This window comes from Mercurialis annua, linkage group LG7 (genome assembly GCF_937616625.2).
Source record: "Mercurialis annua linkage group LG7, ddMerAnnu1.2, whole genome shotgun sequence".
Lineage (NCBI taxonomy): Eukaryota > Viridiplantae > Streptophyta > Magnoliopsida > Malpighiales > Euphorbiaceae > Mercurialis > Mercurialis annua.
In genome coordinates, this window is record NC_065576.1 from 9,654,479 (window position 1) to 9,726,567 (window position 72,089).

At 34.0% G+C, this 72,089-nt stretch overlaps 3 protein-coding genes and 2 long non-coding RNA genes across 7 annotated transcripts; all 5 read right to left on the bottom strand.

Annotated features, from left to right (window-relative positions):
* Positions 1-10,126: 10,126 nt before the first annotated feature.
* LOC126655775 (cytochrome P450 87A3-like) lies at positions 10,127-29,629 on the bottom strand. 3 transcript variants are annotated; one of them, XM_056103644.1, is made up of 9 exons: positions 29,373-29,629; positions 28,875-29,199; positions 22,411-22,557; positions 21,686-21,832; positions 21,397-21,486; positions 10,857-10,935; positions 10,664-10,770; positions 10,462-10,589; positions 10,127-10,338 (listed from the first exon to the last, which is right to left on the bottom strand). In XM_056103644.1, the coding sequence occupies exons 1-9, from the start codon at positions 29,570-29,572 to the stop codon at positions 10,248-10,250; spliced, it is 1,314 nt and encodes a 437-aa protein (XP_055959619.1). In that variant the 5' UTR covers positions 29,573-29,629; the 3' UTR covers positions 10,127-10,247. The 3 variants fall into 3 exon arrangements, with proteins under 3 accessions (XP_055959619.1, XP_050206031.1, XP_055959620.1); XM_050350074.2 differs by having other exon boundaries at positions 21,581-21,832; positions 29,373-29,628; XM_056103645.1 differs by lacking the exon at positions 21,686-21,832.
* Positions 29,630-32,167: 2,538 nt separating this feature from the next.
* Positions 32,168-33,982, bottom strand: LOC126656746 (uncharacterized). Its single transcript, XM_050351349.2, has 5 exons — positions 33,777-33,982; positions 33,567-33,699; positions 33,184-33,483; positions 32,994-33,098; positions 32,168-32,667 (listed from the first exon to the last, which is right to left on the bottom strand). Exons 1-5 carry the CDS (start codon positions 33,980-33,982, stop codon positions 32,200-32,202), a joined length of 1,212 nt encoding a protein of 403 aa, XP_050207306.1. The 3' UTR covers positions 32,168-32,199.
* Positions 33,983-34,176: 194 nt separating this feature from the next.
* Positions 34,177-39,425, bottom strand: LOC126656747 (uncharacterized). Its single transcript, XM_050351350.2, has 8 exons — positions 39,150-39,425; positions 38,941-39,081; positions 37,406-37,821; positions 36,183-37,318; positions 35,573-36,038; positions 35,156-35,435; positions 34,941-35,071; positions 34,177-34,825 (listed from the first exon to the last, which is right to left on the bottom strand). The coding sequence occupies exons 1-8, from the start codon at positions 39,423-39,425 to the stop codon at positions 34,177-34,179; spliced, it is 3,495 nt and encodes a 1,164-aa protein (XP_050207307.2).
* Positions 39,426-48,434: 9,009 nt separating this feature from the next.
* On the bottom strand, positions 48,435-51,127 carry LOC126654960 (uncharacterized). The gene is made up of 4 exons (XR_007632807.2): positions 50,748-51,127; positions 50,580-50,657; positions 49,757-49,837; positions 48,435-48,778 (listed from the first exon to the last, which is right to left on the bottom strand). It is a non-coding gene; the product is annotated as an uncharacterized LOC126654960 (long non-coding RNA).
* Positions 51,128-55,495: 4,368 nt separating this feature from the next.
* On the bottom strand, positions 55,496-57,973 carry LOC130014662 (uncharacterized). Its single transcript, XR_007632808.2, has 4 exons — positions 57,815-57,973; positions 57,647-57,724; positions 56,818-56,898; positions 55,496-55,840 (listed from the first exon to the last, which is right to left on the bottom strand). It is a non-coding gene; the product is annotated as an uncharacterized LOC130014662 (long non-coding RNA).
* Positions 57,974-72,089: the final 14,116 nt, after the last annotated feature.

Below are 72,089 nucleotides of genomic sequence, written 5' to 3' on the forward strand. Positions count from 1 at the left end.
ACTTGATGATGAGCCTTTTGACTTCTACTTTATTCTTCCTTCTTTCCCTCTTGTGGGTTTTCTTAGAATTCAGACGAATCTATCTCTTCTCTTCCTCTTGGGGTTTTCTTCAGGATTCGGCCGGATTTATTTCTTGTTTTCCTCTTGGGGTTTTCTTCAGGATTCGGCCAGATCTATCTCTTCTTTCTCTCTTGAAATTTTCTTCAAGGTTCATACGAATATATCTTCTTTGTCCCTCTTGGGATTTTCCTTTGGATGAGTCTTCTTGGGATGATTCATCTTTGTCAAGCTTTATTTCCTTTTTATTGTTTTCTTGATTTATTCTTTTTGACCCAGCCTTATTAAGGCGAGTCTCTTCTTGATTAAACCTTGGCTTATTCTTTTTTAGCGGAGCCTTCTTAGTTTATTCATTCGTTTTGCCCGAGATCTTTTTTCTTTATTTTTACATTGCTTCTCCATTATCTCAAGTGGTGTTCTCTTTATTGATTTCTTTCTCCATCTTCATTATTGTTCTGGGTAAAATTTATTTGATTTCTTGTTTCCTCTCTTCTTTCAGCCTTTATGTTTTTTTATTCTTTTCTTGCCACCGATTTTTGTTATGCTTTCTATATTCTTTTACTCCTTGTAAGAGTTCTGTTGCCACCATCTCTCGCTTTATTTTCTTTATCTGGATTTTTTGTGTTTGTCTTTATCTTTCTTCAAGGTGATTCTTCTTGTTTTCTTTTATGCAATTCACTTATAGAGTTATGAGTCCTTCGACCCCCTCCACAAATACACTGATCTCAAAGGATATTTATGCCCGTTTTTGAGATCATGTCTTCAATTTATTTTCGTCGATTTTCCTTGATTTTGATTATTTTCAGGCGGATTGCCTTCCTTAAATTCCTATTCAGTAGTTTGTTGTTTGTCGAGTCCAGTCTCTTTTTTTTCGCTTGATAGGGGCGAGCCCTTCAGTTTCAAATATCCAGGTCGAGTTCTTCAACTTTAATTTCTTTTAGTGCATTGGCTATTTTTTCTTCCAGATCTTCTTCTGTTGCATATGTTTTTTCACTCCAACGTGGAGATTCGGAGGATTCGCCTTCCTAATTTTTCTTTTTGAATTGCGTCTCACGGGACTCTTTTTTCTGTTCCTCTTTCCAGCTTTCTTTTATTTGTTGGAGCATTTCCCCTTCGTTTCCGTTCTTGAATTTAGTCTGCTCATGACTTCGTTTTGGTTTTCACCTTTTCGGGTGATATCTTTTTTATCTTCTACGTTTTGACATTATTTTTGTTTCTTCATTCCTTCCATCTTCCTTATTTTTTGTTGTTTTTAGAGGTGTTACACCCTTCTTCATTATTTAAGGGTAGTATTCCCTTTATTTGATTTATTCTTTTCCTTTAGCTTCCTGAGATATCTTGTCCTTTGGTCTTTGGGTCATTTCTTCAAACTTGGTTTTTGCCTTTAGGGCGATATCTTCCTTTTTCTTTGATTGCACCTTTTGCAGTTTTTTCTCCACTTTTTTGCTCCTGATTTAAACTTCACATTCATCTATATGTTTGTTTCACCTTCTCTTCGCCTCTCGAGCCACTTTTTTGCTCTAGCGTTTCTCCTTTTATTTTCTTCATCTTCTGTGTCTGTATTTTATAATTTTTTACTAGTCCAATAATGGACTTCAAAATATATTTCATACTCAAGTAGTAAATCTATTACTTGATAAAGGAAACTAATGATTCCATTTTTTTATATGCTATATTTGATTATTTCCTTTTTAACTTATTAGTCTTTTATAGTCATGCGATATATTCTTTTTATATGATTTTCTAATTAGCAAAGATCTCATATATAGATATTTGTATTCATGTTCTTAATTGCAATATTGTCAAGTTATTCATGTATATATCTTTCCTAAAAAGCAAAAATCTCATATAGTTATATGTATGTGCTTAATTAAAGCATTGTAAATTTATTTATGTATGAATCTTTTCTAATAAGCAAAGATCTCACAATTATTTTAGCGAAAAATTATAATTTGTATTAAGACAAAAAAAAATATTTTGATAGATTTAATGGTAGTAGAACCCATTAAAAGAGTAAATTAATCGTCCATTCATTGTTTTGGAAAGTGTATTTAATCTAATAAAATAAAAAGCTTAACTCCTTTTTTTTTTTCCAAAAGCAGTGGTAGTATAACTGAATATAAACGCTTTTTAATGCATCAACATAATGCATCAATATGAAATTAAATATAAAAATATATTATGCAAACATTAAACATTTGTGAAATTGACTTAGCATATTTGCTCGCAACAGAGGATATTGCTATTAAAATATTCATATATTTGAACTTCTAAAAGATGTTTATTGATTTCTTTAATATTATAAACCTGAGTCCGTTTTTTATAATGCTAAATGGAACTGCATGCCTTTTTTTTTAGAATTTGAAGTCATCTTTATTCTCATGGACAAATATCATTGGCTACATCACAACCAGTGTAATAATACCCTCATTAATCGATGCAAATATTTACATTCAACTGGTTAATTAACAAATTATAAATATGATTAATTTGAAAATTTAGAAGAAATCATATAAGATGGGCAACATGCTGAAATCATGGCACGACAAGTTAATTACACATGTAATAGAATATTTAATTTTAAGTTTGAGAACTTATCGGTTTTCAGATGTATAATTCCCGATGTCTTCATTCAATTTCCGTCAGAAGTCATCCTTTCAATAGAATTTATTTGAGTTCAGAAAATCTCCTTCGAATTGAAGTTGTCAAACTTTTCCCACAGACGGCGCCAATTGATGGATCCGGCCTTCGTGACGGGTCATGAATTTCCTTTAATAGCCTTTAACCTGCAAAACAGGGGTTAGACTGCTCATCGGACGGTGGTTGTCCGATGGGCACTCCGATGCTTAAGTCAGTATTGAGCTTAAGAGGGTATTGTAATTGTAATATGTTATGTGTTTAGGCATACCTCAAACTCCTTTTATAGTAGTCGAATGTATACCTTAGAAATATGGAATATGAAAGTGATTCCTATTTAATAGGGTTTGACCCTAATTAGGAGTGTGATTCTTTATTCAGACATGAGTCCTATTTAGGAACGTCTTCCTAAATAGTCTCGTCTTTCTAAGTTAGAAGTTATCTTCCTAATTTGGAGTTTGTGTCCAAATAGGAAAGATACTTCGAGATTATGTAGTAGATCTGGGGATCTATCCTAGTCTCTGTCCGAGTCCTCTGGGATTCGGTCTTTACCTTGTTTGATTGATATCACGGCGGATCTTGTGGATTCGACCTTCTTTCTTATAAGTTTCATTCTTCTGGCGGGAGTCCGGTATCGTCTGAGAATGGATCTCCTGCGACTCGGCTTCATTGTAGTTAGGATAGGATTCGGTATCCATCAATTAGTGACCTTTATACTTTATAAGACATAATCATTAGTTAAAAAACTATAGAGATAAGTATTAAAGTTAGACTACTAACTAAAATAAACTATTTATAATATTATTTGGAGTATTACGTAAAATAGACTATTTTATTTTATATATTTAATAATTTATTTTAATTATTATTTAATCTTCTAGAGTTCTAATTAATATAAATTACTTTTAATAAATTAATAATTTAACTATTATTTAATATATTTTATTTATATTTTCTATAAATAAAATAAATTATTTTTAATCGACTATTTTTCTAATAATTGTTTGATAGTATATATTTAAATTTAGTTTATAATTATAAAAATAATTATTAATTAAATATAAATATAATATTTTATGAGTAAAACACATAAAATAAAATAAATTAAATTAAAAGTATGTGATGTGGTCTCCGCTAGATACCTGTCACATTGACTTTTATTTTGTAATCATATTCTACTAAAATTAAACCAAATAAATAAATCAAATTAAAAAAAAATTAACATCAAAACCGAGACAAATAAAAAGTGGAGCAAACATGAACATGAACAACAACCGTCCATATGAAGATAATTAACAATAAATATCCTAAAATAATTCTAAAACTGGCAATTCATCATGATTAACTAAAATAATCAATTGATTATTATTAAGAGATTATTTGTCAAATAGATGTTTACCATCTTTTATACCATTTTTTTCCATAATTTCTTACTCTACACAAATAATAAATACATTTTTAAAAATATCATACTTTGTATAAAAGTCTTACATTATTTTAGATTAAAACTTTATAGCCACACTCTCTTTTCTCTCTCTACATCTCTTTCTCATAAAGTTTTTTTTTTCGTTTGTTTTTCCGTTCGTCTCTTCCGGTCGCTTTTCTGCACGTTTCTTCTGTTCGTCTATTTCCGGTGGATTTTTTTATCTCTTCCGGTCGTTTTTTATTTTTCTCTTTCGTTCTCTTCCATTCGCGTTTTTCCGTTCGTCTCTTCCGCTCGCATTATGAATTTCTCGACATCGTTTTTATATTTTTTTGATTTTTTGTGATTATTTAAATCTGATAAAGGGATGTGAGCAAGTGCAAAATTTGAATCGCTATTCAAATTTGAATTATATTTGATGGTTAAGGGATGAGATGAAATAGGTAAAAATGATTTTGCGGTTGTTTGGTGAGCTGGAATCTTAATACTGGATGACAAATCAACTTTATAAAACGGGAAGTCCTGCTCAACAAAAATAACATGATGAGAGATTACTATTTTGTTGGTGTGTAAACTCATACAAAAATAACCTTTGTCAATTTTACTTTAACCAAAAAGAACACAAGCAATAGACCGAACTAATACTTTATGAGTATTATAAGGTCGAAGTTGGATAATATAAACAACCATAAACTCGCAAGTTATTATTGTGAGACTGAATTTAGCTTGATTAGAATTAGTAAATGAAGCAACATATAATAAATTTGAACAAGCTTGAGGAGCTTGAAGTATTTCATTTAAAAAATTGACAAGTGAATATGAGTAACAAAGAAGAATATTGCCATTACCAATTTTAATGCTATCGAGGCCAATATATTCAATTGGAGCTTTAATATTTTTAAAATCAAAAGTAAGGTGATGTGTAGCACCTATATGCATGATCCAAACTTGATGATTTTGGGTAGAGGATGAAGCTAGTTTTGAGCTTGGAAAAGGCTGAATGTTTCTGTTGTCCCTTCTAATTTTAGGTGAAGAGCATTTATTGGCATAGTGACGATCGCCATTGCAATTGAAACAGGTGACAGAAAAAATATCAGCACTGTTTTCATCATGAGGAAAACTTGAATGATGTTGTCTGTGAGTGCCAAAATTTTGAGGATGGAGATTACTAGATGGGGAAAAATTACCATAATTTTGTGGCTATTTTGGACAAAAATAATTGGACCTGCCTCTTTCTCTTGATCTGTTTCCATTGCCACGATTTTTTGAAAAGTTTATGCTACTACTGAAATTGTTATTAGCTGAATAAAATGCAGTTGGAACTTGAGCAAAATGAGATTTTTCTACAATAAGACTAGCTTCTTCACTCAACAACAAGCCATATAGATCATAAAAATTCACAAAGTCAAGGCAATTTAAGAAAAAACAAAGAAACAGAAGATATGAGAAATCGAGACCGTTTGCTATAACTTGCACAAGATCATCTTCAAGAACCACATTACCAAGAGCTAATAAATGATCAAACATGGATTTAGCTCTTTGAATATAAATAGCAACGGATTCATCATTTGACTTTGGTAAGCGATACAAACCTACTTTGATATTTCTGATATGTGCTTTGTATCTAGAAGAGTATGTGGGTGAAAGCTTTTGCCAAGCTTCTTTTGCCATTGACACATTAACTAGTTGAGGAAGAAATTTTCTGGAAATGGTACTGATGATCCAAGTGAGACCGAGTTGGTCCTCTTTATACCATGAATTATATGCAGGATTTGGTTGATTATCTGCTTCCAATAATGGTGGAGGAATATTGCTTTCATCGACGTGTCCGGCTAAATCATAAAATTGTAATAACAGAAATAATTTTGCTTGCCATTAAAGATAATTAGATGTATTGAGTTTCAAAGGTAATTGAGTTGTAAGGTTCTGTTGTAACATTGACACCGATTGTTGAATCTTTGGTACCAATTATCGTGACCGGTTCTTAACCGGATTGGTATGCGCAGCGGAATCGAAACCATTCGGTAGGTATTTAATTATGGATTTGATAAACAAACAATAATATAGCAAAATAAATAAAACAAGAGATTTACGTGGTTGTGCATAAAAGCGTACATCCACGGGCGAAAGAATGGAGCCATCAACTAATCATCAAAAGGAGTACAAAATTGGTGGAGAATCACCAATTAGAGAACATCTCTAATAAATATGCCCTTAGAAGAAAACCCACAAAGTGTTTCTCTCTCTACAAGAAGTACCCAAAAGAGTTAGAATTAACTTTTATTCCTCACACCACACACACCCCCTTTTTCCCCTTACTCACATCAATGTCTACATTGTGTGTTCAGTTTTGGTATAGTCTAAAAGGTGAATAAGGTAGGCTATATATAGGGAATAAATAATCTATATGGTATTAGGAGTATTAATCCTTATTAGATTTATACTTCCTAATTAGCCAATGATAATAAAGTTTTCCTTCTCCTAAATACTTAACTAATTAGAATCCTAATACAAATTGGAATTAGAATTCTACGCATATTCCAACAATCTCCACCTTGACTTGAATTCTCCAATAAACTGTGATTACTGTTGTGCTCCACCTTCTCCATTTTAAGTTCAAACTGAACTTATTGCAAAAGTGGTTCTTTGAGGAGGACCATACAAGTTTCAAGAGCGTCTTGAACTCGCTGAAACCAAAATGACTTGAAGACTTTACTATCTTCAGGTGTATCAATCAAAATTTCACGAAACTTGAATTTTGTTGGTCTTAAAACTGATACCAGAAACAAACGTCATTAGTAGCCTATAATGATTAAATCAAAAAAACAAATGTTGAGGGCATATCATATCCCTTAATCTTCATAAGTCGACCAACCCAATGAGCATACGTCACATGTGCAGCATCCAATCTCACTTCATCGCCAAATATAAAACTCGTAGTTTTATATATTGAGATACCAGACATGTGCATACATAAATCATGTTGAACATTCATTATTGTTCTAACTGTCTCATTATGCATCTTTCCCTTGACTGAACCAATATCCAAAATTTTGCATGTATTGACTGTTACCCATAACTACACTCCAATATCAACTCAGTTGTAGTCAGAAAACCAATCGAAATTGGCACATATGTGATATGAACAACCTGAATCTGCATAAATTTTGGATAAAAAACATTTATGCTGCAATTTTAAGCGTAGACTGGTTCTCTAACCTAATTTGCCTATAACTGCTAGCATTCAGTTCTCATCTAATTATCTCCAAACAAATTGACTTATGAGTGATCCAATAGTGACGCCGTTCAAATTACAAACGTTGTAATCCATCTTGTGTATAAGATTGCTACTTATTCAAAACAAAATTTCCTTTTGCAATGTCATGATTTTATCAAAATTTGACTAATGCCCAAACGAACTCTTCATCCAACAAACTCTTAAAAGCAATTTTTAGATTCAAATCACTAATAGAATTTATTGAGAGTATAAAGAGATTACCTCAATCATTCATCTTACAAAGGCTCTATAAAATCCTCAAATAGTGTGTTTAAAAAAGTCATATCTTTTTTCTTTGTAGTTTAAAGTAGCATATTGATCTCCATCATAAAATTCTCCTTGAGAATTTACATACCCAAGTCTGTCTTCAATCTGAATCAACGAATTTCGGCACTTCAAACTGGTGGCTTCTCTATCTCCCAAACATCTTTTTTGTGTCAAGTAATTGCGCCTTGCGGAATTCTCGAAATAATAATTTTTCCATAATAATCCTAATCCATAATAAATCTGAAAAACCAAATTGGCTCTGATACTAATTGTTGTGACATTGACACCGATTGTTGAATTTTTGGTATCAATTGTCGTGACCGGTTCTTAACCCGATTGGTATGCACAGCAGAATCGAAACCATTCGGTAGGTATTTAATTATGGATTTGATAAACAAATAATAATATAGCAAAATAAATAACACAAGAGATTTACGTGGTTCTGCATTAAAGCGTACATCCACTGGCGAAAAAATCGAGTCATCCACTAATCATCAAAGGAGTACAAAATTGGTCGAGAATCACCAATTAGAGAACATCTCTAATAAATATGCCTTTAGAAAAAAAAACCCACAAAGTGTTTCTCTCTCTACAAGAAGTACCCAAAAGGGTTAGAATTAATTTTTATTCCTCACACCACACACACCCCTTTTTCCCCCTTATTCACATCAATGTCTACATTGTGTGTTCGATTTTGGTGTAGTCTAAAAGATGAATAAGGTAGGCTATATATAGGAAATAAATAATCTATATGGTATTAGGAGTATTAATCTTTATTGGATTTATACTTCCTAATTAGCCAATGATAACAAAGTTAATACTTCACTAATTAGAATCGTAATACAAATTGGAATTCGAATTTTAGGCATATTCCAACAGGTTCGCATTGAAATTTTATGAAGAATTGAATTTGAACAAGTAGGTGTTTTAAACCAATGAATAAAGCTCTCGTACAATGAAAATGGCATAAGAATAATAATTGTATTAGACTTAAATGCACCAAAAATCACCTACTTTCACGTGTTTTTGGTATTTAACATAATCTTTTAATTTTAGCATAAAGTATAAGAACTTTTAAAATTTGTAATTAAAGACATCGGTACCATCTTGGATGTAAAACGACACCGTTTTAGATGTAAAATTACACTATTTTTTAAAGGAAATACACATGTGGTTTTAATGGCAAAAAAAAAATGAAAAGTTCATGTTAAATATGCCAAAATTAAAAAATAATATTAAATACCAAAAACACATAAAAATTGGTAATTTTTTGTGCATTTAAGTCATTGTATTAAGTGTGTTTGTAATGTTCATAGAAATTTATAATGCAAAAAGAATGAAGGAAATTTTAATAGTCACAGAATATAATCTATTTTAAATTCTAATTGAAATAATTCTTATCCTTATTACTGTCATATATATACAAATGAGCTTTTTCTCCTAGATTAAAGGATCTCTGAGGTCGTAAGCTAAATTATTATTCCCTCCGTTCCAATAGAGTTGTGCATTTTAAGAATTTTTTTTGTGCCCAAAACTCTAGTCCACTTTTATAAAATAATTAATTTTATTCGATTTTTCTATATTATTTTTGTTTAAAATCCACTAATGAGTAAATTGAAATTAAATTGTAAGTGAACTTTATATTAAATAGGGGTATGACAAGCAAAGTAAAGAAAATTTTACAAAAATCCATAAATAATAATTTCTTTTCTTAAACTGTGTGATAAAGGCAAAGTGAACAATTTTATTGGGACGGAGAGAGTATTATTTATATTGGCTGCTTTGGTTGTAGGATCTGTAATAAAAGGTACAATTTTTTTTCTATATTGAAGAATTGTTTTGCCATTTATTGATCCTTTTATCTCTTTAACCTTTTTCCCCTTTTAATTGCGTTTAACCTATTATTTATCAATTTTTCTACTTCGTTTGCTAAAGTAGATTTTTCTTTTGGTTTTATCTAAAATTATTTTTGCACGGAACTGCTCGGGAAGTTTGTGCATTTCATTTTTCACATTGTTCAAAGAGATCAATTTAGACATATTATTAAAGTTTGAACTCTCGGTTGAATTACCATTAAACAAGCTTAATAAAACTTAATTTAATTTTAATTTTAATTATTATTTTTTGAATTTATGCTTAATTAAATAAATTATTATTCAAATAATATTTTTATGTTTTTTTAAAAATTTATTTACTTTTTATTAGATCATTTAAAAGAAAATGGATTAGATTGAAAATATTTTTTCTTTTTGTACTAGTTAGTTTTACAGCTGAAAAACTATAGCAACCAAGATTGACCTTTTTGAACAATGTCCTTACTCCTTAGAGAAGATCATATATGATTTCAAAATTGATGGACGGTTCGGATATGACTTTTAAAATTTGAGGACCGTTGATGAAAATTACCCACTAAATGCTTCATGTTTTTATTTACCGTTGGAATATAATTAAAGCAACCCATTAAATTGATAGAATAAACTGTCAAATTTATTTATTTATTATATTATTTGACAAGTTTTAATTTCTACGACACCAATATACAAACATTTTCAATTTAGAGCCATTTTTCAGGACTGTCCTGAAAGATTAGAGATTTCTCTTAAGGAATTGAACATAGAAACCATTCGGAAACACCAGCCCTGGCTTCTTCACAAAATGTCCCTTGATCAAATTCCACCTATTTAATTACAAATGAACAAACAAATAAAATTACAACTAAAAAAAGCTATTTTTTATCAAAAATTAAATATTTTAAATGAGTCGGTTTGGTTGATTTTTTCTGTTGATTGTGTAAATATACCTGTATTTTGTAACCAGATGATGGAGAAAAACTGCCATTTGCAATTTGACAAAGTCAGCTCCAGCACAAAGTCTCGATCCTCCGCCAAATACCATAAAATTTTCTGATCCCGTGTGCAATTCTTCCGGCTGTTTCATAAAATAAATTCAAAGATTAACTCTCAATGTTTCTTGAATAATTTTTTCCTGTCATAGTTAAATACCTTCCATCGCCATGGATCGAAGGTGCACGGATCATTGTATTTTATAGGATTCAAATGAACTGTGGTCGGGCAAACCATAACGATCCATCCTGCTGGAATTGTATATTCTGCATTTTGCCATTATAATTTTGTTAGAAGAACAATGTTTTCTTTTTTAAATGGATCAATAACTTTGCTATTATTTCAAACATACCTTTTAATTTTACGTCTTTTAGCGCCTTCCGAAAAATTCCGGGGACAATATTTGCAAGCCTTGTTGTTTCATTTATAACCTGTAAAATAATTATTACAACATCTCTAATGATAGGGCTTACGCTTAAACCTGAAATTTGAAGACTACATATCTTTCCTTTGGCCGTTTTAATAATAAGAAGAAAGAATTAAAAGGTTAGCTAATAGATATAAAATCTTTGTCTTATGTTTCAATTTGATATCTAAATTTAATTTGAATCAAAATTGTACCAAGTCTTTTACTATTTATTACAAGTGATAATATCTCACTGTTGTCCTAGGCAGTGTTTTAAAAACCGAATTGGTGGCTGTACCGGTAAAACCACCGGTTTTAAGTTCAACCGGTTCAACCGCCGGTTGAACCGATTTAATGAAAAATTTTAAAAATAAAAAAATTAACTTTAGGGATGGAATTTAGGTTTTTAGCGACGGATTTTTCTGTCGCAAATTCTCTTCATCCGGTTTGACAGTGGTCCAACCGGTTCAATGACCAATTTATCTCGTGCAAGCCGGTCCAAACCTATTCAACCGGATTTTTTATTTTTGTATTTTTTAAACCGGAACAGTTGCCAAATCCCTTTTCCACCGGCACGTTCTGTCTGATTTTTAAAACACTAGTCCTAAGCGATATCTTGACCAAATAAAGTATATTATTAAAATTGTTGCCACTTCGATTGTCATGTTATCGGACATGGCATCTTAAACAACAGCATATTCTTATATTTATGGGTGGGTATTCGGTTCGGTGATCAAACCAAACCTAACCCGAATTAAACATAATCAAAGTTGTTCATATTTTTGTAACCGTAACTGAACTATATACAACCAAAGCATAACCCCCAAAAGAAATAATTATTTGATCTTGTTCAATTATTTTGGTTAACCGAATAACTCAGTGTTATCAATATTAATTATTATTATTTTCATGAATTATAAAAACAAATAAAATAAAAAAGAAAATTATTTTTCGTGTTAATTTTGAGTAATATATAAATTTAGAAGGTATATTAATATCTAATTACTATAAAAATTACAAAAACACCTTAAATATCTAAATAACTATTATAATAACATGAAACGCAGAAACATCAAACTTCCTCTCTCTAGATAATCAATTCCTCCATTTGCAATAAACCCCTATAAACCTTTGATTAGATCTGTATTCTCATTTATAGCTGATCTCAATAATTCCAAACCATAGCATATAAAAACCCGATGTCTCTCCCCTCTCTCCTCCCCATCTCCACAAAAAACCCTAACCCCCAACCCTCTTCAAGCCTCAGACCATGCAATCCATGCATCAAGGAAGACAACGCATCCACAACAGAATTTCTCGGCTTCTCAAGAAGAACCCAGGGTTATCTACTTTGAGAATTATCCTAAAACATGGAGATATCATGATTTAGAGAAGGTTTTTGCAAGGTATGGTGTTAAGGGTAGGGTTTCCTTAGCTAAGAAACTCACGAAACGGAATGTCAGCTTTGGATTTTTCAGGCCAGATCCGGATAGATCGACGGTAACAATCATTGATCAGCTGAATTTAATCTGTATTGGTAGATTTAAACTTCGTGCGTTTCTTGATAAGTTCCCTACAAAGCAGACTTCTCAGCAAACAGCTCGGGACAACAAGATCATTGTTCCCCACAGCAAACCAATTCTGTCACCGGAACTGCGTGATAACAGATCATACCGTGATGCTTTTACGAAGGGAGCGATTAATGAAGCATCATCGAGCAAGGAACCTGTTTCATATGACTTGAAGTTGGAACTCAAATCAGATCATATCCGGAATTGCAGCGGACGTGGAAAGGGTTGAACGATCTATTGTTGCTAGGGCAAATAACGTTGAAAAAAATATTAGACGCAAAGTTATTTCTCTCCAGCCATAACTTCGGCATTGAGAATTTGGCTTTCATGGGAGGTAACTTTCTTCTTATAACTTTTAATTTTGCTATTATTGCTAACAATTTTATGCAGAATGTTGATTGCTCTCTTATGGATTATTTTCAATCCTTTGCTTGGGCAAAGAATTGCGATCAAGCTTATTACCGTCTTGTGTGGATTTCAATCTCTGGATTACCTCTTTGTCTATGGTCTCCCATTATTTTTGAAAAGATACGTAATATGGTGGGTGAAACAGTTTCGATCGGTTCAGATATTGTGAATAGAAATCGGATTGATATGGGTTGTGTTCTTATCTCGAGCACCTGCCGACATATTGATCAATCTTTGGAGGTGATTTCAGGTGATAAATCATACACTGTATTTATCAAGGAAGTGGACAAACCAATTGATTTTTTAATGTATGGGGAGAAAATTGATTCTTCAAACCTGGTTGTAGAGCATTCTACCATTCCGAGTGTTAATTTGCTGGACTCATTTAACACGGTGATTGCTGATCCTATGCTCGTACAAGAGGAATAGTTTCATGATCAATTGCTTGGTGGGGCGCTCATTGATCGTCTAGTCGAGGGTAATCGTTCTTTACACATTGAGGAACCTATACCTTCGAACTTGGATGGGTATATTCCTATTGCATCAAAGGAAACGATTCAGGACTTGGATTCCCAACAATTGATTGAATTCAATTCAGTTATATCGGAAAGAGAAGAAAATTTTTCAGAACAACAGAATTCAATGGTGAAGGAAGCAACTCAGCAGCAGATTTCGAATATTGATGAACCAGTTCAGCAGATTCAGCATTTATTGAATGTGACAGAACCAATCCAGCGGCAGTTTTTTAACTCAGAAAATCCAATGGTCAGCATTGAACAGCAGATGATGGAAGAAGAAAATCAGCTTAGCAGGGAACATCAAGTGGACGTCGAACAACAACAGGTTGTGGAGGGTTTTCAACAGGTAGTCTTGGTGGATCAGCAACATACTTTAAATGTAGAGGAACAGGGTGCAAAAAAATTGGTCACCGATGAACAATTTACTGTTGCTATTGATCAGAATGACGAGCGGGTTGATGAACTGACGGTTGTTGCAACATGTAGTGCAATAATTGAGGTACAAACGGGTGTTGAACAGGAGGTTGCGGAGCTGACGGGTTCTGCAGCAAACAATATGGTTTTTAATGAACAGATTACCGAATCATTAGGTGTTGTTCAAGAGGCTTCAAAGAAGGCAGATTCAGCAGATGTGTTTGGTGGCAAATCTGCAACATTTAGTGAAAAGAAGAAGAAGAAGATGGATAGACTGGGAGATATTTTATCATGTTCTACTACTGAGGCGACAAGTGGCGAGGATTTGTCGGATGCGGATATTGCTAACATGAATAGAATCAACGGAGGTAGAAAAGATTCTTCTGAGGTATTAACACAAGAAGATGAGGTAAGCAAGACATGGCAAATCGGGCATGATCTAGGTATCTTACATTGAGAAATCAGATCAGCAACTCTGCGTAAATTGGCGCAGAAAATGGGTTCTACTACTAGAATTCAGCAAATTTAAGGTTCGTTTTCTTTTCGAGGTTTTTTTTCCTGTCCATGTCTTTGCCCCTATTTTTTGTTTCGTGGAATTGTAGAGGAGGTTTGTTAGCAGAAATTCATTCGTCAGATGATTTCTAAACATGACTTATTATTTATTGGTCTTGTGGAGTCCAAAAAAGAAATTATTGATAATTTTCTTATTAACAATTTGTGGCCTAATTTAGACTTTGGTTATGATTGGATTCCTTCGGTGGGTGCTTCAGGCGGTTTAGTTCTTATCTGGAATCCTGTTCTGATTAGTAATGCTATGACTACTAAGGGTTCTAGATGGATTGCACTTAATTTTGTCTTTGATTTTATTCGGTACCGCCATATTCTTGTTTATGCTAGTAATGCCAGTTTTGAACGTTTGTTGTTTTGGGAGGAGCTTTCGCATCTTATGGGTTTCCAAGGAACTATTTTTATCATTGGAGATTTTAGTGAGACTCTTTTTCCGGAGGATAGGTCAAATAGTTCGGGATTTACTACTTCGATGTTAGCTTTTTGTGATTTTGTTAATACTTCTGAGCTGCTGGATCTCCCCCTTCAGGGAAGACGCTTTAATTGGCAAAATTCACTATCTCAGTCGCTTATAGACTGATGTTTGATTTCAGCTACTGCCGGGCCTATTTGGCCACAGATGTCGCTTACTGCTTTACCTAGAGGTCAGTCTGATCATGTCCCTATTCATTTTCGCAGTGCTAATGTTTTTGATTGGGGGCCTAAGCATTTTTGCTCTGTTGATTCTTGGTGAGAGCATGAGGATTTTAGCAGTTTTGTTGCTGAGAGTTGGGGTTTAGTTTGTTTAAATTCTCCAAATCTCATTCAGAGATTAAGAGAACTGAGATAAAAAAAATTAAAATTTGGAATTCTGAGGTTTTTGGGGATCAAAATAAACGTATAAAGGAGCTTTCTCAAGAGATTCTTGTTAAGGAAATTGTTGTAGAATCTGGGCTACTCACTAAAGCTGAAAAATATGATATTAGCAAGCTAAAGCCGGAATTATGGACAGCGGAGAGAAGAGCGGATTCTTTATGGGTTCAGAAATCTAGGTTGAAATGGAATGTTGATGGGGACAGAAACATTAAGTTTTTTCATAGTGTGGCTTCTACGCACTATAGAAACAACCACATTTCTTCTATTCAAGTGGGAGACACTACTTTTGTTGAGCCTACAGATATCAGACTTCATATCAGGAATTTTTTTTGTTCTCTTTACAGCCAAAGTGATAGGATTGTCTATGATTTACGGGTTTAACTTTCTCAAAAGTCACGGTTTCACAGGCTGACATTCTGATTAGACCGTTCATGGAGAGTGAGATTTTTGGTGCTCTTTGTTCGTGTGGTGAAAAAAAGCACCAGGACCTGACGGTTTCAACTACTTCTTATACCGGGGAGCTTGGCCTATTATGAAGGATGCAATTGTTGATTTTTTCTCTGGGTTTTTTCGATTCAATATCTTGCCTAATGGTATTAACTCCTCTTTCATGGTTCTGATTCCTAAGATGGCTGGATCTTCGAATATCAAAGACTACAGACCTATCAGTTTAGTCCATGGCCTTTTCAATCTTCTTTCGAAGGTTCTTTCTCGAAGATTAGCGCCTCTTCTTGCCAACTTAATTTCTAATAGTCAACACACTTTTTTAAAAGGGCGAAGCATTCTGGAATGCTCTATGATAGCTAATGAGATTGTTCACTCAGCTACTCAAATGAGGGAGAAACTGCTTGTTTTAAAGCTTGATTTCCATAAAGCTTCTGACAGTATTGATTGGGGCTATTTAATTTTTGTGATGCGTTGTATGAATTTTCCAGGCAAATGGATTGAGTGGATGAATTGCTGCTTCTCTTCGGCGAACACCTCTGTCCTGGTCAATGGTAGTCCGATTGATCCATTTCCTCTCAAGAGAGGAGTCCGGCAGGGAGATCCAATCTCCCCTTATCTGTTTGTTATTGCAGTTGAAGGATTGAATCAGATTCTTGCCCGTACTTGTGATTTGAGATTTACTCAGGGTTACCGCTACTCTGTGAATCATGATCCTGTCTCTCTTCTTCAGTTTGCGGATGACACGATTCTTTTCATTCCTTTTGATATTGAGAAGCTTAGGAACTTGACTCGTATCCTTCGATAATTTGAATTGATCTCTGGTCTGACGATCAATTTTCACAAAAGCTCTATTTTTGGAGTTAATGTGAATGAAGTAGATTTATTGGCGGCTGCTCAGGTGGTTGGCTGTAAGGTTGATTCCTTCCCTATTAAGTATTTGGGTCTTCCTCTTACTAATAGAAAGCTATTCGCTAATTCTTGGGACAGTGTGGTGGAACGATTTAAGTCGAGATTGGCCCTTTGGAAGGGATCTCTGCTTTCTCCTGCAGGAAGGTTAGTTCTTATTAAATCGGTCTTATTCAGCATCCCGATCTATTTCATGTCTATCTTTAGCATGCCTACTCATGTTCAGAAACAATTAGAGTCCTATATGATGCATTTTCTCTGAAAAGGGGATGGTTTTGCTAGATCTCTGTGTAAGGTCGCTTGGAAGGACATTTGTAAGGATTTTGCTAATGGAGGTTTAAGAATTTCTAATCTTCGTCTTAGAAATAAAAGTCTACTTTTTAAGTGGATTTGGAATTTGAGGATTAATAATGGTAGCTCTATTTGGTTCAAGGTGGTGTCTAGTTGCTCTTCGGTGGTTGATTGGAATTTTTTAGTTCATGGGGATGTGAAAAAATTATCTTTTATTTGGAAAGGGATTAAAAAAAGTTGCCGCAATGATTTCAATGGTTAGTGTGTTTTCATCAATAATTTGCATTATTCCATTGGTGATGGAACAAATATTTCGTTATGGAATGACAATTGATTAGGCAATGGTTCGGCGTTACATTTATTTCGACGTCTTTATCAACTTTCAAACCAAAAGAATGTTACTATTCGTGACGTTTGGGATACCGGATAGCGTTGGCGTTGTCGTTTACGTGGAGCTGAAATTTTTAGTTTGGGGGAGTTTCAATCTTGTTTTAATAATCTTAATGCAATTGTTGGGACACATGATAAGGTCTCTTGGCATTCTAATTCTAAATTGTTTACCTCTGCTTCTTTTAACCGTTTGGCTCATAAGGCATTGGATGCATTGGATAATAATGGAGGAGTTCAGCTGTGCACCACCGAACCTGCTGACCACTTTATTCATCGTGGAATTGGGAATGAGCAAACTGGTTCAGCTTCTATTGTTGCTGTTAATAGACCCGTTGACCGAAATTCTGCTGCTTTTTCATAATTATTTTTTCAACCTGCAGCTCCTGCTCTTCGTGGATCAGCTGTCGACCTTCAAGAACCTGCTGCCCCGTTGATAAATGGATGTTCTGCTGCTGTTGTTTTTAACAGACCTGATGGCCGTTTTAATGGCGTCTCTGCTGTCGTTTCTGCTGCCGTTTTTGCTGTTTTTGCTGTCATTTCTGCTTCCGTTTCTGCTGCTGTTTCTTCTTCCGATTTAAACAAACCTGCTGTTATTAACGAATCTGCTGTGCCTTCTGATTTAAATCGTTCATCTACAGCTGTAACTGAGAGTTTTCGTACTGCCTTTCGGCAATCTGGGCATCACTCTACGGTTAACATTATTGATTTTCAACAGCATATGAGGGGCTTTTCTGATCAGGTTAAGGACTCAAATGGGAATAATCTTTTATTTGCTTCAACGTGGAAATCTTGTGCGCCTCCTAAAGTCAAATTTTTTATTTGGCTTGCTTTACATGGTAGGTTACCATCTCTGGATTTTTTAGCTATCCGCTCTATAGTCTTGGTTGATAACTCTTTGTGTTCACTTTGTGGTGTGGTGGAAACTCAAGCTCATATTCTTATTCACTGTAATTTTGCTCGAAGTGTTTGGTGTGGCGTTCTCCAAAAGATTGATATTTCTTGGCCTTTTCCAAATTCTTTTGGTGATTTTGTGGTGCAATGGACCAACATTATACCAAAAGGGTCGTATTGGAAGCTTTGGCATGTTTTTTTCGTTTGTTGTTTTATGGGATATATGGAAATGCAGAAACATCAGAGTCTTTCAGCATAAAGATTCAAACAAGGAGGCGGTGATTTTTGAATGTTTTATAAGGCAGCTTTTATTTACAAATGTTGTAATAGGGAGTTCAGTTATTCGGGTTTGGATTTCTTTATGAATCCCTTTTGTATTCTGTTTTCAGACAGATGACATTGTTTTTTGGCTTTCTCTGAGTCGTAGCCTCTAGTGTGTCACCTTGAGTGTGCCAATTCTTGTGCGAAAGCTTAAGAGTTTAGGTCTTTGCCACTTCTCGTGGCCTTTTATATACATATTATTCATCAAAAAAAAATTCGCTAATTCACTCATTTCGATTAAATTTAAAAATTCATTTATAAAACTAAACTGTACCGAACATAAATTACTCAAAATTTAAATTTTGTTTTAGCTATAAATAAACTGAATTAACCGAAAACGAATGCAAATTAAAATTTAAGTTTAATTCAGTCAGTTAATTCCGCTAACCAGAGTGCACACCCCTGCTTTTAACATGATACAACCAATTGCTATACCAAATTATTTTATTTAAAGTATTTTTCCTTAGTATAAACGTTAAATTTATTGTAGCACTGTTATACTAATCTATATTTATATCTATACTATCTATCTATCTATAACTATCTTATATGTGGGAGAGGGGGGGACAGGCAAAATTACAATTATAGATTTCATTAAGGGTATAATTTATAATAGAAAATAGAACTAATTATGATTTATTAAAGAGTTTAATTACAATTGAAAAACAAAATTTAGATAAGGACAAATTTTCGCATTCATGTCATATAAGGTATTCCACATCACAAATGACTCTTCTTATATGATAAGTTTCTTCTTAGAAGTCTAATACTATTAAAAAAATTATTTTAGCTAATAGAAGTCTAATTATTATAGCAAAATACGTGTCTGCATATTTAGTGCTTACATTTAGCAAGTTTGCGTGCTCTTAAGGATGTCTTTCATGTAATCTATATACGTTTTAGCAAAGTACAAATTCTAACATAAAACATACAATTAAGAGTCTAATTGCTAATATAATAATTTGAAAAGGAAGTTTGGAGATGCGGTTCAACTTTATTTCAATGAATAATTATGGAGGCGAGTAAACTATTTTCTGGTGATTTTTCTTCAGCCAAAAATTTTAACCCAAAGGTTAAGGATGTTTATGCTTTGATAATAAAAATTCTCTTCACTTATTTCTGCATATATCATGAGTTATAGAGATAAATTTCATAACAAAATTGTATATAATGATTTAGTATTATTTTTTGCATACTATATAAAATTTCCTGTTTCTTTTTTCAAAATAAAAAAATCTCTTAATCGCTGATAATTAGACTATTGTTGGATTGTCATAGATATAAGTGAGAAGCATACTGAACTTTCTTAAAATATGAATCTCTTATAATTAGGCTATGTTGGATCTTCAGGCTATGTTTCTAAGTATATTTTAATTAGCATCATATTATTTCTACAATAATAAACTCCAATTTATTACTAATAATAAATATCTTTAATTTCTGAAAATATGTATGGAAAATAAAAATTCATAAAATTTGAAATATTATTTTAATTCAAACAAAATATTATAATTTATTAAAAACTAAAATGTTGTATTTAACAATTTAGTTAATATTTAATATAATAATGCGCGGGTCATATGCATATCAATTAACGTGCTATAATTTTGATTTAAAAAAAATCGATTTCTTCAATACTAGCCTTCAATAGTTAAAACATTTACGATATTGAGTACAAATTTAATTCTAGAATTATTAAATTTATATATGCAAAAGTCAGCATAAGTAGTTTTATAGGATTAATTTAGTAAATTAACATTATAAATATATGCTTGTATGATGAAAAATTTGCAAATAAATAAAACAATTTATTAATATAAACAAAAGGAAGACACATTTTTATTAGTTTCCCAATTTTTTTGTTTTTCCGTTTTTAATAACATTTTAAGGTTACAATTTTGCATGTTTTTTTATTCTAATGATTTATATGAATAAAAATAATACACAAGAGAAGAAGTTTAATTTTAAGAGGAGTCATTTTTGTATAATTGTTAATTCTTAATAGGAGTCATTTTTGTATAATTGTTGATTCTTAATAGGAGTCATTTGTATTTTAATTGATGAAGTATGTAGTTTTCAAAATAAAACATAGATAAAAACTAAAAGTTATATTTTACAAATACGAAAAGTTTGAAATTGAAAAGGATTTATAGTTTAACAGAAATTGAATTTTAAAAGTTTAAAATTAAGAAGACTTATAGTTCAGGGGTTAACATACTGATGATTAGGAATCTTATGACCCAATTTTATAGACAGTAGTCATATAGTACTTCTTTTTTTTATATTTTTAATAAAAAAATAAAACGTGATATTAAATAATTTATTTGTTATCTAATTAATTAACGAGTCATATAAGTATCGCTCACGTGCGTAGTACGTGGCGAAAAACTAGTATATAAAAGCACGGATGGAGGAGGGGGGGGACAGACAAATTTACTGAATAATCCTTTTTAATTTACTATTAAATAAATGTTTAATAGTCATTAACTAATTATTTATTTAATTAATTACTATTGTAATTAAAGTCCTAATTAGAATAGGTAGCTAAATTATCTGCAATTTAGTTTTTAGTATGTAAAAAATAACTAAATTGTCTTCAAATTAGTAGGAATACCTATCTTTTAGTTTGATTGAACTATAAAATTAAAATACTGTATTTGTTCAATATATTATTATTTAAATTTTTATCTTATTATTTTTAAAGATATTATTAATAAAATTAAGTTAATTATTTAATTATAAAACCAAAAGAAGAATAAATTCAGTATGGAAAAAAATAAATTATAAATAAAAAATTAATATAATTATAATAAATTTACTAATATGTTCATTGACAAGTTACGTTACGAGCCACGTGCATAGCACGTAATGCGAAACTAGTTAAATTAAAATATAGAGAAAGATTACCTTATGTGTAAAAGTCATAGACCTGAATTCTTGCCAAGTGATTCCAAATTCATTTCTTTTTCGGCTGCTTATGATGGATTCATGTTCTTTCTGAAACCAAAATCAAAAAAAAAAAGTCTAAGCTAATCAATCTCATGCCATTTATCTAAAAAATCAGATAAAAAAATTGACTAAATTGACTCACTGTTAATTCTTCGAGAGCTTCAGGGTTTTCAAGTAAGTATTCAATGGCTAATACCATAACGGAGGAAGTAGACTCAAAAAATGCAAAGGGAAGAAGAAAAAGTACATTTAAAGCCGTCGTCTCTGTTAGAACTGTTCCTTTTTTACTTAATTCTTCTACAATTACATCAACAAAATCTTTTTTTTGGCTATTAGGGTTTCTTCGCCTTTCATCCAGTAATTTCTGTATAAGCTTCATTGCTTCCTTGCGTCCCTAATAAAATTTTAAATCAATTTAAAGCTACTGAATCATAGATAAAACAGTAACAAATAGATAATAGCTATGTTTGGTTCATAAAATGGGCTCGGAATAACATACAATGACAATTCTCTACTTAGATTTATGTAATAATAACTCCTTACAGTTATTTTTTTTAATAACTAACTCCTAACAGTTATTATTTTATGATTTTATGGAATAAGCATTCGTCTCAAAAAAGTAAAAATTTGTTATTCTATTTTTTATGTAATATCCATCCATTCCATGGACCAAATTAATATAAAGAAATTGAGTTATTAATCAATATAGTACCCAATCTTTTTCTTAATTTAATTCTCAAATCCCAAGCGGTAGTAGTTTATCAAATTCATACAAATTTATGGAATATATATTCGATGTGATGGGTATAATATGTCTTTCGTGTAAGAAATTAATAAGACGTCTATAACGTTAAATTATCTAATGATAGAATAAACAATAATTGAATATTCTGAACTATTAAACCAAGAAATTTCAAGTTTTTTAAAGTCATCCAACATTCAAAAGTAGGAGATGGAGAAAAGAAAATTAACCTGTATGCATTTCCAGTAAGCAGTTCCAGGTATGTACAGTGGAAAGGAGATCAACCCATCCAGAAAAGCAACATAAGATTCTTTCAACTTTCCTATGTTTTTTTCTCCAGAACCAAACAGCTTTTTGCTAGTAAAATTAAATATCATCTGCGGAACGCAAAACCCGAAAACTGAATTATATAATTAATTTGGGTACTTTTTATAAGCTCGTAGTATCATGTGAAGCAGTAGCAAGGACCTATAGGGCCGGGGAACATATATTTATCATATGGTTCTGTTTTTCTTAAGAAAATTATTGTTATTTGGTTGTGTTTTTATTTTTAAATCAAAAACTATTGTCGTTCGTTCACGTTTTTTTTTTTAAATCAACCAGCTCTTTTAAATGTATTTTGAAAATTAACATAATTTTTTTAAGCAACGATAAAATTTATAACAACTTCATTCATGTTGGATTTTTTAAAAAAAAATTATACGTTGATCTATTATTTATATAGCTATTAGATGTTAGTTGTTCATGATAACTAAACAATATCTATTTGGTGGTATCTGATTAGGTGTTACTATTGATATATTAAAAAAGCTTAAAGAGTATAATTATTTTTTCTATATTTATGTTATAAAAAATTATATTATATTTATTTAAAATCATTTTTATAATTTTTTTTATGAGAAACAACATTTAATTTAAAATTATCTTATAAAAAAGATTTGATAAGTTTATAATTAATCAAAAAATTAATTTAATTAAAGATTGTAATATGTATAAGATACTTTTATATAATTTATAAATAATTAATTATTTAAAAATAAGAGTATATAATTTAATATATATTATTTTGAATAAATGATTCATAAATTAGCTCAACCACAAATAGGGGGAAGACAAAAGAGTTAAAACAGAACAAAAAACCAAAGATTATTAAAGAAAAAAATCAATACATCAAAAAACGTCATTCTCAGAGTAGGAAAAATTACTGTTTTCTGTCCTGCAGAACTCGACCGCTTTGATATGATTTTATATATTATTTTTATCTAAATAATTAATAATATTAAAATAAATGTCAATTGTCGGCAAAACCTCCCAATATAGCTTTTCCAATAGCAGTTGAAAGCAACCAACTATTTTTCAAAAAAAAATTATCAAACACTTAATCATAGCTTTTTGAAAATCTTAAAATTAATAAAGTCCACCAAAAATCTGACCTAAACACCCCGCAATTATGAAAACTGGAATATGAGAAAAATAAACAAGTTTCAATAGATAGTTTTTAGAGGAAATTAGACCTACCACGTGAAAACTGAAAATAATTAAATAAATACTGACACATTTAACTTTTTGCAGCAAAAGTTTTCTATTTTCCATAACACGTGCTGACATCTTTTTTTTTGATTGGATACGTACTGACAATAGTTTTTTTTTCTGATGGCTTATCTCCTTTGCTCACACAACACTAATCTGCTAAACTGCCCTTATCTGTATATTTTGCTCTCCAGTTTCCGCCGTCCTCCGCTTTATTCCAAACTGAGTAGTCGGCTGGTGATCAGACCTTTATTATAGTTCTTAGAAGAAACTCGTCGTTGTTAGTCAAAGTTTATCCTTACATGTACAGATTTAACTCCAAGATTTTGATTGGATTTGCTTTGTTTCAATAGCCTCCATTTAATTTCAGAGATGACACCGTGACCGGAGTTATGTATCATAATCTCTTGATTCTTCAATCTTTATATGCGTTTTCTTTATTTTCCTTCAATTCATGAAATGGGTTCTCTTTTATTTGTTCCCTTCAACATCCAAACATTCTAAATTCTTGATTTTTTTTATTAGCAGCATGCATGCATGTTCCATTTTGTTTGTTACCCACCTTTTATTTTCTTTGGAAGAATTATGAGAAAACAGTAAATTATAATTGGGTTTTTGTCTCTTGATTTGGTCATGGTCTTTCATTTAATTTGTAGATTAAAATCATAATTATTTGTTCTTCTTCTACAGCTACTACAGTTGAGCAGATGTGATTTTTTATGTACCTCGTTGTTTTTCGGTCACAATGATATATTGAAGGTCAAAATGGATCTAGTTGTTGAGGGAACCGCCAACCATTTTATCAGATCCTCTATATTTTAATTTTTACATCTCTTTTGGGAAAGATGTCTATATTGACAATTTTCTTGGCAATTCTTCCGGCATAATGCTCAAGTACACTTTTTAGAAATTAATAAGTATATTTTTTGTATTTTTTGTGTATACTTTGTGTATGTTCTATAAAAAATAATAAATATGTTTTATGTACATTTTGTGTATTTTTTATGTATACTTTATAGAAAATAATAGGTATTCTTTATATATACTCTGTGTATACTTTGTAATGTTAAAATAATTAGTTTTGATACATTTATATACACCTCTAGAAAACAATAAGTATTTTTCTATATAAAATAATAAGTATATTTTGGGTATTTTTTGTTTATATTTTGTGTATGTTTTATAAGAAATAATAAATACACTCTGGGTCTATTATGTGTATTTTTTATGTATACTTTATAGAAAATAATAAATATACTCCATGTATATTTTGCATATACTTTGTAATGTCAAAATAATTAATTGTGATACATTTGCTAATCAATAAGCATATTTTCTATAAAAACTCTTAAGTATACTTTATGTATTTTTTGTATATACTTTACATATATCTTTATTATACGGTATCATTTTTATACTTTTTATATACTTTTGTTATACGGTATCCTTTTTATACTTTACATATACGTTTATTATATAGTATCATATATGAGATATATTTGTTTTATACTAAAAGTATAATTAAACTTTGACATAAGCAAAAGTATAATTACATAAATATTATACGGTATACAGAAAGTAGACAAAAAATACCTAATTTTGACACAATGAGGCACTAAAATATATAACAAATGACCAAAAACACTATGAAGCACCGATATCGGTATGAGAACGAGTACGAACACCGTTATAAGTTTGGGGAACGACATTTAAAAAAAAGGACACAGTTTAGCGGGGACACGGTAATATTATAATTAGAAATTATTTATTTTAGTATATATTAAATAATATAAAAAATTAAGCTCTAATTATATAAAAGTTAATTGAATTTTATTTATTTTAATTGTTTAAGAATAAGTGTAAAAAGATATTATATATTACAGTAACTTAAAAACTAAAAATATAGTTTATTGCATGAAATCCATGTGTCAATTTAAATTTATTAAAACACTTTTACCCACCCACCCTCCTATACTAAACCATAAATCTGTACTGACATGTCAGTTTAATTAAAATAGTAATTAGCTGTTGTTTTGGTTTCAACACTCTTCATCTTCTTACCTTAGTCCCTTTTTTGATATCAATGGCGAACGGCGGTAGAATTGGGCAGAAGATCATCGACTTGACCAAAACAGCACCAGTTCTTCTTCTTCATGCACTTGCTACTGCTGAAGCTCCGCCTCGCCAACTTCTCCGGCCCCATTTCACCACCGTCGTCTTCCTTCATTTACATCTCCACTGCTTCCCAATTCGCTTTTATTCTTTCACGGTATTCTTTTTCAAACACCGATTAAGTGTTGGGTGAGAAATTTTTTAATAATTAAGTGTTACAAAAGTTTTAGAAAGTTAATCAAGTATTGGCCCTAATAAATTTGAAACATCCGTATATTTGGGATTACTTTTCTCTTTTTAGATAATTTTCAATTTTTCCCTAGTTTTTATTCATAATTTTAATTGTATATTTTTTATGACTTAAATTTTTCTAATTTACCGTACTATATTATATTTAGAAAATATGTAAGTATTCTATTATATATTAATTATTATATTTATAAAATTAATAATTAATAAAATTAATAATACTTTTAAACTAATTAGCTCAGGGTTTATACGATTATTATTTCAAATTGAAGGGTTTAATTGTCTACAATTTATAATGAATGCTCAAATACTCTTTAATTAACTATATAAGAGATGATATATATTTTCGACCACAAGTATCATTTGTAGGTTTTTTTTTAAACAGAATAGGTTTCTTTAAATCTGTTTTATTAAAGAAAGGACTCTCGTCTCTTCTTCCTCCACAGAAACTGACAAATACAGTCCCTAATAGGGTGCATTTGATTTCTAAGAAAAATGACGTTTTTTTTAATTAATTATAAAATATTATATATTTAATTTTATTTATACATCTATGCCAATTAATAAAAAAAATCAAAAATTAATTAAATCCAATAAAAATAAGAGAATAAATTTTAGCGTAGATAAAATAAATAATAAAAATTGTGGGTAATTGATTCAAAAATATTATTAGTTGAGAATTTTTTAGGTTTTTTTATCACTACATAATTTTTTTGTTTACGGAAACGGCCTGAAACGTTTTCTTATGAATTTCTGAGAGTTTCTGAGAGTTTTCTGTTTTCGAAAAGCTTTTCCATGCTTCTTAGTGTAACTATTTGATGTTAGTTGTTCCTGATAGCTAATAGACAATATCTATTTGGTGGGATCCGGTTAGCTGTTACTACTGATATGTTAAAAAATCTTAAAGAGTATAATTATTTTTCTATATTTATGGTATAAAAATTATATTATATTTAATTAAAATCAGTTTTATATTTTTTTTATGAGCAACAATATTCAATTTAAAATTATCTTATAAAAAAGGATTTGCTAAGTTTATAATTACTGAACAACATTATTTAATTGTAGATTATTTAATTGTAGATTGTTTTGTGTCCTGCAGAACTCGCCCGCTTTGATATGATTTTATATATTATAAAATAAAATATTTTAATTAAAATAATTTTATCTAAATAATTAATAATATTAAAATAACTGTCAATTGTCGGCAAAACCTCCTAATGAAGTTTTTCCAATAACAGTTGAAAGCAACCAACTATTTCTCAAAAACAAATTACCAAACACTTAATCATAGCTTTTTGAAAATTTTAAAATTAAAAAAGTCCAATAAAAATCTGACCTAAACACCCCGCAATAATAAAAACTAGAATATGAGAAAAATAAACAAGTTTCAAAAAATAGTTTTTATTTACAATTTTAATTGTATATTTTTTATGACTTAAATTTTTCTAATTTACCTTACTATATAATATTTAGAAAATATGTAAGTATTCTATTATAAATTAATTTTTATATTTATAAAATTAATAATACTTTTAAACTAATTAGCTGAGGGTTTGTACGATTATTATTTTAAATTTAAGGGTTTAATTGTCTAAAATTTATAATGAATGCTCAAATACTCTTTAATTAACTATATAAGAGATGATATTATTTTCAACCACAAGTATCATTTTTAAGTTTTTTAAAACCTAGTCATTCAATTATTTTGTTTTTACCCAACCAAATTTATTAAAGAAAGGACTCTCGTCTTCTTTTTCCACAGAAACTGACAAACACAGTCCCCCTAATCGACCCCAAACATCAGCGTGAAGGTTCCATAGGGTGCATTTGATTTCTAAAAAAAATGACGTTTTGCATTAAGGATCATAATTTTATTCTATATTGTAATTTGGTATGAAATTTTCAGTTCTTATCAAAATAACACCTAGAAATAAACTTTATTTGCAAAGCAAATGATTTCAATTTTCTTTTTGGATAAATAATTATTATATAAGCTCATCCACAAAGCAGATGAATTCAAATTTGTAATTATAAATTAGTTTTTATGACATTCCATAGAAACGATATCCTTAATTAACTAGAATATATTGTTATCTAATTAAGGCGCCACGGCCGATGACCAATTACTTCAAAATTGTGATGAAATCATACTATTTCATCCCCTAAACATATGAGATCATCAGGAATTGATGAGCACTATCGAGTGATTTTAAAGTTAAAATTTTTTATACCACTTTAATATATGGATTAATTTTTTTTTTGTCATTAAAATATATTACAAACATCCTGTACCACATACTTTAATCCACATATATTGTTTAAGACTTAACTAATTAACTTATAAAAATATTCGGATAATGATCTTGAGAATATGTAAACTATCATACTTTTACAATATGCTGACCAAATTTTAATATACTTTATCTTTAATAGTAAACATTAAATTGGTTTTAAAGAGAAATTTTTTGGCCAAAACTGCTTACGTTGAAGCCGAATTTTACTATTCTTCTACTTGAAAACTTGCTATAAATGCATAATTTAATCTAAAAATTCTCCTTTAAAATGAAATTATGTACAAATGACAAGTTTTCAAGATAAAATTAACAGAATTCTATTGTCACATGTCAAAATCTGACTGCTAGCTATGCATTTTGGCCGAAAAAACATCGTTTGAATTAAAATAAAGGTTTAGAAATCAAAATCAAATAAATCAATATTGGGTATGTAGGATGCAACAAAAACGATAGGTGGGTACTAGTACTACTCGGGATTATGCTTAAAAAATTTAGAATGAATTTACCGTTGAAAGGGCTTCTTTCAAGTCCACACTTTGCTGGCTGGACCAGAGTTCCAATTGTTTGCTAGTTAAATCTTCCATTTCTGAAAGAAATTTTTCTCTAAGGCTTTGAACACCAAGTAAAGATAATGTCAAGTTCCTTATATACTTATGTAAGTCGCCATACATGAAAAGAAAATTATCTTTTCCAACAATATTGCCGAAGCTGTCCATATACCAAGAGATGAAGGACTTCCCTTCTTGCTCGAAAATGAACTTGTTCGCCTCAGGATCCGTCGAAACTATAATTTGGTAACCAACAATACTCGTTCTAAATAGAGAACCGTACCTATAACACAAACCAAACAAGGATTCAAGAAAAGTATATTATTCATCGTTTTAATTATTTTGTCTTTTTTATTGCGTGTCTAGAGGCATAGGGTGGAGCGAGGTATGACGGTCGCCCATCCAGACTCCAGACTCAAAAAAATTTAAATAAAATTTCTAATTCCACCACCGTACCTATCCATTCTCTTTTTGATGAAGGGAGGAATGTCTCTTGTGGTGTAGGGAGTGAAGAATTGAATGGTTTCTCCGATGAACGGGAAACCCATCGAACCAGGTGGCAGTTTTCCATTGATCCTTTGGCTCCTCCACCAGCTGTAAACCCAATGGGCAATGCATACCAATAAGCTTACGGCTACTATTGCTACAAAACTCATGACTTTTTCTTCTCCTTTTTTGCAATAATGGATTGAGTTATTGCAACTAAGATTCTTACTCTTATATGAGTGCACTAGGTCCCAGTAGGTAGATCTCGGCAATTATCTCTTCCTCGTATTCAATTTGACATATTTATGTATTAATATTATAAAAATAATTTAATATATAAATTAATAATGTTATATTTATAGTATTTCATCATAATAAAAAAACGTATCCTACAAATATACTGACAAATTTATAAGATCTTATTACTTTTATCAAATATCTTCAAAATTAATACAAAAATGTCCTTCTTGCTTGACTTGTGGACACCACTTTTAGACAGTGAGGAAGCGACAAGCAACTCGAGCCCCAAATGATGATTTTCAAACAAACATGTTTGAGTGATGAGCTGTTGATTCATTTGAAGAAACTCAAAAGACTACATTGACGCATAGTCGTAAATTTGAAGGATTGGATAATAATTGCTACGAATAACTTAGAAATATCCAAAGAAACTTCGACTGTAACTAATTTCAAAGGCTTAGGGGCCGTTTGGTTCAAGGTTGGGAATGAGAATCGGAATGAGAAGGAATGGAAATGGAAATGATTGTTTGCATTTTTTGTTTGGTTTAAAGTGTAGGAATGAGAATAGGAAAGGGTAAAGTTTAATAAAAAAATTATTTATTATTTATTAAAAATATTTTTTTTATTTTTTACATATCTTTTATATAAAAAAAATTATATTTTTAAATCAATTTTTTTAAAAATATTTTTTTAAAATAAATTAATTTTTTTAAAAAAATTATTTATAAAAAATAAAAAATAATTTTTTTTAAAATATATTAAAAATATATTTTTTTTATTTTAAGTATATTTTTTAAAATTTTAAAATAATTTTTTTAATAATTATATACTTATTATTTATCATTAAATTTTTTATTAAATTTTGATTTTCATTCCCAAAAGTTCATTCCCATGGGGTATGGGGGGAATGGGTGATTCTCATTGAAGGGGTAATCACATTCTCATTCTCTAGTTTAATTTGACAAAACAAACACAAACAATGGGAATCATTCCCATTCCCTCTCTTTTTTTAACGAACCAAACGGCCCCTTAAGGTTTTATGGATCTGTTTTTTATTTACAAGAATTAGATTAAATACTATAAGGAAGTTAGAGCGTCATAGTCCTTTTAGCCACCTTTTACACTTGAGGAAATTACGCATGTACACATATTTTGAAATTTTTGCAACATTATGCTTTAATTGTGTAATCGTACCCGTCTTCTTACGGTTATTAATGCCACATATCCTAATTTGCAGTAACTAAAGTCAAGGAGGTTGAGAATAAATTATAATATAGATTTAGACAGAGGAAAGTCTATTTTATTTGTTGGAAATTTTATTCATTAAGAGCGGGATTAACCGACTAAGAAAAACTGGGAATAAAAAATATTAAAACAAAATAAATTAAGATTTCGGAATAATTTTTATTATGCCAAAATCCGTTAATTATTATAAAGAAATTATCGTCAAAACTTCGTTTAATTACGAAATCAAATTGGAGTTAATTGAATGAAAAGTGTAAACTTTGGATTGATTTGTATTTTTGATAAGGACTTGCATGTCCCTTTAGCCCACTAACATATGCCCATAAATACCCCCTTTATATCATATTCTCCATTTGATTCATCAAATTCAAAGCAAAACTCTAACTCTCTCTTCTATACACCATAGGCATAACCATCATTTCTTCATTAAAGTTTATGTTTTTTTTAGTTTCCTTGAGCAATTGATATGGCGGAGCTCATATCTTTCAATTCTGACAATCAATTCCTCAAATTTTGGCTCGGTTTGGAAGCTAAGAAATCTTAGCTTAAGGTATAATTTCCGAAGTCGAAATTTGTTTCTGATTTGGTTTATTTATTGATGGTTAAGTTTGTTATAATTTTTTTTTTGGTATGTGGTTATGAGCTGACACTACTGGAAAACAGCCAATTAGCGACGGACAAATCCGTCGCTAATGGCCCATATTCCGTCGCTAACACAGGTTAGCGACGGAACTGCGACGGACTTAGTCCGTCGCAACAGAAATGGTCGCAAAAAAGTTTTGCGACCATTTTCCAATTCCGTGGCAAAATTTGCGACGGACAATCCGTCGCTAATTTTTCCACGGCCGTCGCTATTTGTCAACCGGTTGAGACTGATTTTGAGACAAAATAGCGACGGATGGATAACAAGTAGCGACGGATTATCCGTCGCTAACTTGTGCCATTTCTGTCTCAGAAATGCCACATTCGGCGACGGATTATCCGTCGCTAACTGTAATATATTAGCGACGGATCACAATCCGTCGCTAATTATGTCATTTCTGAGACAGAAATGGTACAAGTTAGCGACGGATAATCCGTCGCTACTTGTTATCCATCCGTCGCCAATTTTACTGATTTTGGCAGAATTTTACGTTTTGCAGCCGATTTTTCCGTTTATTCCTGTTGTTTTACACCTTTTAAATACAGTGACATTAATGCGTTTATAAATCACAATAAATTGAAACAAATACTGAATATATATATATAAGTAATATTAAAGTATACATAAACATCCGAAAGTTAAAACCCGCAATTTGTTCGGAAAATAAGACTACAAATCTGTAGTGTCGCCGCCGTCTGGCGGGGGAGGGGGGAACTGTGGTCGATGCTCTGAAGGGAGTGTAGGCATCAACCTCGCGATCTCCTCACGGATAAGCTGGGCCATGCTCTCCTGCTGCTCACGCCGCGCAGCTGCCAGCTGCTCCGCCAGCTCCTGTCTCTGCTTCTCTGCTAGCCTCTGCTCAACCTCACGCAGACCCTCTTGAATGCCGGCCTGAACACGGCGATCGATGTCCTCTTCTGTCTGCTGGGACGTCCTGGAAGAGCTGCCTCGCTGTGTCCTACTGCTCGGGCCTGCATATCTGCTGCTCGCCGAACCTAGGCCGTACACCCGGTGCTTCTTGTTGACGCCCTCAATGTCTAGAAACAGCTGGGTCTCGTTCACCTCCCCTGGACTCGCAGAGCTACCCTCTCCGGTCTGCGACTGTGTCGCGGCAGCGAGCCTCTGAGCGATGGCATCCTACAAAACAGTTACAAATCAAACATATCAATTTAGTTTTATAACAAATAAAAAAGTATATAAAATTAGATAATCCTAATTTCTAACAAAATTTCAGCAGCATTTCCGCTATAATATCAGCATCACCCATTTTTCAGGGAAGTCCTGCAAGTAAATACAATATATAACAGAGCCACCAAATACTTTCAATCTAATTACAAAAACGTTAAGTCCATACAACCTATATAATTTCACATTTAAACCTAATATATTTAACAAGTATATAATGTTTTCAACACTTAAACATTTACACAACTTATAAACTTTCAAATGTGATAAAGACTTACAGTCATGTCTTGGGCCCGCTTGTCGACCGGCCTCTTGTCAGCCTTCGTTGAGTGAAGGCGACTGTACAGCTCCGTCGCAGTCGGCTCCCGGCCGAGCTCCTTAGTCTATCAGAAAAATACAATTTCATTTGTATTACAATAAAACCAAATACGTTATTAAGTTATTTAATTACTGAATTTAGAGACAAACCATCACATCCATAAGCTTGATAGCGGAGCGAGATCCCCCGGTATGGCGGACAGGTCCAGAACCAGCGCCTGCCGGCTCGCTCATCCGGTTTGCCCGGGCTATCTCTGACTTTTTCTTCTCTTTCTCTGTGTCCCAGAAAGCATTCCAGGACTCCCAGATTTCCTGGTTCACAGATGTGTGCTTAGCTTTCAACTTCTTCATTTTATGGATATTGTCTTTATACCGAGTGGCTGCGTGGGTCATGAAGACCTGTCTGATGAGCTCCTCGCTGTAGGCCGACGTATCCCACCAGAACTTTTTCTGCAAAAGTAATAACATGAGCCGTGAGTTAGCATTTCCACAGAAAGCACAACTTAAATATCTGAAACTGAAAATTTAATTACCTGAAATTCTTGAAAATAGAACTCCCTCTGGTCCGCTGTCAGAAACCGCCATGCTGATCCAGTCTCGAACCAGCATTGTCTGAAAATGTCTCGTATAGCCCTAGAAACAGGCCCAGAGTCCAGCAACAATGTCCTGCGATGTAATAAGCGTAATGTTATTTTCAACACATATTAATTACATATTACAAATTAAAAAATTTATTCTCAAACCTGCTACGGTCCGGGCGAACCAACGCCCTACCCTGGTCGTCCAGAATAGCTTGTGGCTCGCCAGGCTCGCGCTGCTGAAGAGGCTGAACAGGTCCTTCAGCCTGCGCCTGCTGCTGCGCCTCTGCATCGGGCTCGGTAGGGTCTCCCTGTCCACGTCCTCGGCCTGATCCCCGGCCAGAACCTCTGCCTGAGCCTCTTCCCCTCATACCTGTAAACATGTCAAGCTTAATTGTCCACAACCAGACAACATAATATAACAGTACAATTATACAGCCATACGTGAAACATATAACTAATAATTAATATGAATTCAAATTCAAAAGGTACACTTGAATAATATAATTAAGAAACATAATTATAATTAAGAAACAATGTAATACATAAAATCTATTGTACACAACTAAAGTTCTTCACTTTCATCTTCGTCTGATGAGGATGCGATGAACTCATCTAATTCTGTTTCTTCTTCAGGAGGCACGAACAACGCATCTTCATCAGCTTCTCCATTTTGATCAGCCAAACATGTCGGATTTTCGTCCGTTGCAACAACGAGAGGATTTTCTTCTATCTCATCTTGAAAGGCCGAGATAATCCCCTCGGGCATGTCGAGTTCTGATCGTGCCTTTATTCTGCAAACTGCCCACCAATTTAATTTATCCCTTCTTTTACTTGGATATGGCAGGTAATGAACTTGGTCGGCCTGTTCAGCTAAGATGAATGGTTCATACTTATTGTATCTCTTTCTGTTATTAATATCCACCATGTTATATTTTTTGTTACTAATTGTGCCGGAATTATGAACTGGGTCAAACCACTCGCATTTAAATAAGACAGTCGTCTTCATTGGAAGCGCCGGATACTCTAACTCAATTATGTCAGTCAGAACTCCATAAAAGTCATTTTCACTATCGACATATTGAGTTCCCTTCACGCAGACTCCACTATTCATCGTAAGTTGTTCCTCCCCATAAGCTTGAGTCTGAAACTTGTATCCGTTTACACGATACCCCTTAAATGTTCTGACTGATCTAAGAGGTCCTTTAGCGAGACTAAGAATGAAGGGATTGGTACAGACAGCTGGATCTTGCACCTGTAGCGTAAAAGTGTATTATTAATCGAGACTTTTTATTGAAAGAATCGAAATATAATTTGTAAAATACTTACATATTGTTGGAACCAGTAGGCAAAGTCACTCTCGAACTTCGCTTCAATTTGCGAGGTGCTGATTTCGGGGGTTCCTCTACGCAACTCGCTCTCGAAAACCCTTTAGTTAAGAAGAAAACATTAATTGCAACCTGAATCATTATTGTTAATTACATTGACAGCTGTATTAAAGCTTACTCTCTGTAATTTTCAATTTCTGAACAATTCAACAGAACATATGTCCGGGCAGCAACAAACTCAGCTTCTTCAAGATATCTCTTGCGGCAAGCACCCACTGATTGCCCGTGCGGCTTGAAAATAGATAGTCTGTCAACATCGTCGTCGACTTCAATGTCACAAACTTCATTCCTTTGCAGCCGCTCAGGCATCATTGGGTCACCTTCTGAAAAGTAATAAGCTGCAAATTTTGCGGTTTCTTCATTTAAGTATCCGCTACTGATGCTTCCTTCCACTCTCCCTTTATTGCCGACTTTTTTTTTCAGTTTTCTTAAGTATCTGATTCGACATGAGACAGTTAGTAAACATTATATGTGCAGAAACTGATACACATAATTGATAAACGTCAGTAATATTACCTTTCAAATGGATACATCCAGCGATACTGAACTGGACCTGCCATCATAGCTTCATACGGTAGATGTACGGGAAGATGTTCCATGGAGTCAAAAAAGCTGGGCGGAAAAATACGCTCCAGCTTGCACAATATCTTTGGGATTTCTAGTCTCATACGATCAAGATCTTTCTCTGTTAGAGACGTGGAGGTTAACTCACGAAAGAAGATACTCAGCTCTGTTAAAGGCTCCCACACTTCCTTTGGTAATAGCTCACGGAACGCGATTGGCAGGAGTCTTTGCATAAAAATGTGGCAGTCGTGACTTTTCATTCCATGCATTTTCAAACCGATTGTATCGACACATCTGGACAAGTTGGACGCGTAACCATCTGGAAACTTTATCAACTTAATCCACTCAAGTAAAGCCTTTTTTGCGTCCCTTTCCAAAGCATACATCGCCTTAGGAAATCTCCCAGTAACCGGATCTTTTGCTAACGCAGGCCGATCACATATGTCATTCAACTCTTCTCTAGATTTTGCATGGTCTTTTGTTTTTCCGGGAACATTTAGTACAGTATTGAAAATGTTATCAAATACGTTTTTCTCAATGTGCATGACATCGAGATTGTGACGAATGAGATTCGTTTTCCAATACGGCAAATCCCAGAAGATGCTTTTTTTATTCCAACCATAATCTGTCGATTTCGCCGCATTATTTGTCTCAGCCCCAATTTCATATGCCTTCATAAACCCCAAACGGTCCACCTCTGCCAACAATTCTTCTCCGGTTTTTGGCTGTCCGAATTCTTTATTTACGCTTTTTCCTTTTCGGAAATCAGTAGTATTACGACGGTACATGTGACCACGAGGCAAGAACTTTCTGTGGCAATCAAACCACGACTGTTTCCTACTCCCTTTAAGCGTGAAAGCTTTCGTATCTTCCATGCAGTGTGGGCAAGCCAGTCTTCCAGATGTGCTCCAGCCAGATAACATAGAATAAGCGGGGAAATCATTAATCGTCCACATAAGTGCCGCTTTCATTTGGAAATTTTGTCGCCTGTGAACGTCGAATGTCTGCACTCCAAATTCCCACAGTTGGTTCAGCTCAGCTATCAACGGCTGCAGGAAAATATCCATTTGGTGTTTAGGATTTCGAGGCCCAGGGACAATAACAGTTAAAAACATGAACTCATCTTTCATACACATCCCTGGGGGAAGATTATAGGGTGTCAAAATTACTGGCCATGATGAATAATTCTGCCCGAAGGCCCCGAATGGTTGAAACCCATCAGTACACAGGCCTAGTCTGATATTTCGAACTTCTTCCGCAAACTCTGTATGCAATTCGCTAAAATGTTTCCATGCCGGGGAGTCTGACGGGTGACACATCTTTCCATCAACCATTTCGTGTTCTGCGTGCCACGTCATATGCTTGGCGGTAGCTGTAGAAGCGTACAATCTCTGCAGTCTCGGAGTTATAGGAAAATAAAACATTTTCCTATAAGGGACGTTAACTCGTCTTTTTACAGAATTTCCTTTAGGGGGCGGTTTCCACCTTTCGTGATCGCATATTTTGCATCGCGTTAAATCCGCGTCTGACCCCCAATAAATCATGCAGTTGCGCAAACAACAATCGATAACTTCGACCGGCAACCCAAGACCTCTAACCATCTTCTTTATTTCGGCAAAGTTCTTTGGCATCTTGTTCTCATCTGGGAGCAGCTCTTGTATAAATTCGGTCACATCATCTACTAAAGCTACTGACCCACTATGACGACATTTGATGTCCAACATTTTAACAGCCGCAGACAATGGAGAGTGTTTGCTATTACCGGGGCATACAGGTTCTTCGGCCGCACGCATCATATCATAAAAATGTTTAGCTTCGTTATTCGGTTCCTCCTCCGTGAACACTACTTCTGGCCCGGCAGCATCGATAACCATTCTCTGAACAGAGCTGAAGTCGTCTCCCCCCTCATTTTCCATGTCAACGTCATACTCCGGTAGCTGTGCAACGGGACGGGGATTTAAAACATTTCCCTCCCCATGAAAAACCCACACTTGATAATCTGCCACAAACCCTTTCTGCAGAATGTGTAGTTTCACCGTTTCGACGTCTCGATAACTCGTATTTTTACATCTTGTCCTAGGACAAGGGCATTTAATCTCGGGCCCACTCATGCACGTGGGATGGCGTAAAGCGAAATTAACAAACTCCTGCACGCGCTCTGTAAAGCCTGGGTATAGCAACCCGCCCTGGAGCCGCCTATACATCCAACTTCGGTCTGATTCCATTTCTGTAGCACGGATAATTAGGAGGGGTTTTCGCTCGGAAATAGCAAAGTCAATGTAATTGACTGCTTTAAAGGTATGGACCTATCCCATTCGCAAAACTGGCGCCCCTTAACTCGGCCACGATATATGCCTAGCAACGGAGAAAATATTCGGCAGCCTTCCGGCGTCGTTCTCCTTCAGTGCGATATTTAGCATATGTGGTGTAACGCTAATTATATATTCCGCGAGGAATAAGCGTTACAAAACATATACTATACATCCACCCGGAGAACAAACGCTGGAAAACAACCGAATATTTTTCTACCGCCACTAGACATATATGGTTTTCGTGATCGAGTTACGGGAGGACCAGTTTTGCGAACTGTACAAACTGTACAATCCCGTGTCGTTCAATCTCTTGAACACACGGGACGGGAACTCTACGGCTAGGTTTACGATTTTATTCGGTGGGAATAAAATCGAGTTCAATTTAGGTTGAATGTTGTAAATAAAATATATTTCAAATAAAATAAATAAAAGTAAGCGATATAAAACCTACTTGTTGAAGGGCAGAACCGCAAAGAAAAGGTGAAACAGCTGGATCAGTAGGAACCACAGTGCGCGTCTATCGAGGGCAAACCTATCATATTAATTAAATAAAAATATGTATTGATAAAAAAATTCTAATAAAAATTCGGCAGCACTTCCCCTAAAAATGAGCATCACCCATTTTTCAGGGAAGTCCTGCAAGCAAATCACATAGCAATATCCAACAACGCAATCCAATTACATCGAAAATTACATTTATAACTTTAATTACACTAATTAACCTAAATTAAACTAATTAACCAAATTTATCTCAAATTAATTAAAAACATACTATATTTTTTTTAGAATAAAAACATACTATATTAATTAAACTAATTACCCTAGATTAGTACAATAATTCAATAACCTAATTTAATCAACTAATTAACACACTTAAACAATATTTATAAGCAAATTATTATTAATTAACTAATTCAAAATTACTAATACAAATTACATAGTTCATATACAAATTACATAGTTCATAGTTCATAATCTAATTTAACTTAATTTAACCTAACATTTGATTAAATAACAATTAATTTAAACAACTTTATTTAATCTAATTAATAAACCAAAACTAACCAAATATGGCAGCGAGCGGGGCAGCGGCGGCAGCACGGACAGCGGCGGCAGTGGGGGCAGCGGCGGCAGTGGGGGCAGCGGCGGCAGTGGGGGCAGCGGCGGCAGTGGGGGCAGCGGCGGCAGTGGGCAGCGGGATCCGGACTGTTTTGCATTTAATTAATTAACATCTATATAATGTAATAAAAAAAATTGAAAAAAAAAATACCTACCTCAGGCGATGGCGGCAGCGCGGTGGTGAAGGACGATGGCGGCAGTGTGGTGGTGTAGGAGGGGATGGCGGCAGAGTGTGGTGAAGGAGATGGCAGAAAATAGGAAGGAGGAGGAGAGAGGCGATGGCGGAGAGAGGCGGCAGCGTGTGGTGAAGGAGGAGGAGAGAGGCGATGGCGGAGAGAGGCGGCAGCGTCTGGTGAACGGCAGAGAGGGGAAAAAAAAACCAGAAAATGGAGGAGAAGAGAAGAAAGCAGCGTTTTAATTAGGTTTAACATTAGCGACGGATAAATTCCGTCGCTAATGTTAAACCTAATTAAAACGCACCGTTTCACTTATACGCTTAGCGACGGATGTATACATCCGTCGCCAAAATTTAGCGACGGATGTATTAAACCGTCGCCAACCTTTTAATTGAAACGGTGCGTTTCAATTTGGTCCAACTTTAGCGACGGATTTGTAAGTCCGTCGCCAAATTTGGACCAAATTGAGGCGCCATAAACTCCCGCCATGTTCCCGCCACATTAGTGACGGAATAGCGACGGATACCGCCGTCGCTAAGGTGGCGGGAGCTTACCCGCCACAATATTTACCGTATTGGCGACGGATTATGCGTCTGTCGCTGTGTCCGTCGCCAATTTTACTTATTAGCGACGGAAATTTAGTCCGTCGCTAATTTCCGTCGCTAATAAGCTGTTTTCTAGTAGTGTGAGTTTGAGCTAGGATTTGGTGGTTATTTTATGATATTATCAATCAGATTTTTATCGGATCGGTACTTAGCATGTCGGTTTGGGTCCTGACGGTGTCAGTTTTTATCCGATGAGCAAAACCAATCTGTTCAGGCGAGCAGAACATGGTCTGCTCACTTGAGCAGATTGCAGTTTTTGAACCAGTCCCAAATTGCTCATGGAAGGCAGTTTGGGTGCGTTTTTCGACCCCCTATGCATATCGAATGAAGTCCAAATCTAAACGGAAGTAGTAGACAGAGTTGAGGAGTATAAGTTTGTTGAATTTAATTTATGTTTGGACTGTTTTAAGGGGACGTTTTATTAGTTCAAAGTTGACTAGTTAACCAGTTTTGAAAATTGTAGTTTAACTAGCAATTTTGCTAGCACGATATTTTATCGGTTATTCGAATAATATTATGAGTTGAGATTAATTAAAATAAGGGGAAAAGTGAGTTAACAAATTAATTATCGTATTAGCTCGATAATTAATTTATTTTAGCTAATTTGGATAACTAATTAAATAACATTTTGAATAATGTTATTTAACAAACAAAATTGTTTATTTAAAGGTTATCGATTTTATATCGAGGTGAGTACGGCGTGATATAATTTAATTTATACGCATTATATTTTGAGGCTAGAATAGAATTCGTTTTAATTGCATTTTCGAATTTTGCTTAGATTCGACGGGGAAACTACCGCCGGACCCGGAGCTTAATGAGCATAACGAAGTTGCCTTGTCTGTTTATTTTGGGATAGCAAGTCGTGAGTTTGCTATTTACTTTGCGTATTGTATTTATAAGTTTATTGATGTGTTGCTAGTTTGATTAACTTAAATGCATTACATACGATATGGTTATGCTACAATATTTGTTATATAGTAGTTGTTTGTAAAATGTGATATTTGATTTAGCGATCCAAAGAAACGAGCTACATATTGGACGTCGATAGGACTATGTGATCACCGGTGTTATAAAGAGTCTAGATGGTTATATTTTGTAATGTTTGATATGAGTTCATAGTATGTATTTGCAAAATGGAAAGAAGGATTGTGAATGGTAGATACGAGATTAACTCGGTGGAACTATCTCGAGTGTATCTAGTGAGTTAACTCGGTTGAACTATCTCGGGACTCACACATTGGGTATGAGAAGTGACATGAGTTAACTCGGTGGAACTATCTCGGTACTATATCACATGGTATCAGTTAACTCGGTTGAACTATCGCGGGGCCGCACCATATGGATTGATCAATTTGATACGACATGAGATGGATATAATACGAATATTATACGGATAGAAAATGGTATAAGTTTAAGATTAGGGTTTCGATCAGATCGGATTGTCGGTTGCTTTGGTGTGTTTTCGAATTGGGTATTAGTTTGTGTTTTGTCTGTGCAATTTATGTTTATAATACCTTTGTAAATACGAACTCACTCAATCTCGACTGACCTCCCTACAGTGTTTTTATTTCAGGATTGCTTTGGTGCTACGTGGTCGAGCTTCCATTTTATATTCTGGAAGTCTCAGTTGAAAGCATTCAAGGAAAGCTTTGTTCCTCGCTATACAGTAGTCGTCAGTAGTAGACCTAGTTTTGTAGTAAATAGTTATATGTTTATATAATTTGATAAATGGTTTATTGAAATAAAGTTTTGATTACGTCTTATAACTGTTGTTTGTTTGGCCGTTCAAGGTGATTTGAACGGGTCTATATGAAGATTTTGTTTGAGTTGAAACATGGCAATGTCAGGCATGTAGTATCATTTTGTAAGACCCTGGTTTCTAAGTTATGGTGCAACGATTTTCAGAATATGGTTTCAACGTTTTCAATTGATTGTTTAAAGAAGTTCTCTGAAAACGTTTTATGTATGATTGTGTGGTCGGTTTTACGAAAAGTTTTATAATCGACTTTAGACTTGCTACGGGTTCCGGAGCAACCACTCTCATTCCCTAGCTCTGGTCGCGGCCCTCGATTTTTTGTCATTATAAAGTTGGTATCAAAGCAGTTTATCCAGGATACCACTGCTTTTGTGTGTGAGTCTACCTAGGAACTACTGCAGCACATAGGTTTTGAGTCATGTCTTCGATATGTTTTTGTTGGTTTCGAAAGTATCAGCTTCCTTCTTTAAGATGTGAGTTTGTATATGTATATATTTTGATGGGTGATTATATGTGTACGAGAATACATATTATATGTTGCGTTAGATTTAAACTGTTTATGTGTTTGAGTACGATTATATGATGAGATGTGCATGTGTATACGTTCCACTTTTGCGTTAAGATATGATAGACGAGTACGTGATCTATTACAATTCGGTTAAGATGATTGGCTAACGATAGACCAGAACTTGGTAACGAAAGTAGGATACTTGTGACTAAGTTGCAAGGGATACAAGAAGGAAGGATGCAAGTGCACGAGGACGGGATTTTAAGATTTGTATTCAGAGAATACAAAGATAGTAATGGTTAGACTAGATACTGCGTGTGTTCGAATAACGATATGTATTCAAGTAACGATATGCTAGGAGGAAACATCCTTTAGACAAGATGTACAGGGTATTATACCCTAAGGTATGAAGAGTGTGAAAGAAGAGGATAGAACTTATCGGCCGATTTGTAGATCAAGGTAAATGGAAGAAATATGATTAGGAACAAGTCTAAAGTGTGGTAATGGAGACCATCAAGGTTAGTAAGGCAATAATATTTTTGGATTGAACCGTTGGATCAGTTAACTTTTGGAATATGGTATTCCTAAGACGATTATCATGAAAGTTCCCTTCAATTCAAAGATATCATTGCCTTACTAAACGTCTTCGTTTGACGATCGCAACGGTTAACCTCCTTCCTCATTGATCTCGGTTATCATTTTGTTGAGATTTGCCTCTACCCCTGATTTCAAGGGATCTCGGTGTTATCTTAACTTATCAGATGTTAATTTTGTTTGGTCCCAGTAGAACTATGCCTGCTCCTACTCCTTGTTCACTGGAGGCTCCGTCTAAAAAGAGGTTCCAAGTCAGCTCCTCTTCACAATTATCCATCAATGTAAGCTTCCAGTTTCAATCACAAGGGAGCGAAGGATAAGCAGGCGAAAGAGGTATCCCGGGTGAGTAGGAGACGCAATAGCTAAAGATCTCTAGCCAGTCCGACCAGGTGATCCTGGAAATCATGGATACTTTTCATCACGGCCTCGTGATAGAGTGGGGGTAGTGCATTGAAGAAATAATTAAAGTCTCACAATGAAGGCTGTCACGACGAGCCCGGCCCAGAACCAGTGAGGCTCGTTTCAGAAACAGATGGGTCAAGAACCACGCCTGATAAGAAACTATAAGAACAAGCATGATTAAAGGATCAGAACAGCACACAAGACTCACAATAATGACTCTGGTCATAAACCCAGAGACCAACCTGACTAAGTCCCTGACCCAGTATCAGTGACGAAGCTAGACCGTAATTTGAGGTAGGGCACAATTTAATTGAAATAAATTAAAATATTATGACATGAAAAATATACATTTAAAGTGCATTTTTATAAATTTAAGCTAAGGTATATTTATAAAATGGCTTAATCATAAATAAAATTCAGAATTTTTAATCCCTTTTTTAGTTTCACCCCTACGTTGTATTTTTGTCCAATTCACTTAAATTCGCACCTTTAGTTTCAATTCCATCCTAAAAAATTAAATTGACTCGTTTTCACTTAAAAAAAGTTACCAATTAGATCCTTTAATTAGAAAATATTAATTATTTTAAGCATATGTCAGAGTCGGAAAAAACACGGAGTGGTCGAAGAAGTGTAGCGGTGATTCTTTTTTATATTATAATATTGAAATAAAATTTTATTATTATTTGAATTTATGGAGAAGGGGATTTTTTTTCTTTTTAAAATATTTAGAATTTTTTAAATATTATGCTAAAAATAAAGGATCAAACTGATATTTTTTTCAAGTGAATGATTTAACTTTTTAGGGTGAAATTGAAAACCAAATGTCCGAATTCGAGTAATTTGGATAAAATTGTAACGTCGAAATGAAAAAAAAATTAAATGGAAGATTTTTTTATTATTAAGCCTTACAAAATTAATAAATCAATTAAGATATTTTAAAAATATTTTTTTTATAGAAGCTTGAGGTAGGGCCCAGGCACAGCCTGGCCCTACCCTAGCTTCGTCTCTGCCCAGTATGCAGCCATAACTGCATTAACATCTGATAAGTCAAGATAACACCGAGATCCCTTGAAATCAGGGATAGAGGCAAATCTCAACAAAGAGATAACTGATATCAATGAGGAACAATTACACTACAACACAAAGACTACGACATATATATAGAGAGGCCTAAGCTAGGTAATATTCAGATTCACTTCTTATTATTCTCACTAAAACTCCATCAAAGAATGACTTAGACATCGGAGGGTGTTCGAGCCAACACCGGCTCGAATCCTTCTAACTTGTTGATCTTGACAGGTGGGAGCTCAGCGACAACAGTAACAAGGATGATCATCAAAACCATCATTGGGCAAAAGAAGTTAAACAATTTTTGTAATTTTTCAGTGTTAAGCGCTTCAATTTTCAGTAGGGCTTTTTTTTATGTTTTATCTCCTCTGTATTTTTTATCTCCTTCTACCCCAGTTAAAAAAAAATATATGTGCTTATGAATGATAACTCTGATAATTTGTCCCTTAATTGTGTTATTATTGGTGTGGGTCATTCTTTTTTAATCAGATCGAATCGAAAAAAAATAGATAAAGCAAAAGATGACATTATTTATCAAAATTCATATTGGACAGGCAGTCGTAAGAAATAAATTATGTCCTTTAAATGAATAGTTTCTTTATAATTTTTTTCTTTAGTTTCTTGTGTTTACATAGGGATCTTTCTATTATTGCTTATTTGTTATATATATCTTGAGAACATGTTCATTGCCTCTATTTGCAGTCCCTTTCATTTTTTTGTCGAGTGTTTATCCCACACAACGAATGTGCCACGTTATTTTTACAACAAGCCAATAATCATTTGCAATAGAGAATTTTTATTTATTATTTATTTATTATCATTAAACATTTGCATATGACTAACGCCTCATTGGTTTGTTGCACGAATGACGTGACGCAACCGTTGCGTTGTATAATCATTCTTTTTTATCACCATAAGTGAGAAATTCCAATAAGTCTTGTAGTTTTTGTTTTAGAAGAAACGTATTATTATTTAATATACATGTAAATAAGATTAACCCAGAAAAAAACATATGTCCCGTTAATGATAATTCCAATAAAAATATTTTTTTTTTAAAGAAATTCCAATAAACTTATTATTTTCATGTATTGTACCTTTAGCCAACAACATAATTTCAATGCAGAGGAAAATCTAAAGATAGATCTTGACAAATGTGATGGACTAAAAGCCATGAACTTATAGTATGGTTTTATTAGAAAAGGCAAGCCATACATATTTTCCATTAATGATAATTCTAGCAATATGTCTTTTGAAATTTCTTTTTGATGAATATATGTATTTTAGATGTGTTATTAATGTGTGGATCATTTTCTTTTAATCAGGTCGGATAGAAAAAAATTATAAAAAGATGATGACATCAATTTATTAGAAAAGTCATATTAAAAAGGCGGCTATAAAAAATAATTTATATCTTCTCAGTGATTTTTTTTTTATAATTTGCTTTATACTTTTTTTGTATTTTTATTTAGAGGTCTTATTGAACTTATGTATTATTTATGTCTTGAGAGAATTTTCATTGCTCCGATTTATATTTTTTTTTTCTTTATAACCACAACTTCTCTCTGCTTTAAGTGAGGAATTTCAATAAATTTTCGAGGCGGTTCCGGTCTTATTTAAGAAAAACTTATCATTTAAAATACATGAAAATGGATGTATTATACATTTAGCCAACAATATAATTTCAAAGCCGAGAGAACAATCCATAGACAACATGACAAATGTGATCATAGAATAAAAGCCGTGAATTTATAGACAAAACTAATTGCAAGGTATAAATGGATTAGATTAAATAATTTCAACCAATTACATGGTGTAGGTACAAAAAGGATAAGATTTCTTATCCAAATAAATATCAAAAAAGACAATCTGAAAAAATATTACTGTATTGACAACCAGTTATGTAAATGAGATTAACCTAGAAAAAAAACAATATGGTCTAGCGTTGCATGCAGTATAAATAAGTGAAAAAAAAAACTCGCCAGTTATATATATATAGAGATAATTTTTAGGAAAAAGTTATTCAAAAGTCCCTATATTTTTGAAAAAAGATGATAAAAATAATAACATAATTCAAGTATTTTAATTGATTTTTATAGTTAATTAATTTAATATTTAAATAAATAATAAAAATAGTATCAGTGTATTGATACGAAAATCATAAATAAATAATATAAATATTTAAAAAAAAATCATCTTGTTTTTTCTTAATTTTTTCACTCTCTTTTAATTGTGATTAATTTATTATAAAATAATATTCAACAAAGAAACTTATATGTTATATTCACCAATTGAATCAATTGATAGTATGATTTTATTCGTAGGATCAAACTATTTGTTTTTTAAATATATGATATTGTTAGAAAAATATATTTTGCCTTTATTTTTACTACTACTGCTACATTTACAAGAAAGATTGAGACACATAAATAGGGGTGTAAATGAACCGAGTTGAGCCGAGTTTTGGAGTATTCATATTCGGCTAGTTAATAAGGTGTTCATGTTCGGTTCACGTGTTCATGTTCGATTCGTTTAAATTTTATAGTGTTTATGTCCAATTCGTGTTCGGCTCGTATTCGTTCGTTTAACCTCTAAACAAACAAGATCGCGAACGAGTTCGATAAGTACTAAACGAGCTCGTTCACGAACAAAAAGAACGAGTTGGATAAGTACCAAACGAGCCCGTTCATTTAGCGGCTAAACAAACGAACACGGACTGAACATTGAACTGAACATGAACACTATAAAATATAAACGAACGAACATGAATACGAGCTGAATAAATTATAAAAAATAATAACTAAAAATTCATTATATCATGTTTTATTCGATTTAGGTTTACTTGTTTTACTTCTAAACTTTTATATTTTAGCATATCATTTTTATTTTTAAGGTTATGAGTTCTCTTATATTAAAATTACGTAGTTTTTACCAATGAGCTATAATTCAAATAGTATAAGCCCTGAACAACAAACTGTTAGGTCGTGGGATCAAATTCTTCTACAAGCGCTCCCCCTCTCCAATTATCAAAAAAATATATTATTTATTAAATTTATCGAAACAAAACTACTTAGTTTTGATAGAATATATCGAAAATACATAGTTTTGTTTACTCTATATAATTTTCGGATTATTTAAAATAATTATATAAATTAATTTAAATATGAGCTAGTTAGCGAACACCTAATCGAGTATCTAAACAAGCTTGTTCGCAAATTATATACGAGCTCATTCACACACTCTTATTCGAACTCGTTCACGAGCTACTAATCGAGTTGTTCGTGGACGTAAATGAGCCGAACAGCACTATGTTCATATTTGACTCGTTTATATTAACAAACAAAAAATCTATCTCGAGCTCGATTTGTTTAAAATACGAACGAACACGAATTGAGTTCTTATCAAGCCGAACACCGAGCTGCTCGCGAGTAGTTTGGTTCATTTACAACCCTACACATATAAAAACTAAACAATATGAACCATCAAGTTGTTTACTTTTTTTAGAAGTGAGCCATCAAGTTTTTTAAAGTTAATAAATATTTTCCATATGTGTACATACAAAAATCCATAGTGATTGTTCAATTTGAATTTATTGGACAAAACGGAACGTGATGTGGCAAATCATTCTTATGGACTATAATAAGTTGTTATAAACAGATTATAACATTACTGAGTTGCCAATTAGGTCGTTTTTAAGACTTTTCTCGTCTCATTCTCTTGGTTTCAAGCATTCATACCACCACGTCGTCCATAGGATAAAACAGGCATTATCTCCGACGAACATTACACTGTGTTAATCAATTTGTTACACTTTTTATTATTGCTCAAGAACTCATAAAACAGTTCTCAAAATATGTGGCGACTACTGTTTCATATAGGTTTCCGAAAGCTTGTATTGTAATATGAAGAAGACAATAGTGTATCTAAGAAAATAATAATTAAAACAGTAACGATTAAACAATATTTAAATGTTTTATTTATTAATACATGATCAAATATAACATTTTTCAATCTCGAACATACTGGAAAAAATCAGGGAATTTAGTTGACAGAAAATAAAATGTTACAACAGAGTAATGTTAAGAAATTAAAAACAATAAAATCGTCCAAGCCTAACTAACCAAACAACACCAGCCATCTCACAGCACGCGCATGTGATAAATCTGTAAGGATTTATCTCCTTTCGTACTCATAATGTCACGACCTGAAATCACGAGCCATGACCGGCGCTAGGGAATGGAAATGGTAGTTCCAAAACCCGTAGCAAGTCTTTAAAAACACATATAAATTTTTCGCAAAACATTCATTCCTAAAATTCAAATGCCCATCCATAAACAAATCAAATTCATTAAAACTTCTTGAGCTTTGACGTGTACAAACGTCTGTTTCAAAACACAAAGCGTTCCATAGGTACTTGGGTCTTATCATGCAATGCCCCACATCCTAACACAGCCCATTCTCAAAACAAAGAAAACAGTTTTATAGCGGAAGTCTCAAAACACTTTTATAATCAGAGTTATATCATACACGAAAATCGTTTGACAAACAAACATACATATGCTAGGACTCGATCCTACTGCAGCACTATTGGTTGACTCCTTCTTCCTGCATATAAAGACTTCTGGAACAAGGGTAGAAGTCTGTCGTGTCATAGACCATACACCTGCAACATACACTGTTGGGGGGGTCAGTCGAGACTGAGTGAGTTATACGTTACATACCCTATTATCAAAATAGCATCGCGTATTTAAAACGTTTTATGCAAACACAATCCTTTCATATACATATATTTTTACTCCATTACAAACTAGTTAAATTTCTAATTCTTAAATCATACTCATTTTCATTTTACCTCACATACACAACAAACCAAAGGTTCTAGTTGTGACATGATTAACAACATTATTCTCAACATCATTAAAACTCATAATAACATGAACATCATATCAATAATTGTGATATCCATCTCTGTAATAATTCACCAAACCCTAGGTCTGTAACCAGGAACACAACACTGGCTTACAGCCTAGCCAAAATCTTTCTAGACCACCTGACGGCTAACCCTTCTACTTCATTAGCAGGCTCGGCCCTTCTCCCTTCACCGACCATCGTTCAGGACTTAGCCCGGTGTCATGCGCATTGACACCTAACAAAATATTCTCCCATGTGCATATCTCTATCTCAGCACATAATCACAGGTGCATATCACAACTCAGCACCTCTCACATACATCATTACAGAGTGGCATATCACCAACATAAATCTCAAACCATTTCAGTACAACTAAATAACCATTTGGCCACAAAATCAAATCTCAAAACGACTTCAACAACAAACACTTTAATGCATCATTTACCAAATTAAATGACTATCCAATAGCCATAAAGGAATATAACATTTCTAATCCAAACCATATACAAAGTAATACAAATAAGTCATATACAAACAACACAAACCAATCCAATCAAATCAAGCCAATACAAACAATCCAAACAATTCAATCCGAAACAATCTATTCCAAACCAATTTAATCCAAGCAATCCAATCGAAAACAATCCAAACAATACACATTTGCGATGCGTTCAAGTACTATTCATATAGTATATTAACATAGATTTAATTACGATAATGCGAGTAAGTAAAATATACTCACAACTTGCTTATCCAAAATCTTTTCTTATTATAGCGTAAGCTCCCTGAACTCCTTGTCCGCTATTAGATCGCCTTATCGTACCTAGTACATATATCAAACGGATCTCGAGTGAGATTCTAACTCAACAACACATAGACTCGAGATTTAAACAAGTTACATAACTTGTCACATTATCGACCCCGTAGTCGACTATATTTGCTAATTGTAAAATAGTTCAACCTATAAACGAAACTGACATTCTTAATGTTCCGAATGTCCTCTACAACTTTTGTTTCGGACTAATACTAGCACTCGAAGGTGTCGGAAACTAGCCCTTAAGTTAACAACGTGGGGCTGTCCAGATTTTAGAACTGCTACGTGCTACAAAATGTTATGCTCTGTTTGGGAACCTTAGAGGTCAAACTAGCAGAAACTTATACTGAGACATATTTAGACGACACTTTTAAGTTTCCGTACCAACAAACGTAACTTAATTTGGAGTTATATAACTCGAGATATAAGTCTCAAAACAGGGCTGTTCTGCAGTGCAATATTCTGCAACTACATCAACTTCATATATTCAACTTAATCAATCCAAATTCTCTACAAAACAGCCCTAGATGTTCATAACAAAATATCAAAACCTCATATGAATATCATCATTTCAATCTTAGCCTAGGGCCAAGCCTATCATCAATATTGCATACCGAAATTTCATCCATATACAACACAACAAAAACATCAATCATTAAACACTATTCTAAGCATGAAATTGCCGAATACACTATCAATTTCATCATCCAATTAATCATTCTTAGACTTTATAATTTCAGAAAATCATTACCCATTCACGAATCTCCATTTCCAAAGGATTCAAACTCCGATTCACCATCAAAACATCTCCATGGAAGCTTAATTACACCTATAAGCATCAATCATCCAAAAACCTCAACTTAACAATCAAAATCGAATCAATTCAGCAGAAACCCTAACCATAACTACTCAAACTTACCTCAAATTGAATCTATAATCTAGTATAGGATCCTTTCCTCGTTCCGTGGCCGCAAGAATCACTCAATTCCGATCCAAATTGAGAAAGTTATGAGGATTTGAAGTTTGGTTTTTATTCTTTCATGGAGGAAGGGAAAGCTACGGGATTTGGAGCTGAGAATCAAATGGTCTTTGCTGAATTGAATATCCATTTGAAATCCTTATATATTTATGGCAAAAGTCACTCTTTGGTCCTTAAAGAAATTGACTCAAACCACTTCGATTTCTAACTTAAAATTTGTCTTTTTTCGTCCGTCGAACGGTAATTCTGTTAGGTCCGATCAATTCCATATTAGTTATCTCCAAATAAATAATATTGGTCCTATATCTTATAATCTCACTTTTCGATAATTTAAATTTGGAAAATTTGGCCAAAAACGCTCAAATTCCAATTTTGAGCTAACTTGCACTTTTCTCACTTTTTCGTCCAAATTCTGCTTAAGGAATATCGAGATCCAATTAATCGATATTATTTTCTTAAATATTAATTCTCATATATAATTTAAAAATTCTTATGTCGGTGTCCATCCCGACCTACTTTGTCCAATTTACGAAACTTTATGACCCGTGACATCATTTTCTTACTTCAAAATTTTGGGGTTATTACATTCACCCCACCTTATAATGAATTCGTCCTCGAATTCAAACCCTTGCCACTTTCCTAATCAAACTTATATGCATATCCTTAATGCATATCGTCTTCTACTTTTTACTTACACCCTTCAATACCTGGTATAGTAGTCCATCCCTTGGGTATAACGTTACGCTTTAATGTCCAAGTTGGACTATACTTTTCCTAGATGTATCTTTTATCTTTCATTATTTGTGATCTTGGATAATTATCTTTGTTATCCCGTCTTTCGTTTCATCTTATAATAGTTGCTAACATCTTTCTAGATTGTTAGTCTTTCATACGTTCCTTCGTTTGATACTTACTCGTATATTGATATCCAATGTTCGTTATAAAAGAGATGACCAACCTCTTTATGAACTTTCCTAGTTCACGCTTAGCTAGTCCGTACTCGATTCTCGTGACGATATGACAACATCTATTGTCACATTGGAATTTTAACCCCGTCGTTTACTAACTTTTAGCCTTAATAGGCTTGTATCCTTTCGCTTCCTTATTATTCGTATTCGTCTATATTTACTCATCATTCCCCCCTTAACTCCATAAGGGTCATATCACCCTTGATACCGACTTTGATTTATGCCTACTAGCTTTAGGCATAAACTCGACTCATACGTTTTCAAGTTTTTTTTTTTAAACTTGGTCCAAAAGCTGTCTTTCTAGCTCACTTTAGCTGTCCAAATTGCTCATTCAAAAGCGTTTTCTCACTATACGAAATTAGTATTCGTATAGTTCACAATACCTTCTATCACTTCCATATGAACTTCAAGTTGAAATTGATATTCGAAGGTATCGAAAATCGACCCATAAGTCACTTCCTCGGACTATCTTTATCTGTTTGCATAGACTGCCGTTTGAGTCTATGAACTAAGCATTCAGACAATCCTTATCTGAATCACATTCGGTATTTTCATACCTTATCTCCTTATCTATGCCTTTCGTTTAGAGTCGAACTACTTTCAACATCTTCTTAATTTCCTTAAGTACTCATATATACTTATCCCTTCTTATCGAGTATAAGGTTAATCCTTTACCTTATCTCGAGGCTTATTCTGCCTTATACCTTATCTCGTAATGCTTTATTACTTAACACATACTTTCTTATCCCTTACTAGGGTCTTTCCTTGTCTTATGTCTTAATCCTTTACTTCTTTACGGACTTTCGAATTTACCGATGTCCAACGTCATTTTTCCTTGACGTTTTTGTTCTTATTTCTCAATACGTCATCACATCTAATCACATCAATTCATATATACTCTTTCTCGTGTCAATCACATCTATTCATATATGTGATTGTCTTTTCCTCCTTCGCTTCCACTGCGACACTCTGATCATTTACTCCTTAACTATTGTCTTTACAGTTAAGACTTATACGGCTCTTTGTCCAATAGCCTTACTCATCTCTTATGGTAGTTAGGAATGTCTTTTCCTTTACTACCAATCACATACTTCATGGTTTCCCGAACTTCATGAGGTTGAATGCCTACTTGGCATTACTCGATATGTATCGAGTCTTTTTCCACAATATATCTCATTGGATTGGTAATATTCTTTACCAGTATCCAAAGATATCCTTATCCTTATCTTACCACATTTCTTAATAGTTCCAACATCTCCAATCCTTACACTTGACATAAGGTCGAAGGTTATTTCTCTTGACCTTAATGACGGATTGCACTCTTAGTTGTGCGTACATCCATCTATCACATCCTTACTGACATCGTATTCATTATTAAGTTGGACTTATGCTCGTGCCAACTCTATCTCCCTTACTTATATGTGTCTTATAACTACACAGAAGTTGACTCCTTTGGTTACTTTCTAAGTAACGCTCTCGTTTACTTTCCTCGATTACCTTTATCGAGTGTTACTTCATATACTTAGGTCGTTTAGACCTCCTTTATATCGACTATCTCAGTCGATCTCTTAATATCCTTTGTCCATCTTTGGTTCTTATACTTCCTTATGCTTGAATTCCTTTCTATAGGCGTCTTACTTCAAGCTTTTACTTCTTTTAGGTATCCTTCCTAATCACTTTTCATTTCGACCTTCACAACAACACCTTCGTGTTGTAGCTCAACTTCTTTGTTGAGTCTCTCCCTTCTATTTCATTACATCAAAGGATGTATATATGGCTTACTAGCCTCATCGGCTATCCTTGTCGTTCGCTTTCGTAAGCGTTATCAAGCTATATTTATGTTCCTCTTAGGGCTTATGTGTTCGCATATTGCGAGTTCACATCATCATGCCCATCATTTACATCGATCACATTTCTTAGTATCGATGTTTCCAATCACATACTTCGATGTCGTTGTCTACGATCATCGTTGCACCTCTTACTCTCGAGGTGACTTACTCTGCTCAAACGACTACTACTTTCACAGGCTCTATAGCCGTTACTATCTTTAATTAACTGACTATCAACTTCTCGCTCCATTTTCAAAACATTTCATATCAAAATAAAACATTTATTTCTCATATTCAACTTCTAGTCGGCCATACTTAATACTTTTCGGGCTCGACTATCAAATACATGTATTCTAGATGTATGTTCCGCACCTTCCAGTCCTGACATCACAGTCATTAGGCCCAATTATCGGAGTTTTCATAAATTGAAACCACTGTTTCAAAACATTTTTGGATCTCATACATACGTATATGGATCTTACATTCATAGTCCTAGGTTAATTAAACTATATCCTTCATATTGTCCTCATTTGCACTTTTGGCTTACTACCAAAATTTACGCAAGTTTTCCATCGTTGCTTCCAAAAACAATCATTATCTGGTTATCTGTTCGACAATCGCAACGGTTAACCTCTAGATACGTATCCTAGGAATACCATATTCCAAAACTAAACCGATCCAACGGATTAATCGAAAGATATCAGGGTTTCTCTATACCCTGTCAACTTTCAAACATCACCCGAAACTGATCTCATCCATATTATCTACTATACCTTGAATCGCGTACCTTACTCTTACCTTGAGTTTTCCTTAACTCAGGTTACACTGGTCGCTAGTGAGGAATCGTATATTCCTATCACTTTAACCTTAGCTCAATCAGTAGGTCTTATCCTTTCTTCTCACGCTTCTAGTGTCTTAGGGTACGATGCCCTGGACATTTCGCCGAAAGATGTTCTCATTCGTAGCTCGTCGTAGCTCGGATGTACATCTTGATCCTATACAAGTTGTAGTTCGCTTAACTACAACTAGCTGTGTACTTCGTAGTCCCAATCATATTCTCCAACTTCGATTCTTATATGCTTCTGTTGCCCTCTCGAGAATCGCTTACTACTTGATCTCTTATATTTACTGTCGTTACAGAGTTCTAGTCTAGGTATACTTACAATAAAACAAATCTGTTCAAAACATTTCAATCATCGGTGTACACCCTTTCAAAATAATTTGTTTAAAATTCACTTTTTAAACAATTGCATAAGTGTGTATAGGGTAATGACGTCTCATGTCTAGGCACAATTATGCTTTTAAAATCATTTAAATGAATGACCATAGCAGGCCATACCATTTAGTTTTTATAAGTTTCTTCTAGAAACTAAACTCTGTAACCAGTAAGAATTCCCCACATCACCTCGCTTCTTTGTATTCGTACTTCTTCCACGAATTGCCCTCGTACTACTGTCGAATAACTTCGTACGTTGTTTCATTCTTGCTATTCAAGCATGATGTCAAATCTTCTAGACCACAAGCACACGTGTATTGCAGTCTTATATCCCAAAAGGGATGGCTGAGAACCTATGAGACCTAAGAATATAGAAGGAGACATGACTCGAATCCTAAAGCTGCAGTAGTTCCTAGCTTAACCTAGTGACAACATCAACCTAGGTACAAACAAACACTTATCACTGACTGGCAGTAGTATCAATCTGCCCCAAACCATATTAGCAGTAGTAACTGGACTAACTGCTCTGATACCAAATTTGTCACGACCTGAAATCACGAGCCATGACCGGCGCTAGGGAATGGAAATGGTAGTTCCAAAACCCGTAGCAAGCCTTTAAAAACACATATAAATTTTTCGCAAAACATTCATTCCTAAAATTCAAATGCCCATCCATAAACAAATCAAATTCATTAAAAACTTCTTGAGCTTTGACGTGTACAAACGTCTGTTTCAAAACACAAAGCGTTCCATAGGAACTTGGGTCTTATCATGCAATGCCCCACATCCTAACACAGCCCATTCTCAAAACAAAGAAAACAGTTTTATAGCGGAAGTCTCAAAACACTTTTATAATCAGAGTTATATCATACACGAAAATTGTTTGACAAACAAACATACATATGCTAGGACTCGATCCTACTGCAGCACTATTGGTTGACTCCTTCTTCCTGCATATAAAGACTTCTGGAACAAGGGTAGAAGTCTGTCGTGTCATAGACCATACACCTGCAACATACACTGTTGGGGGGTCAGTCGAGACTGAGTGAGTTATACGTTACATACCCTATTATCAAAATAGCATCGCGTTTTTAAAACGTTTTATGCAAACACAATCCTTTCATATACATATACTTTTACTCCATTACAAACTAGTTAAATTTCTAATTCTTAAATCATACTCATTTTCATTTTACCTCACATACACAACAAACCAAAGGTTCTAGTTGTGACATGATTAACAACATTATTCTCAACATCATTAAAAGTCATAATAACATGAACATCATATCAATAATTGTGATATCCATCTCTGTAATAATTCACCAAACCCTAGGTCTGTAACCAGGAACACAACACTGGCTTACAGCCTAGCCAAACTCTTTCTAGACCACCTGACGGCTAACCCTTCTACTTCATTAGCAGGCTCGGCCCTTCTCCCTTCACCGACCATCGTTCAGGACTTAGCCCGGTGTCATGCGCATTGACACCTAACAAAATATTCTCCCATGTGCATATCTCTATCTCAGCACATAATCACAGGTGCATATCACAACTCAGCACCTCTCACATACATCATTACAGAGTGGCATATCACCAACATAAATCTCAAACCATTTCAGTACAACTAAATAACTATTTGGCCACAAAATCAAATCTCAAAACAACTTCAACAACAAACACTTTAATGCATCATTTACCAAATTAAATGACTATCCAATAGCCATAAAGGAATATAACATTTCTAATCCAAACCATATACAAAGTAATACAAATAAGTCATATACAAACAACACAAACCAATCCAATCAAATCAAGCCAATACAAACAATCCAAACAATTCAATCCGAAACAATCTATTCCAAACCAATTTAATCCAAGCAATCCAATCGAAAACAATCCAAACAATACACATTTGCGATGCGTTCAAGTACTATTCATATAGTATATTAACATAGATTTAATTACGATAATGCGAGTAAGTAAAATATACTCACAACTTGCTTATCCAAAATCTTTGCTTATTATAGCGTAAGCTTCCTGAACTCCTTGTCCGCTATTAGATCGCCTTATCGTACCTAGTACATATATCAAACGGATCTCGAGTGAGATTCTAACTCAACAACACATAGACTCGAGATTTAAACAAGTTACATAACTTGTCACATTATCGACCCCGTAGTCGACTATATTTGCTAATTGTAAAATAGTTCAACCTATAAACGAAACTGACATTCTTAATGTTCCGAATGTCCTCTACAACTTTTGTTTAGGTCTCGGACTAATACTAGCACTCGAAGGTGTCGGAAACTAGCCCTTAAGTTAACAACGTGGGGCTGTCCAGATTTTAGAACTGCTACGTGCTACAAAATGTTATGCTCTGTTTGGGAACCTTAGAGGTCAAACTAGCAGAAACTTATACTGAGACATATTTAGACGACACTTTTAAGTTTCCGTACCAACAAACGTAACTTAATTTGGAGTTATATAACTCGAGATATAAGTCTCAAAACAGGGCTGTTCTGCAGTGCAATATTCTGCAACTACATCAACTTCATATATTCAACTTAATCAATCCAAATTCTCTACAAAACAGCCCTAGATGTTCATAACAAAATATCAAAACCTCATATGAATATCATCATTTCAATCTTAGCCTAGGGCCAAGCCTATCATCAATATTGCATACCGAAATTTCATCCATATACAACACAACAAAAACATCAATCATTAAACACTATTCTAAGCATGAAATTGCCGAATACACTATCAATTTCATCATCCAATTAATCATTCTTAGACTTTATAATTTCAGAAAATCATTACCCATTCACGAATATCCATTTTCAAAGGATTCAAACTCCGATTCACCATCAAAACATCTCCATGGAAGCTTAATTACACCTATAAGCATCAATCATCCAAAAACCTCAACTTAACAATCAAAATCGAATCAATTCAGCAGAAACCCTAACCATAACTACTCAAACTTACCTCAAATTGAATCTATAATCTAGTATAGGATCCTTTCCTCGTTCCGTGGCCGCAAGAATCACTCAATTCCGATCCAAATTGAGAAAGTTATGAGGATTTGAAGTTTGGTTTTTATTCTTTCATGGAGGAAGGGAAAGCTACGGGATTTGGAGCTGAGAATCAAATGGTTTTTGCTGAATTGAATATCCATTTGAAATCCTTATATATTTATGGCAAAAGTCACTCTTTGGTCCTTAAAGAAATTGACTCAAACCACTTCGATTTCTAACTTAAAATTTGTCTTTTTTCGTCCGTCGAACGGTAATTCTGTTAGGTCCGATCAATTCCATATTAGTTATCTCCAAATAAATAATATTGGTCCTATATCTTATAATCTCACTTTTCGATAATTTAAATTTGGAAAATTTGGCCAAAAACGCTCAAATTCCAATTTTGAGCTAACTTGCACTTTTCTCACTTTTTCGTCCAAATTCTGCTTAAGGAATATCGAGATCCAATTAATCGATATTATTTTCTTAAATATTAATTCTCATATATAATTTAAAAATTCTTATGCCGGTGTCCATCCCGACCTACTTTGTCCAATTTACGAAACTTTATGACCCGTGACATCATTTTCTTACTTCAAAATTTTGGGGTTATTATACATAAAATTAGGTACACCTTAGAGCCCAAATCCATATGAGAGACCTCTTCCTTATGGTCTATTCCCTGAAAATGTGGAATTTCACTTGCATATCCATTTTTTTTAGATTTCACTTTAAATTTCACTTCCATTTTTTTTAAAATTTCTCGAGAAATCCTTGAATAGGGAATAGTCTCATTTGTTTAGAATTTTTATGGAATTCCTCTCTGAGTAATTCTTTCGTCAAAGAATCTCCTAAATTATCATTAATGCGTACATGGCCCACTATAACGGTCCTTGTTGAGATGAATTTTCTAATAGTTGTGTGCATGCTACGTATCTATCGTTTCTTAACATTTTTTTTTAATGAATAAAATTAAATTAAAGCCACAAGAAGTGGCAAAAGCCAACTGCTCTAATTTTTCGCACAAGAAGTGGCACACTCAAGGTGGCACACTAGAGGCTACAAATTAAAGAGCTGGAAAAAACAAAGTCAAGAGAATAAAATACATCGAGGGTTTCTAAAAAAATCCAAACCCGAATAGCAAAAACTCCTATTACAAGATTTAAAGAGAAAAACCGCCTTGGTGAAGCAGTTTAAGATCACAGTTTCTTTGTTTATCCTCGTACCTGCAAAGATCCTACCATTCATGCATTTCCAAATTTCCCACACCACTAACGACCATAAAATCTGCCATAAGTTTCCATAATGACCTCGATGAATAATGCTCTCCCATTGCAACATAAAATCCACGAAAGTACCCGAAAAGATCCAAATCAAATCTAGCTTAATAAGAATAACACACCATATACTTCTTGCAAACTCACAATGGATTAGAATATGATCTTGCGTTTCCACCACTCCACAAAGCGAGCACAAAGTATTTTCAGCATTAACAATAGAACGTTTGGCCAAAAAATCAAGTGAAGGGACCTTATTATGTAAAGCAAGCCAGATAAAAAATTTAATTCTCGGTGGGGTAAGAAATTTCCAAATCCGCCTAAAAGGTACTTGTAAATCTTCTGCATTATGATCATTTGACCCCTGCAATTCGTCTCTGTTGAAGGCCTCATCTCCTTGGCTAATTGGTTCACGTGCAACAAAATGAAACCTGACCTGCTCTTGACCGCCCAACAAATCAATTGTTAATAACCCATTTTCTGCTTCTTATTGGACCTGTGCATTACCAAAATGACCAATATTAACATTAATTCCATTTCCACTAAAAGATTGAGCCATTCTCCTTGTACCATCACTGTCCATAATTAAACGGCAGAAACTTGCCGAAGTATAAACATGTGAACTGTTATTCCAGTACACTTCATCCGTTCTAACACGACGAGAGAGAGTATTAAAAAATTGTTGAAAATTTCTCAACCACTCTACTTTCGCCCCTCTCAAACGCCGCCTCCAACGCCAACCTCCTATCCAAACATCTCGAATGGTTGCGCTTTTTTTGATTCGAAAGATTAAAGAGATGAGGAAATAAAATGATAGCCGGACCATTACCAATCTAATTATCGTTCCAAAGCGATACCGAATTCCCATCACCAATACTATACTTTAAGTGACCAATAAAAACTCTCCAAGCTTCTTTGTCTAAACAACACAATTTTCGAATGCCTCTCTATATAAACGACATTTTCTTCGCATCACCAAATAAAAGAAAATTACAATCAATAATTGAGGAACATTTAGAAACCACATTAAGCCAAAGAGACCCACTATTATTAATCCTTATTTTCCATATCCATTTAAATAAAAGACTTTGATTCCTCACCTGCAGATTAAATAAACCCAGACCTCCTTTGTCAAAGTCCTGACAAATTACCTTCCATGAGACTTTACAAAGCACACGAGAGGACACATCCCCCTTCCATAGGAATCGAACCATATACATTTCCAATTGCTTTCGAACCACACTCGGCATGCTAAAGATGGACATAAAATAGACTGGCACACTAAACAGGACAGATTTAATGAGCACTAACCTGCCTACCGGAGAAAGAAGAGAACCTTTCCATAAAGCTAAGCGCGATTTAAATCGCTCCACAACATAATCCCACGAACCCGTAGACAACTTCCTATTTGCCAGAGGAAGGCCTAAATACTTAATTGGAAAAGAGTCGATCTTGCATCCAACCGTTTGCGCAGCAACCAACAAATCAGCTTCATTGACATTAATCCCCATAATAAAGCTCTTATGAAAATTAATAGTCAATCCAGAAATCAATTCAAAGCATCGAAGAATCCGAGTTAAGTTCCTCAGCTTCTCAATATCGTAAGGAATGTACAGGATAGTATCATCTGCAAACTGCAGCAAAGAAACTTGTTCGCTATCCTCTGCAAAACTAAAACCTTGTGTGAACCCCAAAAGCCGTGATTTGTCCAGAATGAGCTTCAAACCCTCTACAACCATAACAAACAGATAAGGCGATATTGGGTCCCCTTGCCGCACCCCTCTCCTTAGTCGAATTGGATCCACAGGGCTACCATTCACAAGGACAGCCGTTGTGGCTGTAGATAGGCAACAATCCATCCACTCAATCCACTTTGGAGGAAAACCCATGCAACGGAGGACGGAAAATAAATAGTCCCACTCAATACTGTCAAAAGCCTTATGGAAGTCTAGCTTAAGAACAAGCAATTTCTCCTTCCTCCTTGTAGCTATATGAACAAGTTCATTTGCTATCACAGAACACTCCAAAATACTTCTACCTTTCAAGAAAGCATGTTGATTATCTGACACCACATTAGAAAGCAAAGGTATTAATCTCCGAGAGAGGGTCTTGGAGAGCAACTTGAATAAACCATTTACTAAACTAATGGGTCGATAATCCTTCATATTAGACGAACCCGCCACCTTGGGAACTAACACCATAAAAGAAGAATTAATTCCCTTAGGCAAGAAACTCGATCTATGGAAGTCCGAGAATAAACTGATGATTGCCTTTTTCATGAAATTCCAAGCTCTCCGATAAAAATAAAAATTTAAACCATCTGGACCCGGAGCCTTTTTTTCTCCACAAGAACAAAGAGCATTGTAAATTTCCATCTCCTCAAACGGCTGCAGTAAAGAAGCCGCTTGCTCTCCTGAAATTTGCAAAAAATTCAGGCCAGAGATATAAAAAGTTGTTCTATCCCGCTGACTATATAGTGCTGAATAGTACTCTCTAATATGAAAACGAATATCCCACGGCTCAGTGTAAATTGTATCTTCCACTTGAATAGAAGATATGTGATTGTTCCTGTAGTGAACAGAAGCCATACCATAGAAGAATTTTGTATTCTTATCGCCCTCTGCATTCCATTTAACCCTCGATTTTTGAATCAATAGAGACTCTGCTCTTTTTTCAGCAGCCCATAACTGGGCTTTAAGACCAGCGATCTCCTGAAGTTCGGCCTCAGTGAGTAGCCCCGACTTTGTGCTATGTCTTTCACGTGGATTTGCTCTGTAAGTTCTTTAATTTTTTTGTTCTGATCCCCGAAAACTTCTAAGTTCCACACTTTTAATTTTTGCCTTAACTCCTTCAATCTCTGAATAAGATTAGGAGTGCTAAAACAGACTGAACTCCAACTTTCAGCCACAAAAGCAACGAATTCCTCATGATCCCACCAGGCATCTACAGAGCGAAACGATTTCGGACCCCAATCAAATGAATTTGCAGAATGAAACCAGATAGGAACGTGGTCAGATAGACCACCTGGTAAAGCCATAAGAGACATGTTCGGCCAGATAGTACCCGCAGCAGCCGAAACTAAACACCTATCAATGCGAGACTTTGAATAAGAATTTTGCCAAGTAAAAATCCTTCATTGAAGAGGCAAATCCAAAAGCTCTGAATTATTCACAAACTCCCTCAGAGCCAACATAGAATTTGAGAAACCCATCCAGTTTAACCTTTCTTCCGGGACTAAGATCTCATTAAAGTCTCCACTAATAAAAATAGTTCCCATGAAGCCTAATAAAAGACTTAGTTCATTCCAGAAAAGACCTTTCTCCACAGATGAATTGCTCGCATAAATAAAAATATGGCGATAACGAATGTTGTCAAAAAGAAAATCCATAGCCATCCATCTACTACCCTTCATAATAGTCACATTACTCACTAGAACAGAGTTCCAAACAAGAACAAGACCCCCAGAAGCACCAATAGAAGGAATCCAATCAAATCCAAAATCCACATTTGGCCATAATTTTCGAATAAGAAAAGCATCAACAACTTCTCTTTTCGACTCCACCAAACCCAAGAAAGATAAATTATGAGTAGAAACTATATTACGAATATAGTTTTGCTTCCTACTATTCAATAGACCCCCTCTACAATTCCAAGCAACAAAAGAAAGCGGCAAAGACATAAAAAATAAAAAAAAACCTCGAGCAAGAAAGCTTAGGCTTGCTGTCCTGTTGCGACGTTTTTCTCCAGTTTTCTCAACATATCTGAGCGTGTCCCTGTTTGAAAAATGCCCAAGTCATGCCCAATTTGCCAAGTTTTACTCGCTTCATCCTCCGGAGTCGATGGTTCAATATCCTCCCTTACCATACCATTTAATCTGTTCATATTAATAATGTTTCCATCGGATAGCTCATTTTCCAAATCCACTTGGCTCGTAGAACAAGAGATTACATTACCCATAAGCTCAAACTTCTTAAATGGCCGAGTACCTCTAAGCATCTCATGTTGCTGCACATTAAGAACCTTACACTGCTGTTCTATGTGATCTTGAACCGTTGTATCCAATTTGGGAGAAGAAATTGTGTTTCCCACTGTCTGGACCTGTTCAGAAGATTTGGTTTTATTCTCAAGAATTACATTTTCCCGCTGCTCACCTTGATCTGACACAAAACTCGTCAATTCCTGCAAGTCCTCACAAGAATCACCCATAGACTTACTCTCAGAAAGAATCATCACATCGTCAGCTTTTTCAGATGTGGAGAGTCGTGTGATCAATGCACCTCCCAAATTCTGCTCCTCAAAATACAAACCTTTTACTGCTGTTTTTCCAATAGAATCTGAGACCACAGTCTCAAATGATTCTAACAGGTTCAAACCAATCTTTGGACCAAGAAAGTTGTCCTCCAAAAGGATAGATTTGTTATCCTTCACAAAGCCAAAAGATGAATCAGTAGCATCCACCTCCTCAAACTCAATTGGTTTGTTTGATTCAACTACATAAATCATGCACTTTTTGTTCCCAAATGTAACCTCTACTGAATGGTTGATAAAATAGCAAGTGCTTGAGATTAGCAACAGACCCATATCCAAACGATTCCTCAATAAAACCTCTGGATGAACTAAGATACTTTCACCAATACTATTACCGATCTCCATGAAAACCTCCGACAACCATAGCGCTATCGGCAAACCCGATATGGAAACCCAAACCAAACGCGAATATGCTTGATTAAAACTCATTGCCCATCCAAAGGATTGAAAGAAATCCATAAGAGTAGGTCCGGTTGCCCTCATAAAATCCTCCGCACTCATGATCGAATGAAAAGTTATAAGCAGCAATTTGCCTTTCATCACTGCCAACTTCTCAAACACAACTTTTCGTTCGAACAAAAATATCTTCGTAAGTAGAATAGATTCAATCTCATTGACTCTAGCTACAATAGACCTTCACATCCATTCATTGTTAGCCAAGATTGTAGGTTCTTGCTCAATCGAAACCGACAGAAACTCCTTTGCTCGCATCATTGGTTGTTCCATAGTCACCTTACTCGGAGATGCCACCTCCTTATAGGATCTATTGTCTCTGAAAGCTGGAGACATCATGGTATTGTTAACTTTCTGAATTGCCTTCTGTTTTGGAGCAGCGGGTTCCGACTTCTTCCCCGGAAATTTTGCCATGAAAGCCCTGAGCTTGAACTTTCCAATCGCTATCATATTCAGTTGATATAGAATCCATGATGTCGGTTTATTCGAATCGGGTCTGAGAAAACCGAAACTAACATTCTGTTTGGTCAGTTTCGTCGCCAACGAAACTCTACCAATTATACCATATCTAGCGAAGACTTTCTCCAAATCACGATACCTCCAAGTCTTCGGGAAGTTTTCGAAATAGATTACTCGCTGCAATTTTGGCATCTCTACAGCTCCAAGAGAATCAGGCCTGGTGATTGCTGCAGAATTGTCCTGTCGTGCATGGGGATCATGGGGTTTAGGGTTTACCCTAAAAAGACTGTCAACTGAGAGAGGGAACACAGGAGACAGTTCACCAGATTTTTGGGGGTTGCTGACGATGACTGGAGTGGATTGAAGACTGCTACTGCCGATCGGTTCCAGGTGATTGGGATTTGTCGGACTAGGGTTCCAACGCTCTTCCATTCTCCTGATTTTCTTTTTGTTTCTTTTATTAATAAATGTATCGTTTCTTAACATTATAGTGACGATTCTCAATTTTTTCAATAGCCATATTACTATCGCAATGGATCAATACATATGGTATATGTAATATCCAATAGTTGGATTATTAATATAAAATTAATCCTAAGTATGTTACTTTAAAAATGAAGATTTTGAACAAATGACGCAAGTTTTGTCAAATTCCGATGCGATACGGGTCAATTTTTATACGGTTGTTGCATCCAATATTTGCTGGAAAATGTGTGATATGTATGGCATGAGATACATATGGGTTTATTCTAAGATTTAATGTTTGAGTGTGGCTTATGTCTGAATTCAATATAAATAGGATATTTTAATATGCACAGGACAATTTAATATTTTTTATATTTGCAACACATTTTCCCATTCTAAAATTCTCCCACTTCTCTCTAAAATTGCTGATATTAAACTTCAAACCCTAAGACATCCTTTTATCATTCTAAAAACATATTGAAGATTGCATGTAAGATCCAAAAAAAAAAAATTAAGAATAATTCAAGTTTTTATCAAAATTCATAAACTTGAAACAATCATAATTTTTGATTCCTAATGGTCAAATATTCTGATTTTTGGAGGAGATCACCTTGAAAATAAATAGTCCAAACCTTTTAAATGGTTTCAATTTTAATGAGTTTCTAATGTGTTTTGCATGTTGCTATTCTTGAGAGTTTATAGATGAAAAGTTGAGAATTTTTGACATGCAAAGGTTGATTGAGTATTCCTGATGATTCTTGATGAGTCATACGTTCATGGATCATTTAAAATATGCATGATTAAAATTAATAGTTTAAATTTACTCAAATAATTAAGAAGAAGTTAATATGAATATGGGAATGATGATCATAGAACTAAAATGATTTGCATGTTTTTATGGTATGATCATGAATATTTTGATATGGATGAGTTTATAATTTGACGTAAATTAATTGGTATGAATTTTGTTGATTTTCGAGGTCGGTCAAATTAAAGTCTAGGGACTAAATTGTAAAAATCACCGAATTGAAGAATTTATTGGGTAAATAAAAAAGAAAACAATTTCTACAAAATATGAGACTGGTTTGTAATGATTGAGAAAATACGAATCAAATTAGGATATAATTGATTGAAAATAAAATTTTGGGATAAATTAAAAAGAAACGTTTGAGACAAAAATGATAATTTTGCCAAAACTTGGGATTTTGAAAATATGGGACTAATATAGTACCCAAGAGAATGATTTTATAAAATTGAATAATTTTGAGTAAATTTTGAACATAAAAAGATCAAAAAGGATGAAATTGAACATTTTGAAAAGTGTAAGGAGTTTTTGGTATTTTTACCAAAACTCTAGAGATTCCGCCATGAGGTATTGAAGATTTATAACAGAGAAATGATATTTTAAAAGATAATATTTGAAATGAGAATTGGGTATCGAAAGAAATCGAGCAAATTGCAATTTCGAGATTTGATAAATTTACGCTCCTAAAAAGTAGATTTATCATTTTCTTTAAATTTAAAGAAATGATTTTGATATTAGAGTTTGAAAACAATTTTTGAATTTGAAAATGAGTTCTGTTAAACGAACTGGGCTAGTAAGAAATGGACTAAACCGACGGGTTACAGAAATCGAAACTTTGCGGATATCGTCAAGCATTGAATGGAATATGCGACCGAAGAAGAATGATAAAAATTATAGAAAGAGAAAAGATTGAGATTTCAGAAAATATTATTCAAATGATGTTTTATTGTGAAAAAAAATTAATGGAGTTAAACTCGATAATTGTATTCAATTAAGAAAAGATGATAAAGCTTCAAAGATAAAATGATTTGATTGACATTGTTTGAGTGGTATTTGATTGAATTAGAGTATTTATGTGATTCTAGAGTTAAATTATGATATCATGCATTTATAGAAAATATTAATTCATTTGCATTTGTTAGATTTGTGGCATTATAAAGCATCAGGAACCGCACTCTTATGAGTTCGAACTACCGTGAGGAGATGCACGATTTGTGAATTGTACCTTACTTTTCAACATTAATATATTAAATTATTCTGAAACATTTGGAACTATATAATGTATATGTTTGAAAACACTGATATAATTCCGACGAAACGAGTTTACCTATTGGAAATCAATAAGACTACGTGTACACTGGTAGAATAGCGTGTTGAGTTTTTTAGGTTCTTAACACAGCGGAATTTCAAAAACTTTATCTAAAACCCAAACCAAGATCCATATAATTCGAATAAATAGATTAACACCAGAATTAATACTTACTTGTATGTCGAATTCAACAGCAATGTAGGAAGGAAGGATGTGGTTCACTTTGATGATACCTGGCCTCGGATCAGAAACGCCTCCAAAAAAATGTGTCCTCTACGAGTATCCACACGAACAGACCTTAGCCAAAACTAGTGCTTGTGTGCTAGCACTATTGCTTCACAAGCAATTTCAAATTTTAGTGATTTAGTGAACAATGAATTTCGTCATCCTCAAACCTATTCCTTAATGTGTATTTATAGTAATACAACAACACTATGATTTGAGACAAATTCGTATTTCAATCTCATTGCAACTGTAACGAGTTTATGTTTATCAAAAACTCCTTTTTTGATAATCATCCATATATATTTATTATTATATTTATTATCTTCAAAAAATAATAAATTAAGGAAAACACTTATTCTTAAATTTCGAATTAATATATATATATATATATATATATATATTACGAATTATATATATATATAATAATTAATCACTTAATCACATTGGGCTTGTACAACCCATAATTGTTTTGGGCCTATTCTTAGTGTGCGACCCTGTAGGTTCATATAACGTTGGCAGTAGGCCCGAAATCCCTATTTCAGCCCACAAGTCATAAGTTGTCTCTAGCAAGACATTATGACTACCCAAGATATACGAATATCGACAATCCGATTTAACCATTTACAATAATATTTTAATCCATTTGTCTCTCGATATCCAGATTGAATATAAGGCATAGTGCTGTCATTCTTATAATATTCAATCATTGGTTTCCTGATTCTAAGTAAACTGAAAATGATAACTCCTTATCAATTCATTTAGCATGGTCATGCATTTCCATCAGTCTATATTCTTCAAGGGACCCATAGATATCTTTCTCAAATAAATGAGGGACAAATTCCTTCTCAGTCACTCACATTTCTCACATAGTTACTTTCATATCCAATGACAATCTATTCCATTATCCTGTTAAAGATAATGTAAGGCTGTATCAAAATATGAAATAGCTATGTAGAAATCCATGATGATTTCAAGGTCAAAGGATTATACTAATAGAACTGTAATGAGAATTACTTATGACAGTGATCTATGTAGTATCCTCATAGTGGGTCATCCAGTGCCTTATTTCTCAAATAGCACCTATGATTTGACTTAATATCTCATATACATGATTTGTAAAACATAATCATCAGTCAACATCATACTAGTCTCAATGTTCTATTAAGACTAGGGATAGATGGAATATAATTCTTTTATAAAACCTAAGGGTTCTACTATCAAGTCACATACTTGATGACCTTAGAAAGAATTAACCATTCAAGTATTTTAATCATTAATATAAAAATGATAAAAACTGCCAATCAATAAATAACAAAATGATAAAGTCAAAATATGGTCAAACATGATTGACCTGGTGCATATTGTTAGCATAATTAATATGCTATTGGAGTAATGGTCAAGTATAAGACTTGGAGTAGTGGCCAAGTATATGACTTGGAGTAATGGCCAAGTATAAGATACTTTCCTTTATTATTGCTTAACCTTGTCTATATAAAGGCCTCCTATGTTATTCTAGGATTTAGGCTTTTCTCTTCTATTATTAGCCTCTATTTCTTTGTATCTTATTCTTCTATTCAATCAATGGTTTCGTATATTTCTATTAATGTTATCATGGTATCGGAGCCAAATTATTCGTCTGGTTGTTAGTCTTTTCTGTTCCTCTTTTGAGTTTGTCCTCTCTAATTCGTTGATTTAATTTGTTAGTTTTCTGTTGATTTCTTTTTAATATGGCTGAAACTCGAGATGATTCGCTTCAAGCAGTTAGTGTTCAGTTAGATGGTAAAAATTATGCATATTGGAGTTATGTGATGAAAAATTTCTTGAAGGGTAAATAAAAGTGGGGTTATATTTCAGGTGATTTTGTCAAGCCTGAGGATGGCACAACTGCTGATTATGTGTCTTTGTTAGATAAGTGGGAAGTTGCTAATTCTAAAATTATTACTTGGATCAATAATTCTGTTAAGCACTCGATAGGTACCCAGTTAGCAAAATATGAGACAGCTAAGGAGGTTTGGGATCATCTATCTAGACTGTACACACAGTCTAACTTTGCAAAACAATACCAGTTGGAGTCTGATATTCGTGCTCTGCAGCAGAAAAGCATGAGTATTCAGGAATTTTATGATGCTATGACAGATTTGTGGGATCAGATGGCTCTCACAGAATCTGCTGAATTACGAGGCTTTGGGCCTTATATTGCACGAAGAGAGGAGCAGAGATTGGTACAGTTCTTAATGGCTCTTCGTGATGAGTTTGAAGGACTTCGTGGGTCCATTCTGCATCGTCATCCGCTGCCTTCTGTTGATTCTGTTGTTAGTGAACTTTTGGCTGAGGAAATTCGTCTTAAGCCTTCTATTGTAAAGGAAGTTTCTACGGTCTCTACTCCATCAGTCTTCGCCATGCCTCCACGACCAAACTTTTATTCTCAAGTCAGGCCGTATGGAACTGTTGCTCGTGATGAATGTAGTTTTTATAAACAGAAAGTTCATTGGAAATCACAATGTCCAAAGTTGGGTAAAGGAAAGCAGCAGTATACTCAGCAACAGCCCCATCAGCATTCTCAGCAATGGAGTTACCGACCACCAGCTCCTCATAATGGACCTCCTCTTCTTCCTCGCCCTCACAATGCATTGACGACTTCTTCTTTAGATCCATCAATGGTTGAGCAGTTTCAACAGTTCCTTGCATCTCAGTCACATGCCATGGCAACTTCATCTCAAATAGGTTTGTCATCTAGTTCGTCAGGTATATCCTCTTCCTCTTGGATTTTAGATTCTGGTGCTTCGAATCATATGTCACCTAATTTGTCATCTTTTACTTCTTTGACTCCTAAAGTTTCTGTTCCTGTCATGAGTGCTAGTGGTACACCTATGCCCTTACAAGGTGTTGGTTCAGTGACTACACCTTCTTTGTCCTTATCTAATGTTTATCATATTCGTATTCATACTTTAAATCTTGCTTCTGTTGGTCAAATTTGTGATAATGGTTGTTTAGTTTCCTTTTCTTCTTCTGCTTGTTATGTTCAGGATCCAAAGTCTCAGGAAGTGATTGGGACCGGCCATAGGGAAGGAGGACTTTATATATTGGATCAGCTCAAAACTCCTAAGATTGCGACTGCTGTTCCTAGTAGGGATGTTTCGTCTTTTCGTTTGAGTCAGTCTTCTTCTGTGTTTTATTTGTGGCATTCTCGCCTTGGTCATGTCTCTAGATCTCGATTACAATTTTTAGCGTCTACAGGAGTTTTAGGAGATCTGAAAACTCATGATATTTCTGATTGCAGTGGTTGTAAACTTGCAAAGTTCTCTGCTTTGCCTTTTCCTAAAAGTAATTCTTTTTCTGTTGCACCTTTTGATCTCATTCATTCTGATGTTTGGGGACCCTCTCCTGTTCCTACAAAAGGGGGCTCTCGTTATTATGTCTCTTTTATTGATGACTGCACTCGTTATTGTTGATTTATCTTATGAAACGTCGCTCAGACTTTTTTGACATTTATAATGAGTTTCGCTCTCTTGTAAAAACTCAACATGAAGCTGTTATTAAATGTTTTAGATGTGATTTGGGGGGCGGATATACTTCTCATGCTTTTAAGGAACTTCTTGCTTTAGATGGCACAATTTACCAAACTTCTTGCACTGATACTCCTGAACAAAATGGGGTTGCTGAAAGAAAACATAGGCATATTCTTGAGACTGCTAGGTCACTTTTATTGTCTGCTAGTGTTCCTAGTGAATTTTGGGGGGAGGCAACTCTTACTTCTGTTTATTTGATTAATAGAATTCCTACTTCTCATAATTCTGGCTTGTCTCCTTATGAGAGATTGTATGGCTGTCTTCCAGATTATTCTTCTCTTTGTGTTTTTGGTTCTACCTGTTTTGTTCTTCTTCCTCATGTTCAGCAGAGTAAGTTAACTTCACGGTCTGCCATATGTGTTTTTCTTGGTTATGGTGCAGGACAAAAGGGGTATCGTTGTTTTGATCCAGTCAGTCATAAGCTATATGTTTCTCGTCATGTTGTCTTTCTTGAACATATTCCTTATTTTACAATTCTTGATCGTTCTCACAGTATATCTATGCCTGATCTTATTCACATTGATCCTTTTACTGCTGATAATGATGAGATACCTCGTGATGGCCATCCTGACACTCATATTGGCCCCTCAACTACAGTCACTACCCAATCATCTTTTGAGACTGCGGATACTACTGAACACCGTTATCCTGTACGAAATCGTAAGTCTACTAAACAACCTGATTTTGCTTATTCTTGTCTTTCCGGTTCATTTTCTTCATTCCTTGCTTCTATTCATTGTCTTTCTGAGCCTTCATCTTTCAAAGAGGCAGTTCTTGATCCTCTTTGGCAACGTGCTATGGCTGAGGAGCTCACTGCTCTTCACCAAACCCATACTTGGGACTTAGTGTCTCTTCCTGCAGGAAAACGTGCTATTGGTTCTCGTTGGGTCTATAAAATTAAAACTAAGGCTGATGGATCTATTGAAAGATATAAAGCTCGCTTGGTTGCTAAGGGTTATTCTCAGGAATATGGTATGGATTATGAGGAGACTTTTGCTCCTGTTGCAAAAATGACTACAGTTCGAACTCTTATTGCGGTTGCTTCTGTTCGTCGTTGGCATATCACTCAAATGGATGTTAAAAATGCCTTTCTGAATGGCGACCTTCATGAAGAAGTCTATATGGTTCCTCCTCCTGGTATTGATCACCAACCTGGTGAAGTTTGCAAACTTAGGAAGGCTCTTTATGGTCTCAAACAGGCTCCCCGTGCCTGGTTTGAGAAATTCTCTACTGTGATTACTTCTCTTGGTTTTTGCCCAAGTAACCATGATTCTGCTTTGTTTGTCAAGTGTACCTCAGCTGGTCGAATTTTGCTTTCGCTTTATGTTGATGATATGATTATTACAGGTGATGATGTTGTTGGTATTAGCTTATTG

Bases quoted from the DNA above. Each gene is read 5' to 3' on its own strand.
- LOC126656747 (XM_050351350.2), bottom strand. From the start codon at position 39,425: ATGTTAAACCTAATTAAAACGCTGCTTTCTTCTCTTCTCCTCCATTTT. The intron at 37,822-38,940 runs GTTAGTTTTGGT...GCTATTTCCGAG, and splicing joins CCCGCTCGCTGCCATATTTG to CGAAAACCCCTCCTAATTAT. The intron at 36,039-36,182 runs GTTGGAATAAAA...GAAAAACAAAAG, and splicing joins GGCGAAATCGACAGATTATG to ACCATGCAAAATCTAGAGAA.
- LOC126656746 (XM_050351349.2), bottom strand. From the start codon at position 33,982: ATGAGGGGAAGAGGCTCAGGCAGAGGTTCTGGCCGGGGATCAGGCCGA. The intron at 33,700-33,776 runs GTTTGAGAATAA...ATTACATCGCAG, and splicing joins GTTCGCCCGGACCGTAGCAG to GACATTGTTGCTGGACTCTG. The intron at 33,484-33,566 runs GTAATTAAATTT...TTACTTTTGCAG, and splicing joins TCTATTTTCAAGAATTTCAG to AAAAAGTTCTGGTGGGATAC.
- LOC126655775 (XM_050350074.2), bottom strand. From the start codon at position 29,572: ATGAGTTTTGTAGCAATAGTAGCCGTAAGCTTATTGGTATGCATTGCC. The intron at 29,200-29,372 runs GTACGGTGGTGG...TTTGTGTTATAG, and splicing joins ATCAAAAAGAGAATGGATAG to GTACGGTTCTCTATTTAGAA. The intron at 10,936-21,396 runs GTAATCTTTCTC...ATTATTTTACAG, and splicing joins CTATGACTTTTACACATAAG to GTTATAAATGAAACAACAAG.